The sequence below is a fragment of the Natrix helvetica genome, assembly GCF_964273705.1.
Source record: "Natrix helvetica genome assembly, chromosome: 1".
Taxonomy (NCBI): domain Eukaryota; kingdom Metazoa; phylum Chordata; class Lepidosauria; order Squamata; family Natricidae; genus Natrix; species Natrix helvetica.
In genome coordinates this window covers 369,625,384-369,697,472 of record NC_138548.1, presented here as the reverse complement: position 1 = coordinate 369,697,472, position 72,089 = coordinate 369,625,384, and the positions used below count along the sequence as shown (strand labels likewise).

The 72,089-nt window shown below is 42.0% G+C and overlaps 1 protein-coding gene across 1 annotated transcript; it reads right to left on the bottom strand.

Moving 5' to 3' along the window:
- Positions 1–34,524: 34,524 nt before the first annotated feature.
- On the bottom strand, positions 34,525–42,454 carry LOC309382675 (vomeronasal type-2 receptor 26-like; the record flags this gene model as incomplete). Its single annotated transcript, XM_081934406.1, has 6 exons — positions 34,525–35,420; positions 36,202–36,311; positions 38,045–38,274; positions 39,522–39,647; positions 40,505–40,796; positions 42,249–42,454. The coding sequence occupies 6 exons, from the start codon at positions 42,452–42,454 to the stop codon at positions 34,525–34,527; spliced, it is 1,860 nt and encodes a 619-aa protein (XP_081790532.1).
- Between the last annotated feature and the right edge of the window lie 29,635 nt (positions 42,455–72,089).

The following is a 72,089-nucleotide window of genomic DNA, read 5'->3' as shown; positions in this document are numbered from 1 at the left end:
TCTCATAAGAATTACCTGATTATTTCTAAGTCAAAATCAAAAGTTACGATGTTTGGAAAATGATATCATTGCCATATAGGGCTATTTGATGATGAGTCAATAGAGCAAGTTCACATCTTTCCTTACCTGGGAGTATTTTTCTCTGTGACTGGATCGTGGCTCCCTCCCATTGCAGGAGGTCATTTAGACTAAAGGGACAAGTGAATGTACTGTTACTTCTTTTTTTTTAAAATCACAACTATGCAGATTCCTTAACCTACATTGTCAAAGTCATCCTCTGAGAAGAATCTTCTGCTGCCTTCAGAGCTGAATGGGGAATGTATATAGTTTATAAAATTAGGGCATGCATTTTTAAAAATAAAATTAATGATATGCAAACTGTCATAGTCCCAAAACTCTGTTAGAAGAAACAAATTTCAATTAAAAAGTTCTTGAAGTGTGCAACTGATAAATTATATTGGAAACTGTGGTCTCCCTGTCTTTTTACAATTGGAGAAAAAAAATGCTGGAAGAGAATCAAGGTTGGCAAAACAGAGAAAGATCATAGCTCTACTCAGTAAGGTTGGCATATTGAAATGCATCAGGTGCTACAAATGAACCTTCCAAGTATTGAGTTGAACTTCCAAATCCCTTAAAGTGAACATACGTTTATTTATGGAGGTTCAGAGATAGAAGATGTAATACATCTATTACTTGAAAGTTAATTGTAGAAGAAAGAGGGAGATCAACTTCCTGGATTACACATTAGATAAATGACCTTTTGAGATCCTAATATTAAAAAAATGTATTTCCTGGGTGCTCAGAATTCAAAAATTACATATAATAAAATCCTTTTTGGAAGGAAATTATGGTCTGATTGTTGTAAATTCAGGGGTCATAAAATACTATTTTCATTCTTTATGCATTTCTATTGAACCATATATTTTAAAAAAATCTACATTGACATGCTATTTTGTTAATGCTCTGCCTTTTATGTTCTGTATCTTGATATGTCCTTATGACTAACCAACTAGAAACTGTTCCAATATGTGCATGAGAGAAAAGTTGGATTCATTGAAAGCTAAAAATTGGAACTTGGTAAAACCCTAAATGTAACAGAATTCTTCACTGCTTTTTTCAGGTCAGTTGGAAAATTGCTTCAGAGGCTTTGAGTGATAAAAGTCATTTCCCTTTTTTCTATCCAATACTCCCCAAAGAAGGATTTCAATACCCAGCAATTGTCCAACTGCTCCTCCATTTTGAATGGACCTTCATTGGTATCTTTGCTCCAGACACAGAGAAGGGAGAGCATTTCATGAGAACTTTTACTCCTATGCTTGTCAAGTATACAATTTGTGTGGTTATATCACAACAATTCTCAACAACCACACATACAGCATCCCTCAGGAATTCCATCTCTAAGTGGAGGCAAGTTAATGCCTTTGTTCATTTCATAGAGCTTGATGACATTTGGGACAGAATTCTTCCCTTCCATTCAATACTTGAAGGTTTCCCAAGACCCATTGAAGGGAAAGTCTGGATCATGACAATGGTTGGGTACTATTTCATGGGTAACTACCATCTTCTCAAGTACGTCCATAGTATTTGGAGCTTTCCTCCTCAGTTTCAAAAGAATTGGAAAAAAGATGATGCCTTTAAAACACATTTTTTTGTGGAACCTGAATTTCAAAATGAGTATTTTCACTGTTCTGTTTCAAAACACATCTTTTCTGTCAAAGGCCGGAGAAGATGCACCCAGAAAGCACCAGTGGAAACCCAAGAGAAACAGAATAGTTTGCGGATCGGAAATGGCAGCTATTCTTATAGTGTCATTAAGATTCTGGCTCATGCCTTAAATGCTGCATCCAAATCCAAGAGGAGAAGGGAGAAGGGAGAAGAGAGGTTGGGGGCTCCAAGGCTGCAGCCATGGAAGGTAAGGGGTCCCAACAAGGATCCATCAGACTAAATTCCTTTTCAAAGTCTTTGGTGCATTTCCTCTTAGTTGTTTAAGATCCTAAGCTTCTGCACAGCATCTTATACTTACTGGAAGAGCTCTGCACCCTCCCTTCTATAACCAAGATGTTTTGCATATTCAAAAAAAAAAAATCTTCCCAGCCTTTTTCTGATTTTTAAGCTTCTGTAAACCAGCATGGCTCTTCTCCCTGTAGTCTTTCCTCAAGGCTAAAAGCAGCTCCTTTGATCTCTTCCTCGCCTCCTTTGTCCTTCCCTAAAGCAGATGAAAATTTTTCTTCTCCAAGTGTGGCTCCTTCAAGAGGACTTTTATGATTCAACTGGGTCATTAATGACATTATTGTCAAATTAATAATGTGGTTATTATCATATCATTAAAACATTACTACTAGCTTATTATAATCAGTAATCATTCCACATGAGGAATAATGTGAGAAAAATTACGAATGAAATCTTAGGGAAAGATATAGATTGTGGATGCCATTCATTTGTGTTATACAAAATGAGTCCTAAATGTTAAAAATTAGTTTCCAACTGGATTTTACATGTGCACCTCCCCCTATCTCAAAATCATGTTTTATGTTCTGGAAAATGGGAATTTTTAAAGGAGATCAAAATAGGTTTTATAATTTCTTCATCACAAAATCATGATTCATCTACTTCCTTTTTTTAATGAAAATATAGAAGAAGCAATGACCAAGGTCTAATTGTTTTTCATAACTTCCCAATTGTATCAGTAAGATTACATTTTATTTGAATGCAATTTTAAAGACAATTGTATCCACGTAATTATCATGCCATGCATTGCTCAATTAAGAAGATCCCCATTCATGTTGATTCTTTGCTAAAATCAAGTAATATCACCACCATTCACACGTTTTAAGAAGGAAATGTGATGATATGTGGGAATGAATTTGGAGGATGAGAGAAAGAGATGCTGCCTAGGGAAGAATCAGATAAGATGTGGGGGAGGAAACCAGCAGCTGCATAACAGGCAGAAAAAGAAAGTCAGATAAGATCTGTCAAAAGAGTTCATTAAAAGATTTGGACCTTCCCATTGATAATATAGTCTTACAATAAAGTAGGATTGGTTCATCTGATCATTTCCCCCCTCTGCTCTACTTGAATGAGGAATAGCCTTGCAACTATTTTCTTAACAAATCCTTACTTTCTCCTAATCACCTTGTTGTTTTCAAGGAGTTTATGAATACCCTACTTATTTGTGTTTTTTCTTCAATTGATTGGTGACTTTTCCTAATATTTACCCTATGATTGACAATTTTTGTCAATTATATAGTCAGTGTTTCAGGTAATGAACCCATTGAAAGACGAACTCCGAGGCAGATAGATTCCTCAAAGAACAGTTTATTGGATACATCATATTTCACCAATCATGGTGAAAGCTGACTCTGAAAGGTCCCATTTTTTTCACCTAATATAAAAATGAAAGTTCCCCCTGTCCTCCAAGTCATCAGTCACATTGTCTAATAAAGGTTCTGGCAGGTTGCTTGGTTACTCCACTCCTCCTCTCTAAGCCACCTGTTGGAATGACCTTGATTCCCAAAGGTGAACCTTTTTTTCTTTCGATGGCAAAAGCCCATATATCTATTTCCCCCCTCCCTGTCCCCTCTTCTGCCTTGTGGCCACCCTGAAGCTCCAAAAAATGACCTCAGCCAGGTTTGCTTCAAGGTTGACATATATCTTCTCACTATACTTTTGGTCAATATACTAAGTGATTGAGAACTATTACTGAACCTTTCTTCTTGAGTTTTGAATATAGTAGTAACACTTGTTCTCCCAACTCACAATACTTAGAAGTTAAACAACCACAGTAGAAAGATTCAAATGTAAAAAAAAAAAAACGAACATGAGAAAGAAAAAAAACAAGATTTCTGCTTTTTAAATTCCTGGACGTTTTCATTCTAGTTCCATCCATTTCTAAAGAATCAGGAATTGTACAATCTTTCCCTGTTTAACGTGTACTTGGATCAAAATGGAGACCTAGCAGCAGATCTGAGGATCCTTAGTAGGGTGGTTCTTCCCAAGAAGGATCCCATCAACAAGCATTTGGGATCATTTGAAAGGCAGCGACTTATAATTAAACACAATGCTTTGTCACAGCTACAGTTGCTCAACAAGGTGGGGAAAATCTTGGTGTGTTTTTTTCATTTTTTCCAAAGAAGTAGGATCCTTTTCAAGTGTGGTAAACCTAGTCAAAAAAGTGGTTAACCTTCACTTAGAATTGAATATGTGGAGTAAAACTAATAATTATATTAGATAGATGGGGGCCTTCAGTTCTATTGACCTAAGAATCCTTTAGATACTATAATGCTGAAGCTGTTATGATCTGATTCAGCTATATCAAAAATTGAGATTTGGGGAGATTATTATTTAGGACACAAGTCATTGCCAATTAATGTCTCTTTTGAAATTTATCACCATGAAACTGGTGAGAGAGACACTCATATACTGAAGAACTTCAGGTTCACTTGTTCCTTGTCTTCAAATATTAGGGATGAAGGCAATTCTGTTAACCAGAGCCTAACTTCAGGTTTGGATTGAGTCCAATGAAATGACAACAAGATTTGATGGAAATTCTGTTGGTCCAATTGGGAAATAACAGGGGGGAAAAGAGTCAAAAGGTATCTTGTAGGCCATCTAGTCCAACCCCCCTCTAAAGCAGAAGACGCTACATCATTTCTGACAGACGGCAGTCCAGTCTCTTCTTGAAACCCTCCAGTGATGAAGCTCCCACAATTTCTGAAGGCAACTTCTGTTCCATCGGTTGATTGCTCTCACAGTCAGAAAATTTCTCCTAATTTCCAGGTTGAATCTCTCCTTTTCATTTTCCATCCATTATTCCTTGTCTGGCCTTCAGGTATTTTGGAAAATAGATTGACCCCCTCCTCTCTTTGACAGCCCCTCTAATATGATCCTCAAATATGAGAGAGAAAGAGAGAGGGAGAGGGAGACGAGAGAGAGAGATGGGGGCAGAGAGGGAGGGAAAGAGAGAGAGGAGAGAGAGAAAAAGGGAGAAAAAGAGAGAGGAAAAAGAGAAAATGATGGAGTGAGAGAATGAGAGGAAAAAGGGATAAGCAAATGAGAAAGAGAGAAGGTGGGGAGAAAGGGAGAGGAACAGAAATGAGAGAGTTGGAGGGAGAGAAAAGAGAGAGGGGGGAGGGAGGGAGGGATCCATTTCCCACAGAAAAACTGGGAGCCACAAAACCCAGGTAGATGTGGCTGTGTGGGCCATGTGACTGGATGGGAGTGATGTTGAGTTGGCTACACCCACCTAGGTATTGTGGCTCCCAGTGTTTTCTGTGGGAAATGGTTCCAAATGGCTCTTTGGGTATTTAAAATTGCAACCCCTGGCCTAAGTAAAGCCCAGACACTACTTGGGTAATGTTCATGTCTACCTCCATCTTTCATGAATGATGAACCTCAACATATTTTCTTTGGCATTTCTTCTTTCTCTTCTCAGTCTCTGCCTCAGTCCAAATGTGTGGAAAAATGTCAGCCTGGATTTGTCAAGAAGGCTCGAGAAGGAGAGCCAGTTTGCTGCTATGACTGCGGTCCTTGTCCAGAGGGGACCATCTCCACTCAGGAAGGTGGGTGACATTATGCATTTTAAAGACAAATGTAAGTTTGAGGGTTTTGTTCTTAATTTTCATGGTGTCCAATTACTACCACAGTTGGAGAGATAAGAAAAAGATTTTGAAGGTTGAGGTAGGAAGAAGGATGTTGTGAATTGGTTAGGAAATCTCTCTTTTATTTGCCAATTTGGATGTGTCAATCCATATTTATCTTTCTTAGGAACATTTGAATTCTTTGTAACTTGAGGAATGGTTTTAGTTCAATGAAGTTTGCTCACTCAAACCAACTTTATATTACAGGCCAAAAGATACATCAATCATATATTTAATCAATTACTCTTTATTAAGATCATAAATTGTTTCTCTTTATATATAAAGTTTTTTTTATTTTTTCATTTTCATAACATATAATCACATATATACTATTACACAGCCAAAATTGTATTGTATTATTAATTCAGCTTACCATCAACTCCCAAAAACAATTATTGGCTCTTCTGCTCTCCATACACCATATTTGTATGTTATCCATCACATTCATCTCCCTCTCCCCTCGCCCTTCCCTTCCTCCTTTCTTCCCTCTGTCACCCCTCTTTTCTCTCCTTCCCCTTCCTCTCCCCTTTCCACTTCCCCTTTCTCTCCTCCTCTCTCCCCCCTGCCCTCTCTCCTATCCCTCTCTTCTTCCCTTACCTCTCTCCTCTACTCCACACTCTTCATCTCATCTACTTGGTGTATTTCAGCTTCTGAGCGAGCTCCATTTTATGTTGATGGTATTTATATTTCCTTTTCAATATACATATTTAATTTTAACATATATCTTCCTCCTTTAAAAAAAATAGAACAAAAAAGTATACATATATAGTCATTGTGCTTTTAAAACCACACCCCACCCCCCAGTCTATTTTTGGGCGAGATGTAGACCTGGTTACAATTCCCAGCTATTCTCATCATTATATTTATATAAATATACATCCTTATACGCCCCCAATTTGTGATTCTGTCTTTAAATCTCAATAGTTTCCCATCATAAGTATATTTCATGTTCCCTCTCTATTTTTCCATACCTTGGATTAGATTACCCTTAATTCTCGATAAATGGCATATCTCGCTGTTCAATGTTCATTACAATTCCCTTAATCTACTATATAAAATAACAAGTAGTACGTATCTCACTTTGTTCATCCTCTTAAAAGTTCTATATATGTCCATGTTTCATTTATTTTAACTCATGCTTAATTGCTTAATTGTCCTTCTATTGTCATATTCAATCAATTAGCAACTCCGTTTAATTATCATGTATAAAAGTGAATCACAAACCTCTGCTTTATACTCTTCCCATAGCAGTTTCATATTTGTCCATATTCCATATATATTAACCTCTATTTAATTATCTTTCCATTATCATATTCAACCAGTTAGCAACTCCATTTTATTATCATATTTAGGCATAATCTTAGCTTTATATTTTCCCATATAATGATTTCTAGTTGTTTGATTTTTTTTCCTAGTAAGTCTTTTGTCCCAGTTCTCTTTTCCTGCCTTCTCCCTTTTCTTTGTTTTGACATGTCCACCCTCTTCATTTTTCCCTAAGCCACCATCAAAAAAATATTTTATATTTCTTTTGTTGGGGCGTAACCTCTTGCTTCAATTTTCCTTATGCCATTGACAGCCTCCAAAACATCTTTTGTCTGCTTTTCATTCCCTTTTGTTGGGACACATCCCCCTTTTACAATTTTCCCTATACCACTGCCAAGTCCATGGAGTTTTTTGTCTGCTTTTTATTTCCCACCGTTTCTACCCCTTCCTTGTCTTTCCCCCCTTCTTCTTTGCCTTCTTCTGTAAATACCTGCTTCTCTGGGTTCAGAATTCTATTTAGGCTTAATTTCAATGATTTATGCATATTTTTTATAATTTCATGTAGTTCTTCAAATTCCCAGCTTTCCGTGATGTCCAATTCCAAAGTTACAGTTAGTAATACAGTTCTTATTTCAGGGTTCTGGTCCACCTAAAATTTATCTACTTCAGCTGCTGTGGCAAAGAGCAATGGGAGCCATCTTGGTGTTTTGTTCTTCCTTAAGGTCCTGTTCCAAAATTGCAGTTAGTTATACAAATCTTATTTCGAGGTTCTGGTCCACCTTAAATTTAGTTAATTCAACTGCTGTGAAAATGGAAGAGAAGCTGGAACCATCTTAATCTTTTACAGAAAAAAAAGGGGGAAAAAAACCTTCGTATTTCCCAGTTCTTAATTTTGTTATTATTATTTTTCTTTGCTACTTTTCACCTCTCGTTGGTTATAGCTGCTCAAAATATATTAATTGGAACCAGCTTGCATACAGCCAAAACTTGGGTATGTTTCTTCTTTGCCGCCTGCTTTTCAAGTTCTGATTTATGGCAATTGGTTAATTAGAATTTCCCACACAGCCAAGATTGGGTTATCAGTTGTGAGTGAGGAGATCGTGCTTTTTTCTTGATCTTTCTCCCTTGTTACATTCCACCCCTCATTAATTGGGGTTGCTTAAGATATGTTAGTTAAAAGACACTTGTATGAAGTAAATCTTCACACTCCTAGACTTCTTTAAAAACACAATCTTTTCAAGTCCAAAACCAAATTTAGAGTTTGTGTTTGAGTGGGTTTGTCACTTCTCTACTTTCTTCCTTTCTGTCTGAATTGTTTCAAACAAATGGCTTGTTTTGGGAGGGGGGCTAGTGTTTCAACCCCCCATTTTCCTTTTCTTTCTTTCTTTTTGAAAAAAATCCTGATCTGACCATCAATATGTCAGCGTTCCAAATATCATGGAGAATTAAATCATTGTCCAAAGCAAAGTTATCCTTAAAACTCCAATTTAATAAGACAGACATCTTGGCATTATGCTGTGAAATTTCAACTCTAATGTACATCCTGTGGGTTCACCCAGTTGAAAGTTCATCATCTATCCCCACACTCCATAATTCATCACATGGTCCAATCTTCATCTTCCACGCTGGCATGTACACCTCTCTGCTTCCGGCCAGGTGTCGAGGTGCAGAGACAAAAGACGACCTTGAGCTTCTAAGAAAATCCATAACAATACATTCCACAATCCGACTCCTTTCTATTCCCCCCTCCCAACTACTACACTAATGAAACAGCATAAGAAATTAATAAAAAGTGTGGCAGGCCAAAGATCCTAAAAGGAACAGAACTACAGGCCTGACGGGCGGCCTCTCCTCAGGAGAAAAACTTTTCCTGAAAAGAGAATAACATAAAAGTTAACATATTAAAATTTAACCACCTCTTCCTCCCCCAGGGGGACCCTTTGGCTTATCAGGGAACTTGTCATGGAATTGTTTCACTAATTTATCTGCTTTCAGATCCCAACTTTTCACCCACGTAGCTTCGGACACAAGGTATCCCTTCCAATGCATTAAATATTGTAAGCGACCTCTATACAGCCTGGAATCTAATATTTTTTTCACCTCATAATGTGTTTCCCCTTCTACCACTATGGGAGGAGGTGGAGTTTGGGTGGAATGTCTTATGCTAGACCCCCTTACCGGCCCTAGAAAGGACCTAGAAATTTTGGACCTAATTTCTTACTAGGCATCTTTAATCTTATGTATTTAGTAGACACAAAAACATTGTCCCCCACTCGGAAGGGGGGTTGTAGGGAACAATGTTTATCAGCTTGCTTCTTGTAGGCTTCTGCCGCATCTGTTAGCGCCTTTTTCACATTCTCCCATCCCTTCTTTAGTGCCTCCAGCCATTCATTCAGGGATATGGAGGAGGGAGGTTCCTTAGGTAGTTCAGGCATGGGAACGAATTCCATGCCACTGGTAATCTGGAAAGGAGTTAATCCAGTACTGCTGTGGACCGCATTATTATATGCTACTTCGGCGAAGGGTAGCAAGTCCGACCAATTGTCTTGCTGATAGTCCACATAACACCGGATGTACTGTTCCACCATCGCATTTGCCCTCTCTGCTGCCCCATTTGTGCTGGGATGAAATGCTGAGCTGAGTCCCTACGTGGACCCGATCGATTTAAGGAATTCTCTCCAGAACTTGGCGGTGAATTGAACTCTGCGATCTGAAATGATCCTTTCTGGTACCCCATGTAGGCGATAAATGTGTTTCACAAACATTTTCACTAATTTCTTTGCGGATGGTAGGCCTGAACAAGCGATAAAGTGTGCTTGCTTGGAAAACAAATCAATAACTGTCCAGATTACTTTATTACCACTGCTATCTGGAAGCTCGACGATCCATTGCTATCTCTTCCCATGGTCGGCTAGGGTTGGCCACTTGTTGTAGTAGTCCAGGGGGGTTTCCCGGACGGGTTTTCATTGTTGCACAAGTAGCACAGCTTTTTACATAATCTTCCACCTCTGATCTCATCTTTGGCCACCAAAATTGACATCTAGCGAGGTGGAGAGTTTTCAGGAATCCGAAATGACCTCCTAGTTTCGCATCATGACTCCGCTGTAGCACTTGCAATCTCATCTCTGCAGGGACGTACAGTTTGGATCCCTTCCAGGCTACACCATCATTAATTGTTAGGATGTCCTTGTTGTTGTTGAACCATGGGTCTGTCTGGAGGGCTGCTTTCAGTTCGGGTTTTCAGCTTATCTTAGCTTCGACTGGTGACTTGGGCTGCCTTTTGGTGAGAAGGAGATATGATGGGGTGGAACATTTCTTCCTTCTTACTGTCAAACAGGGGTTTTCTCGACAGTGCGTCTGCTAACAAGTTCTTCCCTGCGGGGATGTGTTTAATTTCAAATTTGAACCTTTGGAAATATTGGGCCCAACGAACTTGTTTGGGGGATAACTTCCGATGGGCAAGGAGAGTTTTGAGGTTTTTATGATCAGTCCATACCTCAAACGGTATATCCCCCCCTTCCAGGAGATGTCTCCAGGTGAGCATGCTCCACCTGATCGTGAATGCCTCCTTCTCCCAAATGGGCCACCTTCTTTCCGTAGTGGTGAGTTTCTTGGAGATGTAAGCGCATGGTAGGAGGTGGCCTTCTTTATTCTTTTGCAGTAGCACCGCGGCTATCGCGACATCACTGGCATCCGTTTGGATTATGAAAGGTCGCTCTGGATTGGTGTGTTGCAATATGGGTTCTTGGGAAAAGAGCCGTTTTAAATTCTCAAAAGCCTTTTGACAGCCGATTGTCCATTTTAATGGTTGGTTTGCTTTTGGTTTAGTAGGGGAAGGCCCCGTTTTTAATAGTTCAGTCAATGGTAGGGCAATTTCAGCAAATGTTGGAATAAACTGTCTATAAAAGTTTGCAAATTTTACAAGGAAGCTTTGTAATTGTTTGCGAGTGCTTGGAGGTTTCCAATCTAACACCGCTTTTACTTTTCCTGGATCCATTTCTACTCCTTCATTGGAGATACGATACCCCAGGTAATCTAGCGAGGTCTTGTGGAATTCACACTTTGACAATTTTGCGTATAGTTTGGCAGCTAGAAGTTTTTTCAGGAGTTGCCCTACCAGTTTCACATGTTCTTCCATGGTCTCAGAGAAGATCAAGATGTCATCTAAATAAACGAGTACTCCGCGGTACAGGTGGTCGTGTAGCACTTCATTTATGTACTGCATGAATACTGCGGGTGCTCCTTGTAGTCCGAAAGGCATGACTTTATATTGGAAGCTGCCTAAGGGAGTGTTAAAAGCAGTCTTCCACTCATCCCCTTTCCGGATTCGTATACAGTAATACGCCTCTCTCAAGTCCAGCTTGGTAAAGATCTTGCCCTTAGCCAAGTGGTTCAAGATATCTTTCATGAGAGGGAGGGGATAGGTATTCTTTTCGCATACCGCATTCAAAGCTCGTAAGTCCACACAGAGGCGAACTCCCCCATCTTTCTTTTCTCTGAAGAGCACTGGGGCCGCTACTTTCAATTTTGGCCAATAGTTACCTTTCTAACGCCATCCTCCCACTTTATAGTAGGTTCCCACTTATCCAACCATGCAAGCCCTAGGATAATTGACTCCTGCATTCCAGGGGGCACGATGAATCTGAGGAACTCATAGTGGCGGCCTATCACCAGCTTTACTAACTCAGTGATCCCAATTAGGGTTCCATCCACTTGCTCAAACGGAATGGGATTTTTTAGGGGTCTGGTGCGTATACCTAGTTGTTCCACTATTGACATGCTGATTAAGCATCGGGTACAGCCGGTATCTATAATCACCCCAACTTCCCCTTCTACCCCTGTTTTTGGTATTTGGAGTTTGGCTTTTATCTGGAAGGGGCGGAAAAGTGCACTCACCATTGGGTCATCTTCCGGGTTTCCTTCCTCTTCCTCCTCTCAGGTGGCCGGGGTGTTTTCAGTGGCTTCACTCTCTGCCACTGCTGGCTGTTGTGCCAGACGACTTTTTTCTGGTGGTTTTCTGGTGGTTTTCTTGATTGTGCTGGCAGGTGGTTGGCGTGGTTGTGGAACTGGGGCTGGAGCCCGGCATGTAGATGCCCGGTGCCCAAGCTGACCACAACAGTAGCACTTTATTTTGGGGCCCCGGGAACAAGAGGTTGGTGGGGGCTTTTCAGTTTGCTGCCTCTGCGTTCGGTGGGCTAACAGTTTTTTGGCAGGGGTTCTGGTACCCAGATTTGGATAGGTGTTAATCTCGTGGTCCAGTATGATTGCAGTGGTGTACCATTCTTGGAGATGATCTGGGGTCCCCCTTATGGCACAAGCTTCTTTCAGTTTGGGATCTAAGGCCTTTTTGAACGTATAGACCAATAGTCTTTCTGGCCAGTAACGTAGTCTCCCAGCTATTCTCCGGAATTCCCAAACTAATTCTTTGACCGGCCGACCCCCCCTGTCATAATTCCTGGATCTGGTCTTCAGCATCTACCTGTTGGGCCACATCATAAAATCAGGCACGCATCAGTTGGATGAACCCCGTTACATCATCTAACTCAGGAGCTGCTTCTTCATGGAGTTCCGCTATCCTTTGTGCAGCCTCTCCTTCATTCATCCCCTCTGCTATTTCTTGGATCAGTTCTCGATCCGTCAGGTATTGTGGGCCTACTTGGTCAATATACGCCAATACTCGATTCATAAAGTAAGCTAGCTTGTCTCGGCTTCCATCATAGGTTGCACGAAACCTTGGGGGTGTTGGAGGAGGAGGGGGTGCTGGTGGTTGAACCGGAGCAACCTGTTGGCCTGCTGCTTGGGGTGGTAAGCCCCTTTGTTGGGCCACACCCATCGGTTGGGCAAAAGCCTGCTGAGGCATTGGTGGGGGGGCTGGACCCTGTGGTGGTCCCAGTCCCTGGCTCTGCCTCTGGGCAGCTATTTGGGGTGGCGCTATTAGTTGGGAAGGGGCAGGCGTCCACTGGCATTGAGCCCATCCATGACCCGGGAAGAAAGCCCAACCTGGATTGGCTTGATTAATGGGTTCAGAGCCACCAATTTGCAGAGGGGGGGGGGAGATGAAAGTGCTCCAGGCCCCTTTTGGCTGGTTAGTTTTTACTTCCCAACTTTGTTGCACTCCAGGAGGGGGGGTGCTGATTCGCTGGTGGCTGTGTGGAAAGAACCAAGGTCTCCACTCCACTGCGCAGCAGTTTCTCTGCTGGGAAAGGATAATGTGGGCTTTGCCAGGCTCCACCCGGGTGGTTCTTGGGCCCCCAGGGATTTTCTTTCACTCACATTTAGGCGTTGGAATTGGTCTTGAAGGCCCATCAAAGAATGGCTGCATGAGAGTGGCTGAGACCTTCATTCATTTGCTCTTCTCCCCATCCTCCAGTCGTCTGTCGGAGTTCCCTTGGGGGGGCCCTCTACTTCTAGCAGGCATTCCTGAGAAGCTATAAATCCTGAAGCTTCATCTCGCAGGTCCAATTCTGTCTGTGAGGAAAATCTTGGCTTCAGTTCCTTTCGCCGGGCACCCAGCTGAAGTTCCCTTTCCCTCGCCTCTGCAAGTTGAACTATTTCTTTAGAAGGTGCATAGATAGTTTCGACAAAAATAAGTGATCCGTTATCCTTAGCCTTCTCTGCTGCATTCTTTCCTTCCTCCATCTTAACTGAAATTTCGTCCTGCCCAGGATTGCGTCAGAACTGGGATTCAGTACCCCTATGAAAGTATTTTTTTTTATGTGAGAGTTGAAATAATGTCAGCGTTCCAAATATCATGCAGAATTAAATCATTGTCCAAAGCAAAGTTATCCTTAAAACTCCAATTTAATAAGACTGACATGTTGGCATTATGCTGTGAAATTTCAACTCTAATGTACATCCTGTGGGTTCACCCAGTTGAAAGTTCACCATCTATCCCCACACCCCATAATTCTTCACATGGTCCAATCTTCATCTTCCACGCTAGCATGTACACCTCTCAGCTTCCGGCCAGGTGTCGAGGTGCGGAGACAAAAGACGACTTTGAGCTTCTAAGATAATCCATAACAATACATTCCACAATCCGACTCCTTTCTATTCCCCCCTCCCAACTACTACACTAATGAAACAGCATAAGAAATTAATAAAAAGTGTGGCAGGCCAAAGATCCTAAAAGGAACAGAACTACAGGCCTGACACAATATTATTATGCTCTCAAGATTCTCTGTCTTTCCAAAGTTTGATTTATGACTGTGGGTTAGATGAATTTTCTTACTGGTCTTTCATCTCTTCCTCACACTCCTGTTCATTTGCTTTGGCTGGAAGTCAGCTTCTTGTTCAGCCATGTTGCCATGCTGCCGCCCCTACTCCGATTCAGAAAGCAAATCTCCGACATGCAAGGGACCTGTTACCTCCCCCTGGGTCTGATGAGACGCTGGCACTTCTTTGCCCCCCTCCAGTGGGGGGGGGGTCTGATCTAAAGAAGATCTTGGAGATGGTTTGTCAGACAGGGTCCATGTGAGGCTCTTGAGAGCCCTCCCACCCCCACATCTGTCCAGCTGGAGAACTTCCAGTCAACTTCCGATCATAAATCCTAATAAGTTGAAATATCTAATTGGGAGGAACAACTGAGGGAGAGATTTTGGGTTGAAGGAACAATGGAAACCAAAGAGATGTCTCATCATAAAACCGTCAAGTGGATATTTCCTTTCCACTTTTTCTTATCTTTTCAATTTTCTTTTTTGTTAAATATTCAGATGTAGGAACAGTTATATCATCAACCAAAAAAACAGGAATATAGTCCTGATTTTGAAAAAGGGAAAAAAGTTGAACATGCTGTATTAGGATTAAAGATAACAGAAAGTGGTGGTGGTGGGAAACTAATAAAAGATGAATATACTTAATATCCATTGATACTAATTCATTCTCTATTTAAAATTGCTGTCCAAATCTAGAGAGGATGGATTCAGTTCCTCTTCTTGAATTCTTTCATGAATTAATCTTTCTTAAGATCTCTTTATTTTCAATTTTATTTATTGAATTTATATGGCTGTTTATTTCATACAAAGTGACTCTTGTTGGCATACAATTAAAGCAATAATTGAAAATTAATATAATGAGAAATAAACGCTAAGACAGCAAGAGAGGAATGCCTCAAGATGCTACCAACTATGCAACAAGCACGTAGGGCTCTGTTACCAGGTGATTCCCAGGACTCTTGACAGAATCACATTTTCAGGGATTTCTACAGCTTGGAGATACTACCTAATCCAGGGTAGATAATGATTTTTAATGGGAAGGGGCTGTACAATCTCCCCTGAAGTTGGCAATATTACAACCCTTCTCAAGAGGTTCTCCATGGATCCAACCATGTTAGACAACTTTTACCCTGTGTCCAGGATTTTTACAGAATTTATTGAGAGCATAGTTGGTGGGTCAATCATCAATAACTGAGTGTAAATATTCCTGGGAAAAATGTATGTGTAGCATCTGTCAAAAATTTAAAAATTAAAACAAACAAAGAAACTCAAAGTAAAGTCAGTGAACGATAAGAATCTGGAGGATTACCTCAGAGAAGGGAGTTTGTGGCACCAGATATTTCTTCTTTTTTTTGTTTTTTTTTATTTTTTATTTTCAAAACAAACACAACACAAGGAAACCTCCTTCTCTACATACTGTAGGAAGTGTATCAGTTGGTTACAAAAAGCTTTCGCGCGTCTCTTCCACCGTCGTCACAAAAAGTCGTATTAACTCAGGTATTTTAAATCAGATATTTTTATACATATTACCATCATCACACCTCCATTTTCATTTGACTATAATTGTTTAATTGTCCTTCATCATAAAATGTACCATGATTTAAAACCTGACCACATACTGGCATTTCATTTGTTATTTCTAATATCCTCCAATAACACTATATCTGTATGGCCTATTCTGGCAAAATATCAATAATATTTAGTAACAAAAATTTCTAATCCTCCTTTCCAAATCACTATTTACAATATACATCCAATTTCCTTATGTTGTACCCATACATATATATATACATTATTATCATTATCCCTCCTTCATTTAACTCTATCCATTATCATAGCATTTCTCCCCAGTAATCAAAACTTAGCTAAATTCAACAGTTCTTTTTTATTAACCTTTATATATAACCAAATAATTTCTAATCTTCCTTTCATAGGTACCATTCAATATTCATATCCAATTACTACTTGTCATACCAATACATATGTGTACATTATTATCATTCTCAGTTGTTTATTTATCCATATCTATTGCCACTAAATTTCACTAAATTTAACCAGGTTTAGATTATACACTTTCATCTATCAACCTGTATCTTTCCAGTAGCAAAACAATCTCATGTCTTCTGCCATTTGTGGTATCAGTCCTCTAATCATCTCCTTAATCAAATTTGCATGGACTCCTCTTTGCAACTCATTGCTTATTGAGTCTCTCATATAATTTTGATGCCCTTCTTCTGTTTCCTTGATCAGCTTATATTTAATTGTCCGTGGTGTTATCAATGATGTTGCTAATAAAATTTGTCTCTTTAAGTCCATAAATTCTTTTGTTTTTTCTTCTTCTGTGTCTTGCCATCTGGGGTACAGTTCCCATCCATCTAACTCCCCTTTCTGTATTCCACTCTTTCCATTTTCAGACACAAACCAATCACCATAGATATCAGCGGATTTGATTTCTTTGTGATCATTTTTCTCTTCGGTTTTTAGGACTCTAACTTCCACTTTTTCCACTTGACAAACATCTCCAACTTCTTCATCATATTTTACTGTTAGATGCTCTAGATTTTCCCACTTCTTCTCCATCCTCTCAAATGTGTTTGATAATTTCTGAATTTCAAACATTATCTTTTGCAAACTTAAAGCTTCTTTCTGCTGTTGAAGTTGTGCCATAATTTCCAGCTGACAAATACTGCTACTCTGGCTTGAAGGATTTTTACAAAGTTAAACAAAAATTCACAGTAAAATCTTCTTTTCACTTTGTCTGGTTAGAGACATAGTTCAAAAGGACACCTGTGTAAACAATTCGTCTTTGGTTCTTATCACTCTCTATAAACCAACTGTGAGACTTTGAATTGCCAAGCCAGACTGTTGAGTGAGGAAAGTGAAAGTGCTTTGTTCCCAATACACAAGCCTCCAGCCTCCGAGCAGCAGCACTAACTTTCCCTCTGTTGTTAGAATTCCCTTGGTTTCCTTTTTTTAATATTCCAAGTTAAAAAAATAAAAATCAAACTCTTGAGTAAAATAGAAGAGAAAAAGAGGAAAACACACGTAGTAATGAAGAAGGAGAATTTTAGTCCATAGGTTGCAAAAATAATAACAAAAAAGATAGAAGAAAACTTAATCCATTTGCTTTAAAAGGCTTGCATACATTCCATCCAAAAAAAATAGCATTTAAGAAGCAAGATAACACACTGACCAAAACCATTCAAAATTTAATTCCACCGCTTATTTCTTCTGTTCTCAGATTTACAATACAATACAATACAATACAATAGTAGAGTTGGAAGGGACATTGGAGGTCTTCTAGTCCAACCCCCTGCCTAGGCAGGAAACCCTATACCCGTGATGGCGAACCTATGGCACCTATTCACCTTTTTAAAAGCTATTTTTCGCCTTCCCCGGGCTCCAGAGGCTTTATAGGAGCTTGGGGAGGGTGAAAAGAGCCTCCCCCCCCCCCGGGAGGATTCAGGGACCATCCCTGAAGCCTTCGGAGCACTTAAAACCACCCTCCGAGCAAACCGGAAGTCACTTCCGGTTTGCTCGGAGGGTGGTTTTAAGCGCTCTGAAGGCTTCAGGGAAGCCTCCGGACAGTCCCTGTAGCCTCCGGAGGGCCTCTGGGGGGTTGGGGGAGGCTCTTTTCGCCCTTCCCAGGCTCCCATAAAGCCCCTGGAGCCTGGGGAGGGCAAAAAAATGTAAAAATGGGGGGGTCGTGTGTTGTGCGCGCATGCGCACTGGGGGGTCGTGCGTTGCATTATGGGTGCGGCACGCCCGCACTCGACCCCCCTGCGCTCCTCCCACTTGTGGCATGCGAGCCAAAAAAGGTTCGCCATCACTGCCCTATACCGTTTCAGGCAAATAGCTATCCAACATCTTCTTAAAGACTTCCAGTGTTGGGGCATTCACAACTTCTGGAGGCAACTTCTGTTCCACTGATTAATTGTTCTCACTGTCAGGAAATTTCTCCTCAATTCTAAGTTGCTTCTCTCCTTGATTAGTTTCCACCCATTTAAATTAGTTTTAAGTTTTTTGTGGGCAGTCACTTTTGAAATGGTAAAAATTCCTCACCCGCTGTAAACACTTTCTCTTTCCATTTCTATTTCCGAGTCCCTTCGGGGAGAGGGGGCGGTCTAGAAATCAAATAAAATTCAAATTCAAAATTCAATTTCCTTCTGTTTGGAGCTGTCCCAACTTCATCAGCCTAGGGGCTGTGCTTTTATCGCCAGCTAGAAGAACTTCTCCTGGGTCGATCAGGGACTTTGCGGTGTCCCTGAGATCAACAGGATGTATTCTTCCCATTCAGCATCTCTGCGGGACGGTTTAGGTCCGATTGGACCACCCAGCAATAAAAGTTTCGGCAGCGATCACAGAGCATTGAGATCGCATGTTGGTCTCGTAGCAACATTGGCTCCTCCTCCTTTTAGTTTTATTTTCTTGTTGTTCTTGTTTTTATAGTTTTATACTGGGCATTTTTGTCTGAAGTGTATACACAATTTACTTATGCTTTCCTATCTTTCAGTATCACATCTCAGCCAAAGGTTTTATTGAAATTTGAAAGACTATAAAATAAATATTATTTTGTTCCCCCAGATACTGAAAAATGCACCAAATGTCCAGATGATCAATATCCGAACAAGAATCAAGTCAAATGTATCCCCAAAAGAACCATCTTCCTGTCCTATGAAGAACATCTGGGGATCATCCTCATCTCCTTTGCCCTACTTTTGTTCCTAACCACAGTGTTCATTTTAATCCTATTCCTTCAATCCCTAGAAAGTCCCATTGTCAAATCCAACAACCGGGACCTCTCCTTCATCCTCCTGATCTCTCTCCTGCTTTGCTTTTTGTCCCCCTTTTTCTTCATTGGGCAACCAAGGAAAGCCACCTGTCTTCTCCGACAAACAGTGTTCAGCATTGTCTTCTCAGTAGCTGTGTCTTCTGTGTTGGCCAAAACTATCATGGTGGTGCTGGCTTTCCTGGCCTCAAAACCAGGAAAAAGGATGAGAAGATGGTTAGGGAAGAGCTTAGCCAACTCCATCATCCTTTCTTGTTCTGGTGTCCAAATTTTCATCTGTGCCATGTGGCTGGGAGTTTCTCCCCCATTCCCTGACTTTGACATGGACTCCCAGCCTGGAAAAATCATCCTTCAATGCAACGAAGGCTCCGCCACCATGTTTTATGTTGTCCTTGGTTACATGGGTTTTCTAGCTGCCATTTGCTTCACAGTGGCTTTCTTGGCCAGGAACCTTCCTGGGGCATTCAATGAAGCCAAGCTGATCACTTTCAGCATGCTGGTCTTCTGCAGTGTCTGGATCTCCTTCCTGCCCACCTACCTGAGCAACAAAGGGAAATACATGGTAGCTGTGCAGGTCTTCTCCATCTTGGCCTCTGGTGCTGGGCTGTTGGGCTGCATCTTCATCCCCAAGTGCTACATTATCCTCCTGAGACCAGATCTAAACATAAAGGAATACCTAATTATAAAAGCACGGACCTGATTTTGAAATTGGTTCTTCGGATTAAAACATTTAATGTTTGATTGCAGTTGTTGGTTTATATGCTTCATTTGCCTCTGTTTGACAACTGATGTTATTTAAAACTGAATGAGTTAAAATATTTATTTTAATCAATGTAATAATAATATAACAATAAATAATCAAACCATAAAATAAGTTAACGGTTAATATTTGTATTTTAAACCAATTGGTAGCCCTTCTTTTCCTCAGCACACAAGTTAGCCAATATCTGGCTTAAGCAATCCTTTAAGAGAGGAGATATATGAACCATATCCTCAGTTTTTGACTGCTTTTAGCGTGGTAGGTATCTTCAGAGTTAGCTAGGAAGATCTCAACCTCACCTCCTTCGTGATTCTTTCAGAATTGGCATTTCAATTCCCCCATGGTCTGGTTCTATTGGGAGGAGAACGGTTAGTGTGGATGATCCTGTTGCGGCAGACTGCGGCAGGAAACCTCAGTCAGCCAAAAATAGGACGTGAGACCACAAGGTAAAAGAGAAACAGGTTTTAATGATGCATCAGAGTTCAGAGCGTTTAACACAGCAAAGTCTGAACTGCCCTGGCTAGGCCAGGACAGAACTTTAATACCCTTTCGGAATTTAGGGGGTTACACAGGTGTGTTCGTCCAAGGGAAAAAGGAGGGTCTAGGGGAGGTACATTTTGGATTCATCATCATCACAGCTTTTACAGTAAAATGTTACAAATATTCTCTTTGGCATTTTACAGAAACAGAAGTGAATTTGTTGATTACAAAGAAAGAGAAGTAGAAAATGCTAACATTATACAAAAAAAGGAGAAATGATTTGTTAGCCTAAGCATTCTCTACATAAAGTTGATTACCATGCTAAATGCCACTTCCTCATTCCTTATCTTACAACATCTGTTTTTCTGTACCCTACCATGAAGCGTTGCGTAATTTATGTGTCACTAAGATGTGTAATATTTTCTATGCCAGCTACAGAAGTCCTTTTAATATGCAGACTTAATTAATGCTTTTATCAGGGAGTCTATCAAGGAGTCTGGGGGCTCCTATACCCTTCAGATGAGGGGGTTGTTTACCTGCTGCCTCATTCCCCCCTGTTGAAACTTCACCTGTATGTGATAGCTTACTGGGGAGTTTCATAAGCACCATTGGAATCATCCCAAGGACGCCAGAGGGGGGGCTCCTCCTTTTCTTGCTGGAGCAAGGTGACATACTCACCTTCCAAGTCACGCAGAGCTAAGGCCTTTACAGAGGCCTTTTTATCGACCAGAAGTGAAAGACTGTTACTAATGTTTCTCACAAAAATAGGGAGGATGCAAGGTAAAATAACACACCCAGCAGCAATTAGGCCAATCAAGGCCACTATTGCTTGCAACCCAGGGAGTTTAGGAAACCAAGACCCAAAGGCTGAGGAGAAATCAAACCCCTTCCAATCCTGTCCCTCAAAGTGAGTGAGTTGCCTCATTTCAGTGGTCAATTGCTTTATAACTGAGCCAGTTTCATCTATTTGGAGACAACAGTTGGTAAGGTTAAATTTACCACACACCCCACCTTCTTTGGCCAGCAGATAGTCCAGGGCCAGTCGGTTTTGATATACAGCTGTCCTTAGTTTATCTGCTGTTGAGGCCAAAAGGTTAAGTGACTTATCAATCCTCTCACCTGCTAGGTCCAACACTGCCTGGAGCCTAATGATGCGATTCAGCATATATATAGGAGTGCGATACCCCCAGGACCCATCCTCAGCCCAGGTGGCTTTCCCATAGGTGCAAACAATACGTTCCGAATCCCAGAATGTTTGTTCTTCGTATTGGGCCAGTTCTTTGCAGGGGAAGTTGGAAAATGCATGCTCTGAGTCTCTTTTCTTTCTTTGAAGCCCTATGTGTTCATACAGAGGGACCCCTAAGACTTGGCATTTTTGGATGGGGAGTAGGAAAAAAGAGGGTTTTATCCACCCCAAAATGCATGACCCAGACCAATACGGTGGCAAGACCTCATAGGCAGTGTTGCCACAAATCCAATACATATTTGCAGGGGCAACCCATGGGCCCGGAAACTCAGGACTGGAGCTGATGAAAGGGAGGAAAGTGCTATTGAACTTTGGAGGGGCTGGCAAATTAGATGGCGATGTCCATTTAGTATAACTGACATCCCATGTACCTAGGCAAATCAGGTGGCCCACCGGGAATGATCCATTCCGGACAAAGCAATTTCGTCCCACCAAGTTTGTGGTGAGCGTCCAGACTATGCCCGATGGATCAGTTCTGGTAGTGATATTGCCATCTCGACTCATGTTGTTATATACTTCGGGGCTAGTTTCCAAAGCTTCCCATGGCCACTGTTCTCCCATATTGGTTCCACCACACACAAAGCAATTTTTGACTGAGAGGGACTTTGCAACGACCTCGGCCATTTCCACAAACAAATTGACTGCCTTAGTACTTAGGGGGAGAGGTTCTTCCAACTCTCAAAGGTTGTCATAAACTGACCATCCAAGAGACTTTATTTCCCCATAGTTCTTAGTCTGGAGGCGAATGGTAATATAGGTAACAGGATCCCTGTGACCCCTCAATTCCAATACCATAACTAACCTGAGGGAGGTGGTCTCGAGACACCTGGATAGATACCAGATTACTACCGGGGATCCTTTCAAACTTGGCAATGTGCGGACAACCAGAGTGTGTTCCCTGGCCTGTGTATTTACATACACAATCCCAACCTGTACATACCATTCGGTTTTCACAAGGGCTGAAGTCATCAGGATTGCCCTTGTGAGGGTCCAGATTCCTTGGACATAGGTATTTATGTGCAGATTGATATACATTTCTCCAGCTACTGTCCCCACAGGTAATATGGACCACTTTGTCCATGGCAGCGCACACATCAAAGACAACAGTCAGGGGTTGTGTTCCCTGCTTCAGGGCTACTGTAGAGTTTAGGTAATAGAGCCATGAGTGTTCCTGAGAGGTGAGGCTGAGGCCTGCCCAAACAGAAACATTCATCCGCATAGGGAGTTCTGGGTTATAGCACACCAAATCAGTTCCCTGCAAACAGTAACTGTACATGGTGCCATTGGAGGTGCACCCGGTGGCCTGTGGTACACAATTTGGAGGGGCCTCAGTGTGGTAGACCAGAGTTTCAATGGTGCGAGCCCCTACCCATGCCTTTTTCATGCAAGGTGTGCAGCTGTCCAAACCTTGGGATTTTGGAAGGTAGCAGATGATACCGGTGGAACCCTGACATCTTTTGTATACCTGAGGCTTTAGGGGGACCTGAGTACAGTTTCTAACGCCAGCCCGACCCTTACATATTTTTACCTGAGGGTGATCCTTCCCAAAGGTGCAGTCCGGCAGTGAAGCAGTTTCAAGTGAAGTGCTGCACTCTTGGGGCAGGCCCAATTTAAACTTAAAAATATTTTTACCTTGGCCCGTCATGCATGAGGTGCACTGGGGGAGCTCCTTGGGTATAACTGTTAGATTTGAGTTAGCCCAAGCTCTCTTGACCTCATCAACTGAGGCCCTGTCTGGTGGACCTGTATGTTCCCCCTCGGTAATGTGTATACTGGTATTTCCCTGGGGGGTCTTAAATTTGTTTGTGGGGGTGGTTTTAACTCGGGTGTTTTTGTTTTTGTCAAATTCCTTCGCCTCTTGCGCGTGGTTACTCATGAAATTGGTCAACCAGGCTGACATGTGTTTCGGAAGGGTCTGGAGGTCCTCTTTAGTGGATTCCTTACTAGTAGATGTGACTTTTGCTCGTTTGTGTCTGGTATGTCTGATACCAGAAATTGGCGCCTGAGTGAGCCTTAGCAAGTGGCACATAATGGATGAGTTGTAAATATCATTGGGGGCCCATTGTGTACCATTGGGGTCTATTCTGCATTGCCAAAAATTAATCTTTTCATACTCACAAGGGGAGAGCCCTTCCTCCCTATGGCATTCGGGAAACCAAGAATCACTATGAAGGAATTGTTTTCCCCCTGGACCGTACACAAAACACTCCCCACAGGGTGGAAAGGGGCCTGGTCCCATAGTTTCGTATACGGGGCGTGTCCCATTCCCCCCTGTTGGAGGATCAACCGACTCGGGGAATCCCTCCGGCAGGACCAGAGGATGGTCCTGGGCATGCAAAAGCCGGTACAAATACATAGAGTTGATTGCAATAGAGATAAAGAGAAGGATGACTACCACCCAGACGGTGGGCATAAGGCCTCATCTGATCCAGGCTGTTTGGCGCAGGCGCTGGGTGGCCTCCATCGAGCTATTTGGAGCGACGGGATGAGCGAAGAGTCCACGGGAGACGTCGTAAGTTGCCCGTGCGATGGGTGATCGTGCCTGATAGATCACCTGCAGGGGGTGAAGAGCGTTGGTCACCTGTCCGTAGAGAGACAGCGTCCCGAGTGTCGTCAGGAGAGGTGACAGTCCTCAGGTCGGGGTCACGATGGCGACACAGAGTAAGCTTCAAGGGATTGTGAGGGTCGCTGGCTGCGTGCCACTGGGAAGGTGCTGCCAACTTAACTCGTGACCAATGGATCCACGATTTGATTTCAGCAACCTTAACAGCAAGGGGAGAACATATGACAACAGTAGATGGTCCTTTCCACTTGGGGCCCAATGGTTCCTTTTTCCAGTCCTTGACCCAGACCTCCTGGCCAGGGTGGAAGAAATGGACCGGAGTGGCAACAACATGTGGCCGACAGGACAATACATATTTTTGCAATTGGAGGACAATGGCATTCAGGGCTTGCAATTGTTTAATTTTAATGGAGTCAGCTATCTGAGCGGTCGGGTGCAAATTAGGGGCCAAGAGGTTGGGGACCCGCCCATACAACAGCTCGAAGGGCGAGAGACCAAGACCCTTGCTCGGAGCACAACGAACCGCCAAGAGAGCCATAGGCAGGGCATCTGGCCACTTAAGGTGGGTTTCTTGGCAAATCTTAGCGACCTTGTCCTTAATAGTGCGGTTCCGTCGTTCTATGAAACCGCCAGATTGTGGGTGGAACGACGAATGCAGCTTCCAGGTGATCCCTAAGATAGAAGCCACGTTTTGCGTGGCCTTATGAATAAATTCTGGGCCATTATCAGAAGAAATACGGGACGGGAGGCCATAACGAGGGATTATGAGACACATGAGGGCGCGTGTCACCTCGAAGGCCTTCTTCGTCCTAATGGGGACACATTCAGGCCAGCCAGTATAAGTGCATGCTAAGACTAACATGGCGTTGTATGGGCCTGACCTAGGCATGTCGGTAAAGTCAATCATTAAGTGGTCAAAAGGATAGGATCCCCTTGGTTGGTGTCCCTGGGGCAGAGAAGGACCTTGTCAAGGATTATTGGCAGCACAAATTTGACATCTGGCACACACACTAACTGCCATACTAGGGAGGTACTCAATGTAGACTTCTCTGGCCAAAGCATTTTGTAGGGCAGTCTTCCCCAGGTGTAGGTTCCTATGAAGGGAGGTAACTGCTTCCCATGCCAAGTGTTGAGGAACAAAAACTCTGTTGTCAGGTAAAACCCACCATCCTTCTTGAAGGTGGGCTCCTATGGCCATGGCCTGTTGGATTTCTTGGTTCGAATATGAAGGTGGATGGTATGGGTCCGGGGTCCACAAGGTAAGGCATGTGGCTTGTAATTTTGTAGGGCGGAGAGCGGCGGCATGGGCCGTGCGGTCAGCTTTATTGTTGCCTCGTTCAGTGTCTGTGGTGCCTCTCTGATGTCCCCTTACATGCATAACGGCCACTTCCTTAGGTGCCCAGACACTGTCCAATAACCTCAGAATCTGTGGGCCATATTTGATATCTTTTCCTCCTGCTGTGATGAGCCCCCTTTCTTTGTAGAGAGCCCCATGGACCTGTACAGTGAGGAAAGCATATTTGGAGTCTGTGTAGATGTTGACCCGGAGGCCTTGTGCCAGTTCCAGAGCCCATGTGAGAGCATGGAGCTCAGCCAACTGAGCGCTGGTGCCTGGGGGAAGGGGCTCTGCTTCCCATACCTCCTCAAGCGTAACGATTGCATAGGCGGCCTTGCGGGTTCCTTCGTGAAGAAAACTGGTGCCATCTGTGTACAGAGAAGCATCAGGGCGAAGGAGGGGCTCATCCTTCAAGTCGGGGCGACTGGTATAGGTCTCAGCAATGGTTTGTAGACAATCATGTGTGGTCTGGGCATCCGGTTCAGGTAAAAGAGTAGCCGGGTTGAGGGCGTGAGATTGAATCAATGTGACAGCAGGATTATGAGTAATCAGGCCTTGGTATTTGAGCATCCGTGGATTTGTGAGCCATTGATGGCCTTTTCGGTCCAAGACAGCCTTAAGGGCATGTGGGGTGTATATGTTCAGGTCCTGGCCAAAGGTCAATTTATTGGCCTCGTGGGTAAGGAGGGCCGTGCCAGCAACAGCTTTAAGGCAAGCAGGCCATCCTTTTGCTACAGGGTCCAACTGTTTGGACAGATAGGCCACAGGACGGTGCCAGGTACCAAATTTCTGAGTTAACACTCCCACAGCCATGTTCTGTTTAGTGTCCACAAACAAATGAAAAGGCTTGTCCAAATCCGGAAGGCCCAAGCTGGGTGCTTGGGTAAGAGCCTGCTTAAGCTGCAAGAAACTGGCCTGTTCCTCTTTTCCCCATTGCATAGGCTCTTTTTCATGTCCTCTTGTGGCATCATACAATGACTTAGCTAATAGGGCAAAATTATGGATCCAAATGCGACAGAAACCTGCTGCCCCCAGGAAACCTCTCAATTCCTTGCGATTCCTGGGGATTGGTAATTGGCAAATGGCCTCTTTCCGTTCATGCCCCAATGCCCTTTGGCCTTGTTGTATATCATAGCCCAAATATCTGACCTCTGTTTGGACTAACTGAGCCTTCTTCCTAGAAGCCTTGTATCCCCTCTCCATTAGCAAATTCAACAGAGCTGATGTGTTTTTGTGACAGTGCTCCTGATTGTGTCCGGTGACTAACAAGTCATCTACATATTGAAGCAATACATCAGGCTGGGGGATTTGTAATGACTCAAGGTCTTTGGCCAGGGCTTCTCCAAACAGAGTGGGGGAGTTCTTAAAACCTTGGGGGGGGGGGCGAGTCCAGGTGTACTGTTGCTTGCGACCAGTGACAGGGCTTTCCCACTCAAAGGCAAACAGGTGTCTACTCTTGCGATGTATGGGGATGGAAAAGAAGGCATCTTTCAGGTCAATGACGGAGAACCACTTAGCAGTTGGAGGAATCAGACCCAACAGTACATATGGGTTTGGAACAGTTGGATGTATGGTGACTGTAGCCAAATTCACGGGGCGTAGGTCTTGTGCTAAGCGAAAGCGACCCTCGCCCTTAGGGATAGGCAAAATCGGGGTGTTCCATTTGGAATCAGTGGGAACAAGATATGATTGTCCAAATACAGATCAATGACCTCTTGGATGGCTGCCACTATGGGTCTAGGGTAGGGTCTTTGACGAATCCTGACAGGATTTTTAAAGGGGAGCTCTTCCACTATGATAGGTGGGTGATGAGCTGCAAAGCCAGGGGGGTTGTCCTCTGCCCATAATTCAGGGACCTTGAATTCACGCCACTTTTCTCCTGGTACTTGCATGATGGTCATAATTCTCCAAGCCTCCTCCCGGGGCACTTCCAAATTCACCCGCCCATATTTGAGATCCATCTCCCCATCTTCAGTAAAGAAGATCTGAGCACGTAGCTTGCAAAGTAAGTCTCGGCCTAACAAGGGGAGTGGGCATTCGGGCAAATACACAAATTGATGAAGAATGGACTGTCCTCCCGTCTTGCAAAGCAGGGGCTGTAGGAGTGAACGTTTCTGAGGGCCTCCCGTGGCCCCTTGGATGTTGATAGATTGATTAGAGAGGGGGCCCAGGGGTTTGGTGAGCACGGAGCGTGTAGCACCCGTGTCAACGAGGAAGGGGATTTCTGTGCCTCCAACTTTAATACGGACCATAGGTTCAGGGAGGCAGCTGGAACCCGGTCGGTTTCAGTCCTCCTCTTCTAAGTGGCCCAACTGCATAAGGGGGGCAGGGGGAAGGAAGCCTCTTCTGCCTCCGCGCCCCCGGTTAGTGGGGCGGAGACGAGGGTCTCTAGGTGGTCTGGGTCGTCCAGATCCTCTTGCTGGTCCCCCTGCACCATCCCTAGCCTTTTGGGGGCACTCGTCCCTCCAGTGTCCATGTTGATGACAGTAAGCACATTGATTGCGTCCCAAGGGCCCTCCACTCTCCCTTTCTCTCATTCTGCCTTCTCATGATGGCCGTGTCATGATGGCAGCTGCCAGAAGTTCAGCCTTGCGTTGCATTTTGGACTCCTTCTTCTTTTCCTCCATAGCTTCCCTGTTAACAAACACCTTGCGTGCCACTTCCACTAGCTCACTCATGGGCTTGCCCAAGGCACCTTCTAGCTTTTGAAGCTTACGACGTATGTCCGAGGCACTTTGGGAAATGTAAGCCACAGCCAACATGCGAGCATTTTCAGGCGAAGTGGGATCTATGGGAGTGTACATTTGATAGGCTTCAATGAGCCTGGTGTAAAATGCCTCGGGGCTTTCATTCGGCTCCTGATGAACGAGGGAGGGTTTTGACAACTGATGTTATTTAAAACTGAATGAGTTAAAATATTTATTTTAATCAATGTAATAATAATATAACAATAAATAATCAAACCATAAAATAAGTTAACGGTTAATATTTGTATTTTACACCAATTGGTAGCCCTTCTTTTCCTCAGCACACAAGTTAGCCAATATCTGGCTTAAGCAATCCTTTAAGAGAGGAGATATATGAACCATATCCTCAGTTTTTGACTGCTTTTAGCGTGGTAGGTATCTTCAGAGTTAGCTAGGAAGATCTCAACCTCACCTCCTTCGTGATTCTTTCAGAATTGGCATTTCAATTCCCCCAAGGTCTGGTTCTATTGGGAGGAGAACGGTTAGTGTGGATGATGCGGTCTTGCAACTTATTTGGCTTTGGTGCTCTTTCTCATCAATCTCCCTTCAGTTAAGCTCCAGATCAACTTTCACCCTTTTCATGGCTTCCTCTCTCTTAGCCTCCCATTCCAGCTTCTCTGGGCTGAGGTGCTGAACAGACTTTCTGCCTCCTGGTGAGGAATCTTCTGTAGCAGAGATCTTCATAGCCTGAGCCTTTCTGAAAGGGTTGGCATACTGGTAGTCTTTGTCCCTTGTCAGCTGTGTGACCGTCCTAGCACTACCTAGCCTGTCCACCATTGCCAGTTTTTAGTGGAGGGATAAAGACCTGTGGTTGGTATGTGATTTTGGTGATTTTCAGAGGATTTTTTTAAAAGGAAAAAACCTCTTGATTCCCTATTTACACCCAAGTGTTCAATATCCCACTTCTACCACTATATAATAACGGAAAAGGTGTCCTCAGGGTCGAACCTGCCCCTCCTCTGAGCTCCTTCAGTTCTGAAGAGACCCAACTGTGGGGGAGCAGCTACTGCCCTATTTGCTCTCCTTGCTCCCTCCCTTCCTCCATCCAGACCTCTGGGGAAAAGGAAGAGGATTGAAGGGAAAATCCTCACCCATCTTGAATGCCTGTAGTTAGAGTGTGACCTCTGACAGCTGACAGTGGAAATAAATTATATGTCTTAAAGGAGGGAAAATTCCTCTATTCTCTGGTACCTTCCGGTGTTCAGTATTTTACTACTTGTGGAATGGGATGTAGGACACAAAACAAGTAATGAACTGTTACTGCACTGTTTATTTCCATGCTCTGGTGGGGGTCCCTCAAATAACATGGAGAGAAGGCCCCACAGAACATAGAGTTGTATTCATATCATCTCAAAATGACAGGAGAGATTAAGACATAAGAAACAAATGATGTAAGCGCACAGATATAACAATTCAGGGGTAAAGGGTGTCAACTTACTATACCTAAGTGAGCTCGGGTTCCTTCTTCTGCCTGTTTTCCTTCAGGGAAGGAAGGACTAAGGCAAACAAAAAACAAAAACAAATGAGCAATAAAACAGGGAAGAAAACCTAAATCAAAAGAAGGAGCCACTTTGATAATGCCACCCCCCCCCCAAAAAAAAGCATTTTCCATTGCAAATCATTGGGATTGTTGTATTGAGGTAACAAACATTGGCCTTATATTGCTTTATGGCAACTTGATTGAGTAAATTCCATTTATCTAAGACCTGATTTTTCCCACAGTCCTGTCTCCCCATTTGACCTCAAGGGGGTCACCATATGGATCTCCCAAGAGAACAGGGTTTAGCCTTTCACTCTCCTGGGAACAATAACTCAAAAGTCCTAAACATTGCCCTGAGCAGAGCAATAGGATAATGGCAGCCAGGAGAATTGGGAATTCTAGAGCCAGGTTTCATAGCCCACCTGTCCCAGGCAAGCTGAGATCATCCAATTCTAGAAACTCCTGGAGGGATTGTTGTGTGATTCGCTTAGCTGGATCTTCCAAATCCTGCTTGGTAACTTTTATTTGCAAGGAATTGTTCATGAGTTTAAAGCAGGAGACCTCAAACTTTTTAAACAGGGGGGCGATTCATGGTCCCTCAGATGTTTGAGGTGCCGGACTGGCTGGGTGAACACGGCTAGGTGGTCATGTGACTGGGTGGGTGTGGCTAGGTGGTTATGTGACTGGGTGGGTGTGGCAAATTGAGTGTTCCATTTGCCTTTGTCCCTGCTGTACTTGCCCCTCCCCTACTCACCCACCGGCCCTGGATCATATGACTGTGAAAAACATCCGAAAAGGCTGCTTTTAAAGCATTTTTAAAGACTTTTAAAGCACTGATTTACAGGCTGGCAGCAGAACTGCTTTTCAAGCCAGCAGCAGCCCCTCTCCTACTCACACACCGGCCCTGGATCATGTGGCTGCACTGGAGAGATCACCCCTCAGTCAGCTGGTCCTCCCCAGCACCCTCCGGCCTTACCTTCGGGCAGCAGCCGTGTGATCAGAAGTGCAGCTCAACCAGTGAAATAACTAACCAGAAGTGTAGCTGGAGTAGATGCTCACTGGAAGATAAAGCCAATGGTGAGGGACGGGGCGAGGGGAGGGGCTGAATCCCACCAATCTGCAGGCTGAATACTTTGATTTTAAAGGCCGAATCCAGCCAATGGGCCATAGTTTGAGGATCTGGAAACTCCTCACAATCACCACAGAAAGTCAATGGCCAAGATGTTCTTCAAAATTGCTGTTCTTGGCTGTTCCTAATCTTCGTTCAGGAGAGCAGGAGCATTTGAAGTTTGGTTCATACTTTTATTACTAAACAAGCCACGTTTCTACTATTGAGGTAGAAATGGGCTGCTATGACTGTTGAGCCAATTATGGAGATAGCAAGCCCATAAGCGTCTCTGCGTTTAATTACCCCATAAGGTCATCACAATTCTACTGTCCCATGGAAAGCCCCCAATGAGTTTGATGTTCCTGCACACTTCCTTGGGTTCGTGAGGAGTGTAGTTTTGATCAACTGGCATTGCATGAAAAGAGAACAAGTGCCCTGTGGCACAGGGAGCCTCCTGAAGCATCTGGCAGAAAATAGGAGATGGCACAGTTTCCACACAGCAAGTACCATCCCTTTGGTGAGCGTGGTTGAATTGGGACAGGGACCATTTCTGTTACATGTGTGCAGTTTTCAATTGGTGATAAGAAAAGACATGTGTTCTTCTCATGATAACGAAGCAGTCATACTCAGTTACTCCCCTGCAGATTGCCCTTGGTTTCCCCCCTGTAGAGTGCTTGGTTGATCCACCTGTGCTTGAGTGGGAGTAGACTCAACATAGAAAAGGGTTTTCCCTAGAGAGTTAAGGCTGGGTGGCTTATGCATTGGGGCCAACTGAGAAATAATATGAGCTCATCCAACAACTGCTCCTGTGCCCCTAGAAAGAGTGTTTTGAGCACAAAATCTCAGTTTGTTATCTTGCTAGCACAAAAATATTCCCCAGGTAGAATGACACAAAGGTTTCAAGTTAAATGGGAGCAATTGGTAGGCAGCCAGTCCAGTGGCTTCTTCATCTTATACCTTGATGACTGAATTATGCATTGGCCATCAGAGGGGAAACTTTTAGCGGAGCCATTGCTTTGCTGATAGACCGAAAATAAAGAGGAAAAGTGTAAGAATACAGTAAAGCAAAAGAAATGCATTCATTGTAAGAGCCTGAATATCAAAGCTGATCTATTACAAAGACTTAAGTCCATCAACACTCATCTCCATAGCTCTTCAAGATTTCGTAGTCAAAGCTTCACCTTCTTCATTCTTCTACTCACTTCCTGGGAACCTGGAACGATGCCTTTGTTGGTCTGCGTTTTCTGGAGCTGGAGGGATCCTTAGGGGACTCAGATGAACTCTGAAGGTCAGGCCTCCAAACCTGGCACTGCTATGAGCAACTAATAGCACCAGATATGGGCCTTTCCACCTTGCAGACAGACTCTTCTTTCTCTGACCCACATTGTGATGCCCCCAATCTCCTGCCTGCAGCTGCTCATAGGCTGCCGTGTCAGGTATCCCTTTCTGGTCCTGATGAAGTCTGACTCCAGCTTGGGTCAGGTGCTGCTCCCATTGAAAGGATTGTATAGGAGTAAGGAACTTGACCATGGGTCAGGATGAAGACAACCTTCTGGGATGGGAATCAATTCAGAGTCTAAAGCCATGGGTCCCCCACAGACAACCTCATAGGGAGACATCTTTAGCTTGTCTTTGAAGTTGAGCTTCTGATGGGAAGCACATCTATCCACCTCCATCCAATTATTTCTACTCATTTGTCCAGGCAACTTTTTTTTAATGTTCCTTCCATCCTCTTGGACAAAGAGGATTTGATTCAAACCATTTTTGAATCAAGTCAAATGAGGCTGCCATGAAGAAGAGGGGGGCAATTTATTTTCCAAAGCACCAGAGGGCAGGAGAGAAAGCAATGGATGGAAACTAATGAAGGAGAGAGGCAACCTGGAATTGAGGAGAAACAACCTAACAGTGAGGACAATTAACCAATGGAGCAGCTTGCCTTGAGACATTGTCAATGCTTCATCACTGGAGGCTTTGAAGAACAGACTGGACAGACACTCGTATGAAATGGTATAGGATCTCCTGCTTGGGTAGGGGGTTGGACTAGTAGACCTCCAAGGTCCCTCCCAACTGTATTCTGATTCAAAGGCAGTTGGTTTTCCATTGCCCTCCTTGCCAGTAGTAGCTAAGGCAACTTCTTTCAGTGGGACAGCAGGATAAAAGTGGAGTTTGAACCAGTGGTGAGAATCCAAAATTATTACTACCGGTTCTGTGGGCATGGTTTGGTGGGCAGAGGAAGGATACTGAAAAATCTCCATTCCCACCTCACTCCAGGGGAAGGTTAATGCAAAATCCCATTTCCTCCCAATCAGCTGGGACTCGGGCAGCAGAGAATAGATGGGGTAAGAGGTGGTATTTACCGGTTCTCTGAACGACTCAAAATTTGGGCTACCGGTTCTCCAGAACTGGTCAGAACCTGCTGAATCCCACCTCTGGTTTGAACTGAGCCTCAGGGCCAATTTCTGCTCCATATAGAAGAATCACTATTACTCCTCCAAAGTCAAATACCCCTCGTCAGACTCCTCCAGTCATTGCTCAGTTGAGCTCTCTGCAGGAAAGCTGTGAACTGGAATGAAAAAGGGGCCACATACATTTAAGAAACCTCCCTCAAGAAAATGGATTTTAGACCCAATTTGTTGCCTTAAACAAACTCCTAAATGGTGCCCTTTCTGGCAGAAGGAAAGGACATGGGATCAAACTCACCACAACACATTGGGTGCCCTGCTCTCATCCCTGGTCACAGATCACAAATTTTGAATCCCATTTCTGACACGAGTTTCTGTAGAATCAATACACTGGACCCAAAGTGACCAATCAGGGCAGTTTTTATTACATGTTACATACTGGGAGTGGATCTTGTCCACAACAGAGAGAAATTCCCTCTGACAAAGGGATACATTCACATCCTCCACTCATATCCCACTCATACTGCTGTGGGATTTTAATGAGCTTTTAATATTGTGAATGTTAAAGTTGTAATCTGCTCAGTGGAACTTATGAGTGAATGTGGCAGCCTTATACATTTGTTTAATACAAATATATAAATATGTATACATTGCACAAAAGAGGGTGAAATGATGCAAAACAGGAGGAGAAAATGGGTTATACGTACATAAATAATAAGATAAGAAATCTCAGATTATTTCTTGCCCTTCTGTTATCTTCAGAAAAATGGTCTTAGTTCTAAGGAGTCTTTTCATCATCAGATTCAGGGATTGCTGTGGGAATGTTCTGATAAAACTTCCCACAGGTCAATAGGAGCTGCAAAGCTACATCCCTTATATCTCCATTTCCTTACTGGAAAGACTCATTCATCTGGAAACTGACTTTACTGACATTATCAAGACTAAAAATAAGACTTCATATATTATTATTGGTCTGTTTAGGAACACAGAAGAATAGGAATGGGAGTAGCTTTAGGAATAGGAGGGATATCTATTCTACCTGTGCATCTTCCTCCTCACCGCTTCCCTCCTTTATCGATTTTAAAACAATTTTAGTGATACTATTTATTCTTTGAATGATTTAAAGTTTCACTTGTTTTTATTGATTGTAAGCTTCATAGAGTCATCTTTAGGCAAGTCTGTATTTTAAATTTTTAGGGGTGGGTTTTAGGTTGTTTTTAATTTTTATTATTTTGTACAGCCTATTGTTTAATTCAATTTTATGGGAATTTAAGGGTATTTATTTTTGTATACGGTTTTTTAATGAGATGTCTGTACACCGCCCCAAGTCCCTCCGGGGAGAGGGGGCGGTCTATAAATCAAATAAAGCTTAAATAAAACTAAAGACGGAAAGCATATAAATTCAATAAATAAATGTTAAATGAATCTAAACCTGTTAATTGAGACTGTAAAATGCCATTTTTGAAAAAATAATGAATTTGTAAAAAGTTTTTTTCTATTTTATTTTGACATGAGATGTTCTTTGGTATTCAGATCTGGCCTAAAAATAATTATGTAGCACTTGGGGATGAAGATGCAGCCCAGCAGTCCAGCACTGGAGGCCAAGATGGAGAAGACCTGAACAGCCACTGTGTACTTCCCCTTGGAGCTCAGGTAGGCAGGCACAAAGGACACCCAGACACTGCAGAAGACCAGCATGCTGAAGGAGATCAGCTTGGCTTCATTGAAGGCCCCAGGCAGATTCCTGGCCAGGAAAGCCACCGTGAAGCAGACAGCAGACAAGAAGCCCATGTACCCAAGGGCAACATAAAACATGGTGACAGAACCTTCGTTGCATTGTAGGATGATCTCTCTAGGTTGGGAGCGCATGTCAGAGTCAGGGAATGGGGGGAAAGTGCCCATCCAGATGATGCAAATGACAACTTGGAGACCAGAGCAAGAAACGACAATGGAGTTGGCCAAGCTCTTCCCCAACCATCTCTGAACTTTATTCCCTGGTTTTGTGGCCAAGAAGGCTAACACCACTGTGATCGTTTTGGCCAAGATGGAAGAAATGGCAATGGAAAAGACAATGCTGAAGGCTGTTTGTCGGAGGAGGCAGGTCACCCTCCTTGGCCGGCCAATGAACAGGAAGGAGGTCAAGATGGAAAGCAGGAGGGAGACCAGGAGGATGTAGGAGAGGTCCCGGTTGTTGGCTTTGACAATTGGGGTTTCCATGAATTTAATGAAGATCCCCAAGCCAAAGCCTGTGGTTAAAGAGAGGAGGAAAACAATGGAAGTCAGGATGAGCCCCAGATTTTCCTTGTAAGAAAGATAACTTTTAATCTTGGGGATACAGTGAACTCGCTTGGTGTTTGGATGTTGATCTTCTGGACATTTGGTACATTTGTCTGCATCTGAAAAAGAGCAAGATTTAAAGTTCCTTTAACATGTCCTTTAATCAAATGCATTGTTTGGGTAACATTATTTTTGGTGTGAATAACTGTGTTGGTGTAGACAGTATGTGTATCTTCATTTCTCTCCATCTAGAACAGCTAAATATGTCTTTTCTTTTTTGTTGTCACCATTTCATCAATGAATGTTGAGAGAGAAGGTAGGTAAGTAGGTAGGTAGGTAGGTAGGTGGGTAGGTAGGTAGGTAGGTAGGTAGGTAGGAAGGAAGGAAGGAAGGAAGGAAGGAAGGAAGTTCTACCATTTTACCTTTTCATTGCTGAACCTCTTGAAAATTGGAGCCCAGCCTTTTGTCAATGTCTTAAGGCAGCAATAGAATTCAGTTTATAATGGGATGAAGACATGTGAGAGATTGCTTAATGTAGTTTATGCCAGATGAATTGGATAATTAGCCCTTTTGCCATGGAGCAAAGAAACATTAGGTGGAGGTGAAGGTGAATTGGATATGGAATGAGAATATTAAAATGCTTTCCTCTATTTTCTATAAGCAACAACAACTTTGCAAAAGGTCAAGAAGGAAGTTAGCGTCTCTCCTCTCCTCTCCTCTCCTCTCCTCTCCTCTCCTCTCCTCTCCTCTCCTCTCCTCTTTTTAGGTCAGGAGTGAGACAATGGATCTAAAGAAGAGCCTCTAGAAGAACCCATGGAATGTCACCCTCAGGAAAAAATGTTCATGGAAAATGTCAGCATTATCGTCCTCCCAAAAAGACTTTCTCCTGCTGTCACTCACTTTCTATGGTGGAGATGGTTCCTTCTGCACATGGGTGACAATTGTAGCAGCAGATGGGCTTCCCTTCCTGAGCCACCTTCATGAATCCAGGAGAACAGCTTTCCACACATCTGGAAGGAGGGAAGGGCTGGGCAGAGAGGGGGAAATTAAAAAAATCCACGAATGAATTATTGTATTTCCTAAAAGAAGTAAAAGGAAATGTTTGAAGCTCTCCAGTTCAAGGCTTATCTTTGCTAACTTTGAAGAGGTCCTCAAGTCTAATTCCTTGCTCAAGCAGGAGACCTTATACCACTATGGACAAATGGCTGTCCAATTTCTCCTTAAAACCCTCCAGTGGTGGAGCACCCACCACTTCTCTAGGCCAGATGTTCCACTGATTAAGTGTTCTTACTAATGGGTGATTTCTCCTTAAGTCTTGCTTGCTTGGATCTCTCTTTCATCAGCTTCCATCTGTTACTTCTTGCCTTGTCTGCTGATGATTTGGAGAATGGGTTGACACCTTCTCTATGACAGCCCCCAAATATTGGGAGACTGCTATCATGTCACCCCTAATCTTTTTTTTTCTGTTTCAATTGGCATTTCCAGTTTCCACAACCTTTGATTATATATTTGAGACTCCAGTCCCTTAATCATCTTTGTTACTCTTGTCATGTACATAATGAAGGAAAAGTTGGAAGGATTCTCTGCTTTGGAGAAGGAAATAATGTTGCCCTGTGATTTAAATCTTGCTCCCCCACAGAAATTGATAGACTACTAACTGGAAGTAAGGATATTTTTCTCAGACAGCTGAACATGTAACCAAAGAAGATGTTTTCTCTCTGTGAAAACTGAAATGACATCCCTGCCCCAATTCTGCAATCCTCTTGGTGAGACCTTCAGAAAGGGTTAAATAAAGTCTTTCCCCCACCTTGTCTAGCATTTCCATCACTGCAGTAGCATTTGGGTGGATCATCAACTTGAAATCTTGGTTTCCCTCTCTTTCTAGACTTCCAAATGTCACTTTGTTGATAGATATATTAGGTAAAATAATCCAATGCATAATGTCCAGGTCTGCCACCAGCTCTCCATTCTGATCTAAATATACTCCATTGATGCAATTATTATAAAACTGAGAGTTTTGAAAGAAGGAATGAAGCTGGAATGGAAGAGAAAAATGACCATGTTACAAACGGCATACAAAGCTCTATGGCAAAAAAATTCTCAGTTTGTGCTGGAATGATCTGTACTGAGGAATATGCAATAAAATATCTATTAAAAGGACTAAAAATGACCATTCAAAGCAAAGACTGATAAAAGTTGTCCTTTATCTCTCCACATTCATAAGTGTCACTCCAGAGAGGGAGATTAGAGAACCAAAGGGAAGTTTAGGAAAGGAGACACCCAGTGTGAGCTAGTGAGGTCCAAAGTTAAGACCCTGAAGGAAGGGGATGCAGTGCACAAGCACATTGAAAGAATTCTGCCAGTGAGGTCAACATGAAATAAAATGCCCCACAGAGGAACAAGGCTATAAAGAACTGGTTAATGATCAACGGGAGGATAGGAAGAGAAAAATCTTGGCTCACCTTGGGGTTACCTATCGGAGCTTTTGCTCTAGTAGCATGTTGTGCTTACGAATCTTGCATTATCAACTTGCATTTGAGGTGAGAGATGAGCTATTTGATTTGGAGAAGAGACCCCAGATCCTCACTGGGAAAGCTGATTCTCTCTCACCAGTTAAGGTCACCTCCATATAATTTTATGCAATGTCTATGGAATGTTTTATGGAATGTTCTTCACTCTTGCTCCCTCTAGAATTTCTCCTAGTTAAACCTTTCACCTTGTGAACTGACCTCAGCCCTCTTACCTTCTTGGCCCAAAGATGTTTACCACTTTTTGACGTCTCAGATCCTGCTGAGAGTTTAAAGCAGGGGAAGAGGAGTCCAAAGGGAGGGGTCTTAGCACAGGAATGAGACCCCTCTGAGTCAATTCTCCTTTGGAGCAGAGGGGCAGCCCAGGAGGTGAGAGGATCAGAGTGTTTAACTGCCTAATATGGACAGCACATTTTCTGAGGTTGGGTGGGACAGGGCAGTGCTCCTGCTTGTGAAGAAAAGAATCCAAGATAAAAGAGCTGAATGTAAATCAGAAGTTAGAAAGAAGCTTCTGTTAAAAAACAAAACAAAAGAAGTTGGAGGCTAAACATACGAAGAAAGGCTACAGGAATTTGGTATGTCTTGTCTAGTGAAAGAAAGAACTGAGGGGATATGAGGGGGTTTCCAATATTTGAGGGGCTGCTACAAGGATGATGGGATCAAAGTATTTTCCAAATCAGCTGAAGGCAGGACAAGAGGCAATGGGTGGAAACTAATTAAGGAAAGAAGCAACCTAGAACTTAGGAGAAATTTCCTAACGGTGAGAACAATCAACCCATCGAATGGGTTGCCTTCAGGAGTTGTGGTTGCTCCATCACTGGAGGCTTTCGAGAAGAGACTGGACAGCCATTTGTCTGAAATGGTATAGGGCAGCGATGGCGAACCTTTTTTGGCTCGCGTGCCACAAGTGGGGGGAGCACAGGGGTGTTGTGTGCGGGCATGCCGCACCCATAATGCAACGCGTGACCCTCCAGTGCGCATTCACGCACAACGTGCAACCCTCCAATTTTTACATGTTTTATTCGCCCTCCCCAGGCTCTAGAGGCTTTATAGGTGAAAAGAACCTCCCCGCCCCCCCCGGAGGCCCTCCGGAGGCTTCAGGGACCATCCGGAGGATTCCCTGAAGCCTTCGGAACGCCGGGGTGGGGCTCTTTTCGCCCTCTCCAGGCTCCTATAAAGCCTCTGAAGCCTGGGAAAGGCGAAAAATAGCTTTTAAAAAGGTGAACTCAGCTGGCCAGCATGCGCATGCGCGCTGGCCAGCTAACAGGGCAGCGCCTCACGTGCCCTGACAAATGGCTCCGCGTGCCACTTGTGGCACGCGTGCCATAGGTTCGCCATCAGTGGTGTAGGGTCTCCTGCTTGAGCAGGGGGTGGGACTGGATGACCTTCATGGTCCCTTCCAGCTCTGTTGTTCTATGTTTTAGAAATGAGCAAGATAAAATGAAAGCAACAGGAAGACCAATGGAAAGTTGGAATTCAATTTAATTTTTTAATATTCTGATTAAATTATTACTATTGTCAGAATAGTTACACAATTGTTACAATTGTAAAATTGATTCTCAACTTCAGAGCTGTGAAAAAGAAAATAAGTACCTGCCAGGCCTTCAGCACTGGAATTTTAAAGTTTTTAATATTTTTAAATGTTGTCCTCCTGGATCGGAATAAATAAGCTGTATTTAAGGCCCGTCCCACAGCCCAGACTGTGTTGTAAATGAAATAGCTGTCCAGAGTCAGGATCTGATCCTGTTCCTCTTTCCTCAGAGTTTCCAGGTCTACTTTCTGCTTGCACCGTCTCCAGACTTTCACCGAAAAGGCATCCTTGGTGTAGGAGCACAAGAAAGAGTTCTCTACCAAGTGCCTCGTGGAATAATACAACTCTATAGACCAATCATCATTTGCCATTTGATTTGTCTTCATAAGAAAGGAAAAAACGCTATGGAAGTATTGAAAGGAACTTCTTTTATTTTTCAAATAACGATTGAAGCTCCAGCGGATTGTTGTGATCATAACTTTTCCTCTAAGAGGTTCAGCAAGAAATGCAAATACCTGATGTATAATTGCAAACCCTGGAGCACATGTATTCATGTCTGCACCATAAATAAAGACGTTCACTTTTCTCCACCTACGGTATTGTTGTATGTATATGCGTGGTTCCCCAAAAGCTGTGGGAAAGGTTTGTGATATAACTGGGCAAATGCCATTCCTGATCAGCATGGAAGTCATCGTCCTCATGAACCTTTGTCCATTCTCAGTGTCTGGAGCAAGGAGACCCACCAAGGTCCACTTCAAATAGAGGAGAAGCTGGACCATCCCTGGGTACTGGGCTCCTTCAGAAGGGAGCAGTGGGTAGAAGAAAGGAAACTGAGTTTTATCACTCAGAATCAGGGAGTCAAAACTGTAACTGATCTAAAAAGGAAAACTTAGCTTTAATGGAGGAATTGTTTCACTCCTTGTAATGAAGAACTTTCCCTAGACACATTCAGAAGAGTTGTACAATCTGCTTTAAGAGGGTGCCAGAGAGAGGATTGTCTTCTCTGCTCCTTCTCTGCCATTTGATAGAACCTCCATCCTTACTTCATGCAATTCCCACAATGGAACTTTGCTCCTCATTTACAAGAGAAGCTGGGTGGCTGTATGTTGCATGTCTAAAAATGGTCTTCCCAAGAAAGACACACCTGTGGGATTTTGTAGGTTCCCAACATGGTTGAAATCTGGAAGGAGATGTCAGTATCAGCCTCTTCCAGAACAGCCACTGTGTTTCTCTGCCTTCCACAGCTGTAGTTGGGAACGTTGGCCTTTCCCTCCGAAAGCAGGTCCAGCAAAGCCTCTGAGGTCATTTGTGCATTGAAATAATTGTCATAGATGTTGTATCCCAGGGTGACATTGAACGAAATGTTGGGATCCTTGTTGATCGCTTGGATTGCGAAAAGGAAGGATAGGATTTTCCAGGACTCTGTTAATGTTTTCCTGAAAGTATGCATGTATCAGGACATAATCAATGGATGCCCCATGTCATTTAACTGTTCTTTCAACAATCGTATTTCTAATCCACCTAAGGATGAGAGGTTTGGAGGCATTTTCAAATCTCTCCCTCCCCCTCCAAAACAAAAATCTCATCCATCTGAATGGACTCTTTCCATTTTTCTTTTATTTTTCTACACTGAATGCATATTATTTCTGAGTTTATCTAGTATTATTTACCTAACTCTTCTTTAGATTTAAATTTATTAAGAATTTTTCCATAAAATAAAGTATTAATCAAAAGAAAAAATAAATAAATAAGGAGAATGTAAGAAATAAAGGAGAGAAAATTAACCTGATTTCCAACCTTCTTTTCAACGGATACATTTTCATTTCTTTAAATTCTACATTTTTTCACAATCTAGCCTCCCACTCTGAGAATTCCATGGTTCTTCCATCCTTAAGCATACAGCAACTTTGCTGCAGTTACCATATGTAAAATCCATCTGCTATGAAAGTTTTTAATTCATTGTTCAGAAGTTCCAATAAAAAATAATTCTGGTTTCTTCACAATTTTTTGCCTTTCTAATTCTTTGCATGTTTGTGCCAATTTGTATCTAAAATGTCTTAGTTTTCTCACAAATCCACCCTGCATGGTAAAATGTTCCCCCATGCTTTTCACAATTCCTGCATTTGTTTGAAATACCTTTTACACATTTTTAATAAAGTCTCTGGCCTCATATACCAAGAATAGATCATTTTATTAAAAAACAATCATTCTCTTAAATTATGACAGAGTGCAAATTGAATACTAGTTATCCAAATTCTCTGTATTGAATTTCCAAATTTAACAGTGCATTCAGTCAGGCAAATTTAATTTGTTCATCTTCTGTTTCAAATAACATTTTTGTTATTACATATTCACCATTTGTACATAATTCAGTTTTAAATTTAGCTTTAGCTTATTCTTCATATATACTGGCAATCACTCAACTGGGATTCAGGCATTTAAGAAAAATCAAATCTGAACTGGGATCCATTCATTGAACAGGTGGTACAGAATAAAATTGAGGATATCTCATTTTTACTTCAGAGAAAAAAACCAACATTTCCGCATTTTTCTACCCATGCTGAAGACCTTATTCGGCATGAGAGTGGTAGAAGAGAAGAACCATCTTCTCTTCTCCATCCACAGTCCTCCTCTGCTGAGAGGATGTCAAGAAAAGCAGAAGCTGCTTCTTCAAGATCAGGAAAAATAGAAAACATCTACTGGTTATTTATTTGACATTTTCAAATCAAGTTCATCAGCTGAAAAGGATGATCCAAGGATGAAATGAAACAGAAAGAGAGAAAAACTAGCAAATCAAATAGATCATTCATTGTAAGAGAGGCGGCTGGAACTTTAGAACTTAGGGTGGAATGGAGAGGCTCTAATTCTGAGCAGGAATTTTGACGTACTGAGAAATTTCAGTCAAAGGAGATTTGTTGAAGCTTAATGGAAGAAGAAACATCTTCGTTGCAGAGACAATGCCACCAATGAGGAACTCTCCTGGCTGGTAATGGATCTCTGGATGCACCTCGTCCCTGTTCAGAGTCAGGATGCATTTGGCTCTGAGACTTCCCAGAACTTCTTGGGGCAGCAGAAGCAGCAGAAGCAGCAACATGACTTGTCCTCCTGATGGAGTCTCCAGTCTTGCTTTGAAGGCAAGATGATAGGAAGAGGTGGAAGGAACTAAAGCCCACTTCCAAGACTGAAGCTCCGGAAGTTTCCTAATCCCGGAAGAGTCAGACAAGGCTTCACATTTGCAGCTCTTGCCTGTCTTAAAAGCCTTCAAGGTTCTCTCTTTCTCCAGGGCCACTTATGCCCCCAAGATTTTTCAGTGCAAAGACATTGGCCAAAAAGGCTTTGATGTACTATCAAAGTGGAACCATGTTATGTCTGTCTTTGTATGACATCTTGAAGCTTTCCAAAATGTCTTTTGAGATTTAGCACCAAGAGAAGAAATAAATCACTATGATTTGGATAATGGCCACAAGGAGAGACATTGTCTCTCTGAACTCTGAGGGAGTCAACAGGCAGATGCACAATGGGAGGAGTCACGAATGGGGTGAAACTCTGAAGATGAGCCCAGGAGTGAGAGAGAAGCTGCTCCCTTAACGTCTCTTAGAAAATCTCTTGAAACTTTCCACCCTGAAAAGAGAAGTTTGGGATGAATCTGAAATGTTAATCCTCAATATGGATACAGTTTATCCTGCTTCAAGGTGGACTTTGGCTGCCTTTATGAAGAGATGGGTGCCTGCCCTTCTTTCTATGACTACTTCTTCTCTCTTATAATGTACCAAACTGGAACAAAATCCCTGAAAATGACTTTTATTAATTATTCAAAAAAGGTTGAGTTCATGTTCTATTATTGGAGTATTTCAACTTTGGAAAAAAATAACTATTGTTCTGCAATAGAGAAAAAATACACTGTTCTTTGTAAAGGTACAATAAAACCATAGAAGAAACCAGAATGTGTTTCAGGGACCTCTAAGGAAAGAGAGAGAGGGAAAAAAATGCAACAGCACATGTACATCTTTAGAGATAAATTAATAAATAGGTCAAATTAGTACAGCATAACATTTTTAGATGTAAAACCTTTGAAACCTTTTGAGGAGATCTAGGCAACCAAATTGAATAAAATCTACCATGTATAAAACTTTTTCACTTTATTTAATACTTTACAGCAGGGGTGTCAAAACGGTGGCCCATGGGCTGGAGGCATCATGTGTAGGCCACACCCACCCCGGTGCCACAAAGGGGGAAAAGTCGTGAAATGTCACATGACGGCAATGTGACGCAGTTACCGTATTTTTGGGAGTATAAGACACACCTTAGTTTTGGGGGAGGAAAATAAATTCTGCCTCTGCCTCCTAGCATCCATGGCATTCAGCTGACACATGGGAACAAGGTCAGTCAATGAATAAGCATAGCCACTAAGACAGCCAATTAGGGCTATTTGGACTCTGAAATTTGCTGTTTGAGCAAGAAGGACACAGGAAGGAGCCTGGCTTAGCCGAGAACTGAAAGTGAAACTGCTTGTGATTTGCTTGTATTTACTGCTACCTTGGAAAACCTGCTTTTGGTAATATATTGTATATTATTATTATTATTATTTTGAATCCTGCTGAATCAGTTACTTGTGTGTGATTCCTGAATGTGATTATGGCTGCAAACTCTGGTCGGCCTGGTCAGCTTCATCCCTTATTGCAGCCTGATTCAGCACAGCTGATTGGACTGCCAGAATACCCCCAATCAGCTGTTCCAGGCTGCAGGGATTGCCACAGACTGTTAGTAGTACTAGTGCGATTAAGCACTAGCAATGAACCCCAGGTCGAGGTTATAACAGAGCAACCCTGTAAAGTATACGCAACGTGCGATAGATAAAGCAACCACACTGAATAATGGATAGTAAAGTAACAAAATAAACTTTACTTTGTGAAGAATATAGCAAAATCCATAAACACAGCCAAAAAGTCATACACAGAGAAAAACAGTCCAATAACTTACACACAGTAAGTAGTAGCAACAGTAATAACAGTTAGACAGCAGTTATCATACATCAGGCAAGAGAGAGAGAGAGAGAACATCAGCTGCAATTTATATGCTGTAATCTACTAATTAGTAGATCTCCTCTCTTAAAGATATATAACATGCCTTGTGCAATATATTGTCTACCCAACTTGTTGGTTACACCCTAACACAGACCATCAGTGCCTCCATGCCTCACATGTTTGGCCTTTGTTGGGGGTGGGTGGGGCTACGTTCAGTTTATAAGATGCACCATCTTTTGGGGGGGATAAAATGGTGTGTCTTATACTCTGAAAAATAAGGAAGTTTGACACCCATGTTCCACAACCTTTGGTTAGATGAATGTAAAGAATTGGTTAGAAAACGGAGTGTATTAATTCAATGACCTTTTGGCAACCAAGGTGGCCCAGGGGAAAAGGCCCAGAGGAGATTCCTTGTGAGGGATTGGTTCTCTGGGGAGAGAGGAACCATTTGGTCCTCAGGAAGTGGACAGGATCCTTAGGACTGAGAGCTCAGCCATTAGGCCTTTAGACTCACGCCCTTTATGGCTGATGAAAGAGCCGTGGTGGCACAGTGGTTAGAATGCAGTACTGCAGGCTATTTATGCTGACTGCCAAATGCCAGACGTTCGACAGTTCGATTCTCACTGGTTCAAGGTTAACTCATCCTTCCATCCTTCGGAGGTCAGCAAAATGTGGACCCAGATTGCTGAGGTAATATGTTGACCCTGTAAACTGACTGGAAAGAGTTGTAAAACACTGGCATATATGTCTAAGTGTTATTACTATGGCTATTAAAGCAGCCTGGAGGCTTCCCTGAGGCCTGCTAGGCCAAAAATGGGAGGGGGCATTTTTATCCCCAGGAGGCTTCCCTGAAGCCTACTAGGCCAAAAATGGGGGGGTGTCTGTTTTTACCCCCCAAAATGGGGGGTCTGTTTTTACCCCCTGCTACGCCAAAAATGGGTAGGGTGCATTTTTACTCCCAGAAGGCTTTCCTGAGGGCTGCTAGGCCAAAAGCGGGGTGGGGGTGGGGTTCTGCAAATGGAAGGAAGGAAAGGAGGAAGAAAGAGAGGGAGGGAGGGAAAAAGGAGAGGGAGGAAGGACCAGAAACCTGGCACTAGACGCAGCTTCAGAGGATACCTTGAAAGAGCATAGCAATCCAGGGCTTGAAAGTACCTGGAGGTCATCTAGTCCAACCCCCTGCTCCAGCAGGATATTGTTAAAGGGCGATTCTGTATTTTGACCCCATAGTCACATGACTACATAGCCACACCCTCCTAGTCACATGACCCCCTTCCCCACTAAGACACACCCACAGAACCAGAAGGAAATGTTTTCAGATTTCTCCCCTGATTCAGAGTTTCAGCCAGATTTGTTTTTATGACCAAATGATGGTCAGAAACTACTGTACAACACCAGCACTGTTTAAAATAGTATTGTTGCAGAAAATGACAGGCTTAGACTTCTCAGGGTGTGTTGTGGCCCAGCAGCGTCCGGCTGAGCTGTTGGTGGACTCTGACAGCTCAGACTATTATGGGACTGCTCTGGAGGATGAGGAAGACTCTGGAGGGTGTTTGGAGTCAGAGCAGGAACTAGAGAGGCCTGTTGGGCACCAGGGGGCATCTGAGTCAGGGAGCAGTGAGGAGGAACAGAGGGAGGTTGTCCCCGATGTGCGTGTGCATAGAATTGATAAGAGAAAGGAACAGCTGTGGAGTAGACGTCATAGAAGGAAGTAGGGAAAGCTGGCTAAGGTTGTGGCCCCTCCCAAAGAGTTTATAGGTGGAGCGACGGGAGGGGAATCTTTGCAGGAAACAACCGCCCATTTTACTAGCCGTTGAGAAAGCATTCCGTAAGTCTAATTTTGGTTTCTTTTCTTTTTTTAACATATATTTTATTTTTATTTTTAAAACAAACAAACACAAACAAAACAGCACATACAAAAAGAAAACTTCATCACTTTCGTCAAGCATGTCGTTTGGTTACACTAAGTCTAAGTTCCAAATGGGTAGATTTTTGAGCTGGTTGTGCTGTGCAGAGTTGAAAGGAAACCCCAACCTTTACATGAGAACAACTTTAAAGCCTCCGTGAAGGAAGTGACAGGGTGATGGAGCAGGGGTGATATTAAAGGCCAGGAAATTACAGGAGGTCCATGTCTCTTCATCGGTGAGGGCATGAAAGATGTGCTGGAAGAGAGGTCACTTGGCCACACCCCACACCCAGTCTGGCCTAGGCAGCCTCAGGCATAATCGGACATCTCTCCTCTGAGTAAGGGGCCTCCTTGTGCATCGTGAGGGTGGAAGAGCGGCGGTGATATCACTGGCATGGGTGGGTCAAAGTGCCACCATGCAACATCTCTTGCCAGAATCTTAGCTTGGCTAACCAGCTTTGGATCCACTCATATGGGTGTTATTACCCCAGGTGTTAGGTGTTGTGTTCCAAATAGCATCCAAAACTAAATAGCATTTACTTAGGTTCCAAATAGGTTCCAAATAGCATCCAAAAGTAAATTGGAGTCCAAAGCAAAGTATTGCTCAAAGTTCCAATTTATGAAGAGAGTCATGTTGGCACATCTGGGAAAACACAAACCTGAAAGCTTCCCAGTTTTCCCCACCTAGTTGAAAGTTCAAGATCTTGCCCCCACACCCAAATGTCCATCACATGGTCCAATCTCCCACTGCCATTGTTGGCAGTTCCACCCCTCCAGTTCCGGTCAGGTGCAGAGGTGCGAAGACAAAGGATGACCTTGGCTTTCTAGAAAGAATTTTGGTGTGGCTACATCGCATCTCACTCCTTACAATCCCCCCACCCAATTTCCCACAATAGAAAAGGCATAGCAGAATAATAGAAAGTGTGGAGGGCCAAAGATCCAAAAGAAAAGATGACTGTGTGAGCCAACAGATTTACTGGTCCTGACTAGAAGATCAGGCTGAGACAGAATCGGAGCTTGTTGTGCATCTCTTGGGGGGTTCACTGGGCTTTCAATGCCTCTCAGGGTACTAGAGTTGGATTGGCTCAGCCTCAGGCAAGCCCAGCATTGGTGGGGCCCCTTCAGTATCTCACCGTAGAGCCACTTTAAGGGCGTTGTGTGAATGTCTTCCTAGGGTGTTGACAGTTCTGGGCGCCCAGCAGAATTGTTAATCATTATGTGAGTGTCTGGTCTCCCAGAACTCCCCACCCTGCTAAAGTTGAGAAATACTGGTATAATAGCTGTTTTTTTTTAATGTTTATAACAATTTTATTAATTCATGATATAACAGCTAAAAAAATACGAAAGCAAAAAAAGGAGAAATGGGGAAGGAAGGGGAAGGGGAAGGGAAAAGCGTGGAGAAGAAGAGAAGAAAAGAAAGAAAAGTACTCTTTGTACAGTAGAGTAAGGCATTAACATCAAACCTCAACTTTTTACTTTTACATATTAGTTTAAACTAGACATTACTGTAACAACAAATCTATGTAATCAATAAAACCCAAATTCAAACTTTCTTTTTTTTCCACCTCAAGCACAAAGTCCAGAAGTGATTTCCAAGGAGAAACGAAGGTATTTGTGGGTTTTTTTTTCCCTTGATCAAAGCAGTCAATTTAGCCATCTCTTCTAACTCCATCAACATTTGCAACCATTCGTCCATTGTCAGGGTCAAAGGGTCCTTCCATTTTTGAGCATAAAGTTATATTTTGGCTGCCAACATGTATAGCACCAAAGTTCCATTTTTTTCTCCTTTTCCATTAAAGCAAAGTCTCTGGCTTTATCTTTATATTCACTTTAAGAATTTTCTGCATTAGAATATGAATCCTACTGAAATAGTTCTTTCCTTTGTCACATGTCTACCATAAATGATAAAAAGTCCCTTTTTTACATTTACCTTTCCAACGTTCATTTGAAATACCTTTATACGTTCGTGATAACTTATCTGGAGCTAAATGCCAATGATACATCATATTATAGAAGTTTTCTTTTAAATTGTAATTTAATGTAAATTTTAAATCTTTCTTCCATATGTTCTTCCATTGTTCAAGCATTAAATTATACCCAAAGTTCCTTGTCCTTTGAATGATAGAATGCTTTACATGTTCACTTTCCAAATTTAAGTTCAATAACTTTTTATAGACCTTAGTGATAATATGTTCACCACTACCACACAACAAGATTTCCAATTCAATACCTGGCAATTGTGACTGAAGAAAAAGAAATCTGCTATTTGTTGTCATACTGATTAAAGAGAAAACCCTGGGGACTATTTAATGCCTGAGCATGTCACAGATCTGAAATAGCTGCTTGCTAAGTGGGAGCAAAAATTTACTTCACTTTAAAAGCTAATGCTCAAGGGCATCACCACTAAAAACCTGATCCAAAATCAAGTTTCATCAAAATGTAATCATTAAAACGTTCCATAGTTTTAAAAAATGCACACACAAAATGGGAGAGTGTCTCTGTGTCTTTGGAATTGAGTTCTTGTTTACTGGCTCACTTCCAGCTCTGCAAAGAAGCCATGGCAAATGTACAACTTCTCCCCTATAATTATGGAAGTGCTGGGGATTTCTTTCTTCCTCTCTTCTCTCCATGGAGTTTTCCAGCTGTCACTTTTGAAACCGGTTCAGTGAATGGCAAATACAAGAAATAATGCAAAGTTATGTCCTGTCCTGAGCCAGAAAGCCCTAAATACAGATAATTCCTGGCTCAGTATACAATTTAAACACTAAAAATCACTCCATAATTTCAGACTCTGGCCTTCATGAGTCTTTTCTTCTAGAGATATTATTAAGAAATGTGATATGTCAGTCTTTCAAGACTCATTTCAATTTATTTCCAGATGGACATTAAAACGCTCTTATCCTATATTGATTCAGTCCACCTGAACATTTGCTAAATAGAATACTGGGATTACTCCATGAGAAGGTTATTACACGTAGAGGATCCATCCATCTGAAGAAAGTTACCCCATTAGAATGTTAGCTGTAACACTTTCTTAGTAGTGGTTTTGTTTGGCTGGACTAACAATGAGCTCTGCCTGCCTATTGATATACTCTTGCATGACACCAGTTCCTTCTGGCTTCTCAAAGATAAAAGATCAGTCAGACCATTTCCTTCAAGATCCTAGAACTGAATTCATCTCTCCCTGGCCCTGAGATTTGTATGGGCTGAAAGTAAAAATCTATCCCCTAAACTACATACAGGGTTTTCCCAGTCTCAAGGTACAGGTTTGTTTTTCTCCATTGGGGCAACATTGGTTTTCTCCATTGGTGCATCACAACTCTTGTTGGATCCCAAACTCTCAGAAACCTGGGACCAATAAAAATAGAGTAATTCTGCCCTTTTTTTGTAATCTCTTAGAGATTTTTTATATTTCTTGTTTCATCATTTTTTTGAATATGCAGGACAATGAATGGACTATGAAATGACGTATAATAAGAACAGATCTCTTAATCCATGTAGGAGGATCTGAAAGGTTGGAAACCTTGCACGTGGCATGGAGTTTGAAATGAATCTGGGCATCATTATGAGAAAAACCACAGAGCTAAAAAGAGTTCAGGTTAACCTTTATGTTATTCCAGTTGTGGCATCAGCACAATATTGGTTATTGATCATCCCAAAGGTACTTTTTCAAGAGGCAACTGGACTTTTGGGTTAACCTTTACGTTTAACTTCAGTCCTATGTTTTTCTCTGTGCTTAATGACTTTCACTATCAGAGGTTGGAGATCATTTGCATTTTTGGCTATGCAAGTTGTGTCATCAGCAAAACATTTGTTATTGATCATCCCAAAAGTACTTTTTTCAAGAGACAACTGGACTTTTTGGTTTTTCTTTGAAGACATTTTGCTTCTCATCGAAGAAGCTTCAGCTCTGAAGCTTGGTTATTGATGTTTCTTCCTTCAGTTTTCAAACAAAACCCATCTTCTTCAAATCCAGTTTCCTTAAATATATATTCAACCCATAGGTTGAATAAATATGGGAAGAGCATTGTAACGATATGTGAAAATGTACTTGTGAGATAGGAGGAAGATCAACAGATTGGACAAGTGGCATGTAAAAGACCTACAGTCCACGGGAGGAAGAGGGAGCATGGGAAATGTTTGGGAAGAGACATTCCATATTTTTCTGGAGAGTACAAGAAGAGGAAGGGAGAAATATTTTCAGTCTTGCAAGACTTGTGTGGACCCAATGGACCTCAGGAACTCTCTCCAGAACTTGGCAGTGAACTGAACTCCATGGTCTGAGATGATCCTCCTGGGTATGTGCAAGTGGTAAATGTATTTAACAAACATCTCCACTAGCTTCTTTGTGGATGGTAATCCTGAGCAAGCAATGAAATGAGCTTGTTTGGAAAATAAGTCAATGACTCTCCAAATTACTTTATTGCTGCCGCTGTCTGGGAGCTCGATGATGTTCATTGCAATCTTTTCCCATGGTCGGCTAGGGCTGGCCACCCGTTGCAATAATCCAGGGGGCTTCCCTGGCCATATTTTCATGGTTGCACAAGTGGCACAGCTTTTCACGTAGTCTTCCACTTCTGCTTTCATTTTTGGCCACCAAAATTGATGCCTGGTGAGGTGGAGCATTTTTAGGAATCCAAAGCGGCCTCCTAATTTTGCATCGGGGCTTCGCTGTAGTACTTCCAGCCTCAGGTTCGTGGGAACATACAGTTTGGATCCTTTCCAGGCTAAGCCATCTCTCATCGTCAGGATGTCCTTGTTGTCATTGAGCCAGGGGTCAGTTGGCAGTGCTGATATTATTGCTGTGGGCAGCTTGTCCTGGCTGAGGGTAGGCTGCCATTTGTAACCCAGCCTAATGTTAAGAGTAGGGCCTGTTTGGGATTTTCTTTTCAATGAGATCTCAATGCATCAATCCTACATTGGAGGTGATTTTAGAATTCCTTGTAACTGAAGTGTAACTTCATTTGGCATCAATTCTAGAAATACCAATGTTTGCATGGGAGGCTGACTAAGAGACAGGAAAGTGACAGCCTGTGGACCACATCATTGGCTAAGAGAGAGAAAATCATAGAGCTGGTAGAATTTTCTGTTTTAGTTTCATTGACACATTCTGTGTTGTTTTTCCATGCGGATAAAAACCTTTAAAGAGCCTTTAAACTTTGAAGTTTCTTGGTTTCTTAACAACCACAGTGTGCTGTAAGATCTGCAGTTGAGATGGTGGCAGTGTCCACACTGTGGTGGATAGTATGACCAGATTTCTTGCCAAAACTACTCAGAAGTTGTTGTTGGGGAACCTGGTGGCAGTTCCTCTGGTTTTGTAGATGCACTTGGTGTGGTGTGACTATTGTGACAAGTGCTTTAAAGGACCAGTTTGGAGCCCCTGTGTTCTTGGTTTATCTCGACCAATTGTTGATGGATTATATTTCTTACATGGAAGGGGGATGTTAATCTCTACAGCTTGGCCTAGAAGGCGGAACTGGGGATTTGAGTGAGAGGGGAGGAGGGGCTAATGGGATGGGCAAGTCCATCCTTACAATGAGGAACATACGATTAACAATATCCCATGTCCATTATTTGAAAGTTGTCCCACTGTACCGTTCTCAACTTCCACTCTCAGTACCTGCTATCAGATCTGTGGTGGCTTCAGGTTCCAGCTGTTGTTTTTGAATGCCAGGTTGGTGTGTAAGAAGGTTTCTCTCGTGTTACTGCCATCTCTCACAGAAGTCTAGTTGTGCCCTGAGGGGAAGAAAACTTTCCTCAGTTGGAAATGTGGCCACCTATTTTGTGGGTTTGCATAGGGCAAAAGCCCAAGGAAGTGGAGGAGGACATGTGGTCATCCATGGTTTATGATAGCCTTTCAGGAGGCTTCACCTAGAACTGTCTTTTGTCCCAGGGTGGCTGCAAGAACATTTCCTCAGCCTGGTGAAGTATGTTGTGTGAATGTGGTCCTTATAAGAAGAAAACTATCTCTAGCTTATTTGTTTTATAAATGATTATTCAACTAGTCCCTGCTGAATTAATATACACAATTCACTGACCCATCAGGCAACTAGTTCTCATAGTCAGGATTGGATCTTTCCTGCCATTTTTATACAACCTCAGAAAATAAATCATGGTTAAAAGTTGAAGTGTGAATGCAGCCATTGGTGAAGTGACCAATTTAAGTGGATTGAATGGCTATGACTAGAGCTAGTCTATGGTCAAGGCATCAGGCTAGTAATCAGGAGACCAGGAGTTCTAGTCCTGCCTTGGGCACAAAGCCAGCAAACCTGGGCCAACCAATCTCACTGAGCCCTTGGAAAGAGGCAATGGCAAACCACTTCTGAAAAGCCTTGTCACTTATAGTCTTTCTGAAACTTCCCACACAGCTGGCTGAGGCTGTGGAACTTTCTGACTCTGGCTTCAGTCCTGAAAAATCAGCCAAGTGGACTCCAACTCGCTAAAGGCCCCAGGGAGATTCCTGGCCAGAAAAGCCACCAGGAAGCAGATGGCAGCCAGGAAGCCCAAGTAGCTGAGGGTAAGGTAGAACATGACAAAATATCCTTCGTTGCATTGCAGGATAATCATTCCAGGCTGGGTGTGGAGACACCTCAAGGTCAACCGTGGAAGAGCTAGAAAGACTCCGTGAAAGAAACACTAAGCCACTGTGACATCCAGCCAAGGGAACTGGAAGCTGCAGCTGTTAACAGAGCCTCTGGCAAGCCCTGTGCTATGCAGCCTCCATTGGCTTTGCAGAAAAGCACCACCGAAAACTGATAGAAAACCAGCATCACAGAACAACACACACAGCTAATAGAACAATGGACTTTCAGGGGCCCCTTGTGGTAGACTCTGAGCCTCCAGGCTGGGACTGTAGAGCCAAGTCAATATCCACAAATGAGCTGCACAGCAGTTCTTCTTCCAAAGGGCTATGGTATAGAACAAAAGTACCGTATTTTTCTGAGTATAAGACGCACCTTTTTTTCCTCAAAAAAGAGGCTGAAAATCTGGGTGCATCTTATACACTGAAGACAGCATTTTTTGCCTCCTGAAGCCCCGCCCCCTTCACAAAAATGGTGGTGCATAGCCTTATGGAGGCTTTCAGAGAGCTCCTGGGGGCTGGAAAGGGCAGAAATGAGCAAAAAATGGGCTGTTTTTTGCTCAATTTTGCCACCCCAGCCCCCAGGAGCCACTCTATAAGCCTCCACAAGGCTATGCATGCAATTTGTTTGACCAAAACTGGGCCCTTTTTAGTGAAAAACAGGACATTTTTTGCTCCCCCTGTCCCCCAGGAGCACTCTGCAACCCCCCCCCCCAAGGCCATTCATGCCTTTAAAAAAAACACGGCCATTTTCTATAAAAATTGGCCATTGTTGGGAGGTTTGCAGAGTGGAAAAACTTTTTCCCCCCTTTCGGAAAGCTCTTTAACTGATTGATGAGTAATTGATTAGATTGATCAAGTGCTTTGCCAGCAGAAACAAACTCTTAGGTGCTGCAGATTGTCAGTGATTTCCTTTTCCAGCACATAGATAAATACACCTGGAAACATCTCCCTACCTACCTACTGTATTTCTGTATGTGTGTGTGTGTGTGTGTCTGTCTGTCTGTCTCTCTCTCTCTCTCCCTCTACCTACCTACCCCCCTCTCTCCTTACCTATCTACTGCATTTCTCTCTCTCCCCCCTCTATCTACCTACATACCTACCTACCTACTCTCTCTCCCTCTCCCTACCTATCAATTTTATTTCTCTCTCTCTATTTCTCTCTCTCTATCCCTCTACCTACCAACATACCTACTCTCTCTCCCTGCTTATCTACTGTCTCTTTCTCTCTCTCTATTTCTGTGTCTATCCCTCTACCTACCTACCTACCTACACACTCTCTCTCTCCCTACCTTGAGAATCCTCTAACCCTAACCCTTTCTCTATCTCTCTATTTTTCCTCTCTCTCTCTCTGCATCCCTTTATATACCTTCCTACTTTCCTACCTTCCTACCTAACTACTCTCTCCCTCCCTCCCTCCCTACCTACTGTATTTCTCTCTCTTTCTCTCCCTCTCTATCCCTCTACCTACCTACCTACCTACTTTTTTTATTTAAAAAAGCCTCTTCAAAACCTTGGTGCATCTGATACTCTGGTGCATCTTATACTCCAAAAAATACAGGTACCAGTAAAAATGAAATGTGTTATATGGACTAAAGGAAGGATGAATGAACAATGCTCCTACATTTCCAGAATAGGATCCACCTGCTAGTGGAAATTCCTCTAATTTCTTTAGACCATTTCAAACCAACCAGGTTCTCCAACTTTTCCCAACGTTCATCTGAGTTGCAATCTCAGTGACAATTATTTGAACCTAAGGATGACTTGCTCTCAGCTGGGGAGGTCAATATCCTTAAATACAATTGTGGAAGGCAGAAGGACCTTTTCACTGCCCTTGAAGGGACTAAGACTGAGATTTCCTCTCTGATTGCCACCATGTTGGCCACCTGCAGAATTCCCCCAGGTATGTCCACATCATTCTACAGCAGGTATCACTAGGAAGAGGTGAATGACTGTAAATAAAGAGAAGATAAGCATTTCCTGGGCTCAAGTATTCATCTGCAAGAGGAGAAAATGCTTGCTTCTCCATAACAACTACCATCTTTATAATAATTTTCTTTTTCTGTGAAAATGTAAACTCACACTATGGAATGCTATTAATTTCATATTTCCATTCCCACTTTTGGAAGAAAAAAAAAACCAGTGACATTCAGGCTTTTTCTGTTTACATTAAACAATTGATAGATAAAACATTTAACTTTTCTAATTCCAAAAACCAATTTTCAGAGAAAGACTGGAGAAGATAGCTGCAGAAAGATGGCTTGGACTCTCTCCCAGGAAGAGATTGAAAGAATCTTGTCCCTAAAGACCACATTTAAAGGAATGGAATTTTATATATTTCTGGTGTATCAACAAGATTCCCATTGCACAAGAGTCACATTTTAAAAACCTGGATGTGGCATCTCAGGCCTCAGGTAGGCTAAGGGTACTGCATAGACATGGTGCCTTAAGAATCCCAAAAAGCTCAACGGACATTAGGGAATCCACATTAGATGTGGATGTTGGAAAACATTAATACTTCAAATTCCTCTGTCTCACATATCTACATTTCTTCTTGTGGTCAGTTGCTCTTTTGTATTCAGGTCTGGCTTCAGGGTGATAATGTAGCACTTGGGGATGAAGATGCATCCCAGCAATCCAGCACTGGATGCCAAGATGGAGAAGACCTGCACAGCCACCATGTATTTCCCCTTAGTGCTCAGGTAGGTGGGCACAAAAGTCACCCAGACGCTGCAGAAGACCAGCATGCTGAAGGTGATCAGCTTGGCTTCATTGAAGGCCCCAGGGAGATTCCTGGCCAGAAAAGCCACTGTGAAACAGATGGAAGCCAGAAATCCCAAGTAGCTGAGTGTGATGTAGAACATGAAAACAGAGCCTTCATTGCATTGCAGGATGATCGCTCCAGACTGGGAGTGGAGGTCCGATTCAGGGAATGGGGGAGAAACTCCCAGCCAGATGGAGGAGATGATACTTTGTACAATAGAACAAGAAAATATGATGGAGTTGGCCAAGCTCTTCCCCAACCATCTCTTCACTTGGTTTCCTGGTTTTGTGGCCAGGAAAGCCAGCACCACCGTGATTGTTTTGGCCAAGAGAGAAGAAATGGCAACTGAGAAGATGATGCTGAAAACTGTTTGTCGGAGAAGGCAGGTGGCTTTCCTTGGTTGACCAATGAAGAGAAAAGAAGACAAGAAACAAAGCAGGAGGGAGGCCAGGAGGATGTAAGAGAGATCACGGTTGTTGGCTTTGACAATGGGAGTTTCTTGGTATTTAATGAAGATGATTAAAACAAGGCCTGTGGTTAGGAAGAAGAATAGAGCAAAGGAGACCAGGATGATGCCCAGATATTCTTCATAAGACAGGAAGGTTATAACTTTGGGGATACATTGAACTCGATTCTCATTTGGATATTTGTCACCCGGACACTTGGTGCATTTTTCTGTATCTGGGAAATAAAATATATATATATTGTAGCATTCTGTCCTTTGACCTTTCAAGGGTGACCTTCCAGGGCAAAACCTCATAGCAGAAGAATTTCCTAAGATGCATTTCCATACAACAAAGCTAAGAAGGATGTCATTTTCTAATAGATGATAGATAGATAGATAGATAGATAGATAGATAGATAGATAGATAGATAGATAGATAGACAGAGAGACACAGAGAGAGAGAGAGAGAGAGAGAGAGAGAGAGAGAGAGAGAGAGAGAGAGAGAGACAGAAAGACAGAGAGACACAGAGAGAGAGAGAGGCAGAGACAGACAGAGACAGACAGACGGAGAGAGACAGACAGAGACAGACAGACAGACAGACAGACACAGATAAGATCTACAAAATTGGGGCTTGTTTAATGTGCTTAACTTCCAAGGGAATTTATTACAGGAAAATAACAAATCAGTTAATGTTGCTAGGCACACTTTATGAGTTCTCCATAAGAATCTGGATCCAGAGGTTACCTAGAGCTTGTGAGATGTAGGTTAGCTGGCCAAGAATGCTAGTCCTGCAAATAATCTATAATGGATACTGGGAACAGTGGTGATATGAATGTAGGGAGGTGCACTCATAACTGTCCCCATTGTGAACCAGTGACGCTTCCTTAGTTATCCTCAAGGCCCATGTAGAGGACATTCCAATAATCATTTCAATACATGGATGTAAGACAATTCCTCACATTTCGAAGAACTCACATGTTCTTAAAGAGGTAAAAGTGGAAGGACACATCCAAAGTACCAAGCAAAGGAGACATTTTCTCTGAAAATAATGCATCCTTTCACACTAATCCCTGACCTCCGGTCCTTCCAATGCGCCCTAAAAAGTTGGCTTTTCTAGCAAGCCGGCCTGGCCCGTTAATTTTAACTCATTTTTTAAATGTATTGTCCTATAAATTGGGTTTTTTTTTTTTTTTGATATGTATTTAATTTCTTTTTAACTTTCCGCCCTGAGTCCTTTGGGAGAAGAGCGGCATATAAATCCAATAAAACAAAACAAACAAACGAACAAACTGATTTCCATGGAGAATTATCTGGATAAACCCACTTCCATAGAGGCCTGCCCTTTTCTTTGGTGTCACCCACCTTCCTGAGTGGAGATGGTCCCCTCTGGACAAGGTGCACAGTCATAGCAGCAAACTGGCTCTCCTTCTCGCTTCCGCTTGACAAACCCAGGATGACAACTTTCCACACATTTGGACTGAGGCAGAGTCTAAGCAGAAAAACAAGGAATGCCAAAGAAAATGTGTTAGGACTCACCATCCATGGAACATGGAGGTAGACAAAAACATGAGCCAAGAAGTCTAACAGGTTCACTTTGGTAAATATGAAATCATTGATGGAATTCAAACAGATGTAGGTGACATAACTATAACTATATAAGCCCTCTGTGAGGGAAAGGGATGTTTAAGTATGAAGAATAAATAAGTAAACTAAGTGACTGACTGACTAAGGCAGGGCTGTGTCAAGTGATGTCCATGCCCACGCCTGGTTTAGCGAAGGAGAAAAAAAATCCTGATGTGTCACGTGATGCAGCGATGATGACATGAGTTTGACACCCCTGAACTAAGGAATATTAATTTGCAATAAAAGACTTTTGAATTTAATAAAACCTGGAGGAATGCAATTGAGAAAAGATTTAACAGTTAAGCGGCAATCATTAGATTCCTCCTGATGACCATATTAACATCACTTCCTCCACCCATAATGTTAAAGCATACTCATATCAAAATTTAGAATAAAAGGTATTGTAAAATTTATTAACTTTTTATTCTATTCCATTTATTAAAATAGAACAAAACTGTGAGGAAAAGAGAAACCTCAGATTTGGAAACTTTTATTCTGGGTTATAGCAAAGGTTCTTTCCTTTGAAAGTAGCCCAAAACCAACTTTTAGTTAAGATGTCAAGGAAAATTCCTTACAAATCAGTCAACCTTGAAGGAGATGTTCATTGTTTAATTATATATTTACTAATTCAGCTCACTGGTAATCTAGGAATAATTTCTGCCCAGTTTCTAGAACTGTAGAGAAGGGTAAGTTGCTGCACATGGGACATGAGTAAGAGCCCCTTGTCAGAAGGAGATATTTTAAAGGGCCAGCTAGGTATGTCCAAGAAAAGATCCTTTCTGTTCAGGAACTGCACTTAGGTAAAACCAACTGGCATGTAAAAATAGTTGAAGACCTATTATTTTCTCCGGTAGAGTTTCTACTTCCCACATTTAATTTCTAAGGAGAATTCTCAAGGAAAGTCGTCCACCTTAGGGAGTAGACTTAGTCCATTTGAATTGGGTTCTCAGGCTATGGGGAAAAAAGAGAAAAGACACAAATATTTCACCCACTTTGTTGAGCAACTTAAGACGTGACAGACGATCTTTGCTGATAATAAGTCTCTGTCTTTCAAAATCCCCCAGTTGCTCCGTGATGGGATCCTCTTTGGGGAGAACCAACACGCTCATGATGTCCATATCTACTGTGACCTCTCCATTTTGGTCCAAGTAGAGTTTAAATTCAGAAAAATTGAAAAACTCGTTCTTCTTCAGAAATAGATGAAACTACAGTGGAAATGTGGAGGAGTGTTTATAGCTGAACTGTTGACTTCTTATACATCATGGTCTTCTCACATTTGAAACTTTCTAACTTACAGTTTTATAACTTACAAATATGCTTAATTAGTAGAACAAGTCTTGCCACTCTCTTCATAAGTGAACGAAAAATGTTCAGCAAAATTTGTCAATAATATGTTGATAAAATAGGTTGACAAAACACAATTGGTCACTTATAGGGAATATGTCATAGTAGGACCCAGTTAAATTGAAAAAAGACATTATTCCTAAGACCAAATAAAAGAGGAGGTGCAGTTGCACTATATATAAGAAATAACTAAATGTCTACAGAAATAGAACACAACAATGATGAAAACTGCATGGAATGCATTTGGGTTAATGTAAAAGGTGGGGAGGAAAGAAATGACATTGCCATAGGTGTATAGTATAGGCCACCCAACCAAAGAGAGGAAATAGAAAAACTTTTTGCTAGTCAGCTAAATAAGGTATGTAGAAAGCACATCACAATAGCCCTGGGGGATTTTAACTACCCTGACATCAACTTGAAGACAAACTCTGCACTAAGTAGAAGATCAAACAGGTTCCTGACAAACCTAGTAGAAAACTTTGACTCCCAAAAAGTAGAGAAGAGAACAAGGGAATCAGCCATTTTGAACTTAATAGAACTAAGATCACTTGAAGTTTTAATACCACTTTATAATGCCTTAGTAAGGCCACACTTGGAATATCGCATTCAGTTTTGGTCACCACAATATAAAAAAAAGATGTGGAGACTCTAGAAAGAGTGCAGAGAAGAGGGGACTGGAGGCTAAAACATATATAGAATGGTTGTTGGAACTGGCTATGTCTAGTCTTATGAAAAGAAGGACTAGGGGTGAAATGATAGCATTATTCCAATATCTCAGGGATTGCCACAAAGAATAGGAAGTCAAACTATTCTCTAAAGCACCTGAGGGTAGAACAAGAAGCAATGGGTAGAAACTAATCAAGGAGAGAAGCAATTTAGATCTAAATAGACAATTAGAACAATAAAACAATGGACAACTTGCCTTCAGAAGTTGTAAATGCTCCAAAGCTGGAAGTTTTTTGCGAAGAGATTGGATAGCCATTTGTCTGAAGTAGTGTAGGGTTTCCTGCCTAGGCAGGGGGTTGGATTAGAAGACCTCCAAAGTCCTTTCCAATTCTGTTATTCTATTCTATTCTATTCTATTCTATTCTATTCTACTCTACTCTACTCTACTCTACTCTACTCTACTCTACTCTACTCTACTCTACTCTACTCTACTCTACTCTAAACTCTTTGAAAACAACAGGGTGATAAATAGAAAGCATGGATTGTTCAAATTGAAAGTTTGCCTGGTTAATCTTCTCCTTGGTAAAACAGACAGGAAACCCAAGCAGATGAGCTAATTCTACTTTATTGGAAGGCTACATTAAGAAAGTTTTGCAGGTTGAAAAGTTTTTTCAGCCGTTTTTTTTCTCTCTCTTCCTGTTATCCAGCTGCAATGATCTTTACTGATCATTCCCTCTGCAGCATCTCTTCTTCCCTCCCCAGAAGTCATTTTCACTTAACTTCCTCAATAGATTGTGGGAGTGATATTTATATAACGTAGTTTTAGCAAATTATAAAGAAACTGTTTAGTAATGAGTTAAATGAGAAGGAAAGAAGGAAACTCGCTTTTCAGCTGGGAGTTTCAGCAAAGGAGAAAAACAAATGCTGTCACTTTAAATAGGAACTGAGCATGCCTGGCTGTACAATTCTGGGAGTTGAAGTCCACAAGTCTTAATGCTGCAAACTTTAAATGGAAGCTTTCAATTGAAAAGCTGCTCAAAAGGAAATTTGCAAAGTAACATTCAGCAGTTTGTTTCTGGGTTAGCTGAACAACGAACTGGATAAAAGGAAGGATTCTTATATGGTTCTATGTTTTTAAAGTTTTGGGGTTTGTGCAATATGGGCTTTGTGTTTCAAAAGGATGATTGGATGATTCCCTGCTTGTGAATGGAGCCAAACTTTCTATAGGCTCATTATCTCTGTCTGGCAGGAATCTGGAATGAGCCTCAGGCAGGTTTCTTTTTTAGCAGAAAGAAAGAAAAACAGCATAGCAATTTGGGGCTAGAAGGCTACTCGGAGGTCATCTAGTCCAACCCCCTGCTGCAGCAGGAAACCTTACATTGTCTGGATTATTTTTGTGCCTCTAAAAGAGAGGAAAATTGCTAGAAAAGAGAAGGAGTTTACTAGGATGAGCCTGCCATGCAGAGGAAGGCAGAGAAAGTCCTTGACTTATGACTAAAATTGAGGCCAAAATTTTGGTTGCTAAGCAACAGCATTGTTAAGTGAGCTTCACCACATTTTACCCAATCCATGACATCTCCTGGTGAGTGACATCAAGTGGGCCACGCCCATCCAGTCAGATGACCACCAAGCCACACCCACAGAATAGGTAGTAAAAAGAATTGAAACCCATCCCTGGGGGACGCCCTCACTCAATCTCAGGTCCTGTTGCAGGCACCACACTTACAAAAGACATTTCACAAAACTTGGATTAGCTTTAGAGAATGGCAAAGAAGCCAAGAAAGAGATCAAAGCTCATAGCCTCAATGAACGACAACCATGAGAAGAGCCAAGTTAATCTATGGGAGTGGAAAATAATGAATCTGGCAACAGCTTCTTCACCTTACACAACCTCTCAGTTGGAGAAGGGAGGTTACAGCACTCTTCCAATAGCTGAAATATGGTAAAAAGAAGCTTAAGGCCTTTTTGCTGTTATTCCAGTGTCTGGTACATATTAAGTGAACCCAGTGACAAGAGAGGATATTCTGGCTGAATGAAAGGAAAAATATTCCAGGATGGGGAGAAGTTTCAGAACTGAGCTAGTAAAGCAGAGAGGTTCAGTCCCTCTTTACTGATTGTCTTAATACAAAGAGCAAGCAATCATTAGTCAGAAAAGCAGAAACTGGGATTCCTGCAGAGAGGAAGGGTTGGGTTAGATAGACTAAGGTGCTCCTTCAAATTTATAAAGGTAAAATAGTATGATGCAGTCTTTAATATCAAAATTAATATGTCATAGTCCTGGATCTTTGGAACATTGTGCTCTGAGTGGTTGAATTGGTAAAATCTGTTGCCTTTTTGTAGTACAAAAAAATGGAGATGGTTCCCCTCCTTCTCTTTTGGATTCCTCCTCCAAAGGGAACTAATTGTGAGGGATTCTTCTAGGAAACCCCTTACCTGCCACGGCTGCAGCCTTAGAGCCTCCAACCTCCCTTCACCCTCCTTCCTCCTCCTGGATCTGAACGAATAGGCTGCCTTCAAGACATGTGCCAGTGTCCTAAAGGCACTATACATATAGAAGCCCTTTTTGAGTTTGATCCTATTCGATCCCAGTTGGGACTTCAGTGTCATTTTCTGGGAGCATCTTCTCCGGCCTTTGACAGAAAAGACGTGCTTTGAAAAAGAACAGGAAAAACACTGAGCTTCAAAATGGGGATCCAGAGAGAAATAGGGTTCAAAGCCATCATCTTCTGGACTTTCTTTCAGCATAAAAGCAAAAGTCAAAATGCTATGCACGTATCTCAGAAGTCTCTGCTTTTTCATGAAAATTTCTTTCAAAGCTGTGATGATCCAGACTTTGCCTTCAATGGGTCCTGGCATATCTTCAAATGTTGAATGGAAGGGAAGAATTCTGTCCAAACGGGACTCATATTCCATGAAGTGAACAAAGACATTGACTTGTCTCCACTTAGAGAGGGCCTCCCTAAGGGATCCTGTATATCCAGTTGTTGAGAATCGTTGTGACATAACAATACAAATTCCACTCCTGACAAGCATAGGAGTAAAAGTCCTCATGAAATTCTCTCCCTCCTCTGTGTCTGAAACAAAGAGACCGATCAAGGTCCATCTGAAATGGAGAAGCAGTTGGACTATTCCTGGGTAGTGCGTCCCTTGTTTGGGGATTAACGGATAGAAAAAAGGGAATTGATTTTTATCCCTCAGGGCCCCTGAAGAAGATATAAAACGGATCTGAAAGGGCAACAAAGAATACTGTGTTATATTTGGGATCACATTGAATTTAAAATATGAGCTTTTAACAAATCCATATTTGTTCTGATGTACAAGTTAAAATAGGTTATTGTTAATTAACCATTAGACCAGCTCAGGACACCAATTAATAAACACGGAATAGTGACAACACTGTATATGTAAATGGAATAGAAGGAACAAATTAAGTGAAAAGAAATAAGAATAAAAATGCAAATTTCATTTATTTACCCCTACAATTTACCACAATCAGATCAACATCTGCCACTCTGAACTGAATTGTTTTGTTCCAATAAGGTTTTTGTTATGTGCAATTCTGACCACAGAGAACATATTTTTTTTTAAAAAAGGGATCCCAATAGATTATTCTACTAATATGGCCTAGGGTACTGATCTCTCTCTTTCTTTTACAACTGATATTGAAATAATGGAAGTCCGTTTTCTATCTCTGGAGCTTCACAAATATGATTGTTTTCATTTCAAGAGACTTGGTTATATCTTCCATATTTCCGAGTCCCTTTCGGGAGAGGGGGCGGTCTATAAGCGCTAAGAAATAATTTAACCATTGTGTCCAGCTGCTGAAATCTTGCTCGAATAAACACACCCTAAGATACAATACAATACAATAACAGAGTTGGAAGGGACCTTGGAGGTCTTCTAGTCCAACCCCCTCCCTAGGCAGAAAACCCTATACCGTTTCAGACAAATGGCTATCCAAAGTCTTCTTAAAGACTTCCAGTGTTGGGGCATTCACAACTTCTGAAGGCAACTTCTGTTCCACTGATTAATTGCTCTAACTGTCAAGAAATTTCTCCTCAGTTCTAAGTTGCTTCTCTCCTTGATTAGTTTCCACCCATTGCTTCTTCTTCTACCCTCAGGTGCTTTGGAGAATAGTTTGACTCCCTCTTCTTTGTGGCAACCCCTGAGATATTGGAAGACTGCTATCATGTCTCCCCAAGTCCTTCTTTTCATTAAACTAGACATACTCATTTCCTGCAACCATTCTTCATATGTTTTAGCCTCCAGTCCCCTAATCATCTTTGTTGCTCTTCTCTGCACTCTTTCTAGAGTCTCTACATCTTTTTTACATCGTGGCGACATAAACAGAATGCAGTATTCCAAGTGTGGCCTTACCAAGGCATTATAAAGTGGTATTAACACTTCACGTGATCTTGATGCTATCCCTCTGTTTTGTGGTGCTGTTTTTGATAGATTGGACTGTTTTATCCCTTTGTGTAAATATAGATGCAAAAAATGAGTTCAATAGTTCTGCTTTCTCCCTGTTACTTGTCACCTTCTTGCCACTTTCTCCAAGCAGTGGACCAATTGTTTCCTTAACTTTTTTCTTGTTTTTAACATGTTCGAAGAAGCTTTTTTTGTTATTTTTTACTTTTGTGGCGAGCCTTTCTTCATTGTGAGCCTTCACTTTCCTCACTTCATCTTTACAGGCTCGGGCTATTTGCTGATATTCTGCCTTAGTTATGTCCCCCTCTTTCCACTTTTTATACTTAGCTTTTTTGTCTTTCAATTTGTCAGAGAGTTCTTTGTGCAGCCATGCTGGTTTCTTTTGGGAGCTGTTATTTTTCTTCTTCATTGGTATTGTGCTAGACTGAGCTTTTGTAATCTCATTTTCAAAATTTCCCAAGTTTCTTGAGTTGTTTTCCCCTTGAGGATTCTCATCCATGGAATTCTTCCCAAGCTCTCTCTAAGTTTATTGAAATTAGCTCTCTTAAAGTCCAAGACTCTAGTTTGACTTTGTTTGCATAATGTTGAATTCCAATATTGCATGGTTACTTGCCCCCAGGGTTCCTATGGTTTCAACACCTTCTATCATTTCCTCTCTGTTGGTGAGAATTAAGTCCAATATGGCTGATCACCTTGTTCCCATTTCTACTTTTTGGGAAACAAAGTTGTCTGCTAGGTTTGTTAGGAACCTGTTGGATCTTCCACTTGGTGCAGAGTTTGTTTCCCAGTTGATATCAGGGTAGTTAAAATTCCCCATTTCTGTTGTGGTTTGCTTCCTACATACCTTAGTTAGCTGACTAGCAAAAAGTGCATCTACTTCCTCTGCTAGGTTGGGTGGCCTTTAGTATAGACCTATGGCAATGTCATTTTCCCCCAACCTTTAATATTGACCCAAATGCATTCACGATAGTTTTCATCATTGTTATCCTCTATTTCTGTAGAGATGTAGTTATTTCCTATATATAGTGCAACTCCACCTTCTGTTTTATTTGGTCTATTTCTTTTAAATAATTAAAATCCTTCTTGCTATATGTTCCATTTGTCGGTTGCATCCTACCAAGTTTCTGTAATGGCAACAAAATTGTAATGGCAACAAAATCAGTTCTCATTTACTTGAATTTCTAATTCACCCTGTTTATTCCTCATACTCTGTCCATTGGTGTACAGACATTTGAGTCCATTTTGATTGACCCTGTGTTTACTCTCTACATAACCTGTGTTATGCCTGACTGCCCCTATTTTCTTGCCACTTGTATGATTCATGCACATGGTATGGCACTCACTATTAAATGCTTGGTTTTGCTTGACAGCTGGAGTGATAATCTTACCCACACAAACATCTATGTTACATGCAGTGATAACCCTATGAATTTTAGATTGCTGGGTACAGAAATGTTCTGTATCAATTAATTCTTTGTCCCCACTGTTCAGTTTAAATGTATATCCAGAAAATCTATGAATTTAATGCCAAGTAACTCAGTCCCTTTCTTGGATGGGTGCAAACCATCTCTTTCGTACAGTTTTTCATTGGACCAGCTGCAGAAATCATGACTAATAAAACCAAAGCCTTCCCTTTTACATCACTCCTTTAGTCACACATTAAACTCTGCTACATGCTGGCCTTTCCCTTTTTGTTCCTTATATACAGGTAAAACCTCTGAAAAGATAAGCCTACAACCTATACTAGTAAGTTCATACCCAAGCTCTGGAAATCATTTTGCATAGAAAGTACATGTTTTGGGGACAGATCATTTGTGCCAAGATGTATAATAGCATCAACGCCACAGTCCTTACTTGCATTCTTGACTATCTTAAGAACACACCTCTTGTCTCTGCTGACAGTAGCACCTGGCAGACATATGACCTCTTTTAAAACCTTTCCTAAATTTACATCCCTTATGATTGAATCATCAACCAGAAGGTGACTTTTCTTTTTGCATACCTTGCTCTTCTTGTGCGACTGATTTGTTATACCAGGTTCCCCATTTCGCCTTGCTGGAGTAAGTTCTTCATTTTTGACCACAATCCCCTGCTTATTTGAATCATCATTATCACAACTACCTTGACCTGTCCCTTTGGTGTCCCCATTAAGGTCAGCAAGGGCACTCTATCTGTTATACTAGGTCACAGCAAAAGCTTTGTGCTTATGGTTCATAGATCTCATCCTGCCAGATCCCACGGTTGTCCAGACTGCTCTTCTCCTGCAGGATCTTTGCGGTAGAGGGGGCTGATAGCTTGGCATTTCCATAGAGTGGAATGGCCGAATTGGACACCTAATATCTGCTCGGAGATTAGAGATTCTAGATAGCAATCTGTCTATGTAGACTAATAATTTGTTTACAAAGGGGAGATATCCAAATTTGAAAAGAGTACTGCCAAAGATAGGTGCAAAACAACTATTACATTGAACTAAGCTGGTCATTTTGAAATAAAATCAAATCACAGTCTCAAGCGCACTAATCTATAATGTATTATTGCTATTTTGGTTTATAGATAGATGATTCTACCTAGTTCTCTTTGTCTCTCTGACCCCCCACCCCCTTGTAGCCAGAAGCTCCAATCACCAGCCTCAGGAAAGTTCAAATGAAAATCAATGGTTTGACATTTCTTCATTTCAGTACTTGGTGATTTAGAAGGTCCATTTGTAGCAGCTCTTCTAATTTAATATGCTAAAAATACTGAGAATGGCTATATCTTTCTCTGCTTCCATATCCCAGATTCGATGTGCAGCAATCTTTTTGTTTTTGTTTTATTATTTGTATTTATTTGTATACCACCTGGATTATTTTGTAGCTTGTTCTCCAATTGTTCATTGGAGACCACAACTCCTAATATAATTTGTCAGTTCTCAATTATGAGAAGTCATTAATTATAATTTTGTCTCTTTCATAAGACATAATTTGGGAAGTTTGTTGGGTTCCATAACCATATTCCTTGATTTTAGGCATAGAATAAAATTGTATACATTCCAAAATCAACTCTTAGAGCAGTAGCTGAAATCCTTTTATCCATCTCCAAGATACTTCTGAGATGCTGTGATTGGATTTCACCTAATTGTGATATATTTTAAATCCCAAACAGTAAGGGAGCATCCTTGGCATTATAGACATTAATAAGTGGTGCTAAGGAAGGTTGGTTTCTGTGATTTTTAAGCAGAATATTAACTGCTTCCCATTGTGTATTCCATGGAAATATTGTAATTTTGGTTACGATCATGAGCAAAATGTGAGCTTTCCATCAGTGCTGCACCTGCCTATTATACAGAAGTCCCTTTGATTGAACACAGAGCCTCTCCTCACCTTCACAACTGTGTAGCAGAAGCCCTCGAAGCAACGTGGATGATGTCATGTCTCTTTGGATCCTTGTTTCTTCCCCACTGTGTATCCCAATCCCAGCCATAACACCTACAATGGCTGTACTGAAAACCTGCTCTTGAATTTCCATTGGAAAAATATAGTTTAGATACACTGCTAATCCCCCCCCCCCCCGCACATTAACAGATAGAGAAACATACACAAACAAACCTGTGGTACTTTGTAGGGGGCTCCTAATGCTGACATCAGGGTGAAGGAATCCGTCCTAGCTAAATCAAGAAGAGCCAAAATGTTGTCCTTCCTTCCACAGCTGTAGTTGGGAACATTGGCTTCTCCAGTCGAGAGCATGTCCAGCAAGGCATCAGAAGTGCCAAGTGCGCGAAAATAGTTGTCATGCATGTTGTAGCCAAGGGTGAGATTGTGAAAGAGTTGGGGATTCTTGTTGACCGCTTGAAAAGCTAAAACTATTATTTGGATTTCACCCTTAATAGTAGATAAAATTCTGTAAAATAATGCTCATGTTATCATAAACATTGTCTGCAGGAACAATTCTTATTCAGTCTTAAACCCATTTTTACTAATATAAGAGGCAAATTATAGCCATCTGTCACCATTTATTTGTTATGAATATTGAGAAGATGGAATGGAGAGAGTCCTGTTTTAGAGTTAAGAATCACAAACACAAATAATGAAATCATTAAAGTAGAATCTAAAAGAAAGAGGATGTTTCATGAGTGACCCAGAAAAGCAGCTCTATAAACAAGTCATCCTCTATTGATGTAAAAATCAAATATTGAATATCAATCAGCATTTATAATAATATGTAAATGGGCTGGGCAGAGGCAACTATGATCCTCTCAATAAATACTTTAAATAAAAGTCATGATTCAAATGTTGAAGTCAGAATTTGACAGGGAGCAGAAAATAATCTGGACTTCCTTCAGGATTTTTTCCTGCCCAATCTTTGCATCTGTGTCTCTCCCACAAAATAAGACAAAAGAAGGCAGCTAAAGAAATCAAAGTAATTCAGGAAATAGAAGAAGTCCTGCTATTAGGAGTAAGTGAATAAGAAGAAAAGAAGGAGAATGTTAGAACTGCAAAGGGAAGGATTTGCAATTCCATCACACTGAATGACTTACAGGGGAGACTGACTAGAAGGATGTATGTTGAAAGTCTGCATCATAGGTGATATTTGTATTATAGTGCGCAGCATACCAATGAGATGGTCTCCTGGCCTGTAATAGCTCCATGGTTTTTGTCTATCCTGAAGGTCCAAACTCAGTGGGCACTTCATTCTCAGCTTCTCAGAGACCGGCTGGGACACCAGCAGCATCAGAACCAGCAGCTGGAGCTCCATAATTTACAGGGATGAATCAATTCCTCTTCCTGTTTCCAAATAAGAATGAGAAGACTTTGAAGAGTTCAAATAATCCTCTCTACTTTTCTGATGCAATTTTCCCTCCATGTTGCTTGAGACTGATGTTTACATCATGCATGGAGAAGAGGCTTAAGAGGTTCTCAAAGACAAAGATGGTGATAATTACAGGGAGAAGCAATTTCTCCTTTGAGGATTCTGAATTTCATCAGAGCTCCATGTGCAGAGGAGCTGTGTGAAAAATACATATTAGTGAAAAGTCATAGAAACACCCACAACAAGTCTAAAAAGTGATGCTGGAGAAACAAAGTTCAATACTCAGGGAATTGACTTCTGTTGTCCTTCTATGTGGTGTCATGTCTCCCAGTGTGTTCTGGGGAAGATCACTCAGAGCTACAGAATTTGGTTACACTCTAGTAGAGACCACTTATTTCCAATGCTTCCTGTCTTCTAACACCAAGAAAGCAAACATTTACCTTGAACCCTGCCTAGTGTTAAGCATGGGGCCTATGATTTTATTTTCTATTAGGTTTCATATATCAATCCTAAATTGGGATGATTTCAAAATTGGTTGTGCCTGAAGAGAAATTTATTTCTCATCTGTTCTAGAAATATTAATTTTTGGATGATAGCTGATTAAAAGACAGGAATAAAACGACCTGTGGATTGTACCATTTGGCAAATAGGGTGAAAGTTGTACAGTGGATAGAAGTTGTTATTTTATTTCCTTGAAACTCTATTATTCTTCAACGTTTATGTAAGATACTGAGATGCTCTATATTTTCAAGTGTCTTAATTTATTAAATAAACTCTCACCTGTGAGGTCTGAAGCTGTGATGACAGGAGTGTCCCCAGTAGGGTGAATGATGAGACCGGATTTCTTGATACATTAACCCAGAAGCTGGTTTGGGGTTTTTGGGTGATCCGTCTTCTTTTTGTGTAGACAGGCTTTGTACGGTGGGCCCATCTCTGAGACTGTGTGTGAACATGCCTCCAAAGATTGCCAAGTGCTTGGTAGGCATTGTTAAGAATCCCTGTGTTCATGACATATCTGGGCATAGAATTGGGGGGATAATTTCTCTTATCTGGAGGAAGGGATATTGATACGTACACCTTGGCCTATAAGAGTTAACTTGTGTTTTTAATGAGAGAGGGGAGCTGTTGCAATAGATATCACCATTCTGAGAGTGACAGATGGAAGGTGGGCCATATGTTTTGAGATCTGATCTGTTACTCAAAGCTTATCCCACTCTATGGCTTCTACTCTCAGTGCCTACCTACCAAGTTCTGATTGTTGCTTTTGAATGCCAGTTTTATGCATAAGAAGTTTTCTTTCATAGGATTTGTGAATCCAGGTAAGTCCTGTGCCACTACCTGGAATGGGCAGGTGGATTGGGTCTAGGATGACCCCCCCCCAAAATGTGGTAATCCTTGAGTGTAATTTGGTGTAGAAAATGAAAGACTTGAAGGAGTCCGTTGAAGGAAAAGGTGAAGGGAGTCTGAACAAACATGTTAGGATAATCCTTTCAAATTTCATGGAGACATTGGCCATGAAACACTAATATTTTCCCCACCCTCATTGTGTCTGCTAATAGTAATGCGGTAACTATATCTAGGGTGACATGCTTCTTATTGTTTAGGGAGATCCACTCAGAACATCTGCTGGGCCTCAGGGAGATTTATTCAGGCTATCTGGAGGATAAAATCATTGAGATTTGTGCTAACCTGGACATAGAAGGTCAAGGTGACTCCTAAGGAATTGGACAGGTTTTTTTTGTTTATTGTTTATTTATCAAATTCTTAGCCCCCATCTTCCTTGTAGAGGGGCTCTTCCCAGAAAGACCCAGAGCCCCCCACCCCACCTGGACATTGACAAGTTGAGCTTCCATGGATTATGTGGGTTCCTTTTTTTTATTCCTGTCCTGGTTTTGTTATCCTTCCCATTTTTGCTTTGTCACCTCTTACTCCATCTTTCTTGTAGCTAATGTTTCAATCTGTGCAGCCTGCAGAGTCTTTGGGGCATGGCACCATCTACATTTAAATATATCAATAAATATAAAAGCACATGACTTATTTTGTTGAAGCATGTGGAGGTTTAGGTGGATTTAGGTTTTATTTGGGTTTATTTTGGACTGAAGAAACAGATTTCCTTCTAAAATAAATTTGTGGGGAAATTTTCCTTTTAACTGTATAAAATGTGGACATTTGGGATTGCAGTTCTAGGGCCGTGATTGATGGGCAAAAATGTAGTGTTTGCAGATGATTGGGGTGAAAATATAGCTGGGAGGGTTGAGAGAGAGGGGAAGAAAAAGGGAAGGGAAATGGGTGAAGGAAAGGAGTGGGGTAGTGAGGAGAAACTGATCTTTTAAAAATCAAGCCAGCGTTATGGGCTCCAGAAGAGAAAATTCACCAGAAAGCCAATAATGGCAAACAAGGTGGAAAGACTTTGGGGATGTTTTGAGAGACTTTGAAATACTGAATAAGGAGATGAAGCGGGGAAAGATGAGAACTGAATTGTTTCAATTGTGTTAGGTTTTGGGTTTTTTTTTTTAAAAAAAACTTTTTTAACGATGTTTCCTTTGTGAAAGATTATCTTATTTCAACACCTTTAGTAAAGTTGATTTTCATTTAAATCTGGGAGTTGACCCATGGCCATCTTGGACCTGCCTCAGCTTGGCTCAGCTACTGACTCCCCAAATGAGACTAGGATGAATTTTATCTTCTATCCTCTTCAGTCAGATCAACTTGATATGCCAAACCTGCAAGGAAGTTACAGGCTATAAATAAATGTCTTCTATTGGAAATTCCTCACTAGAAGTCAGAAAGTCTGTTCAGCCCCTCAGCCCAGAGAAGCTGGAACTGGAGTCTATGAGAGAGGAAGCCATGAAGAGGAGAGAACTTGTTCTGGAGCTGAAATGAAGGGAGGTTGCTGAGAAAGAGCCCATCAGGAGACAGAGAAGGAGCACCAACACCATTGAGAGACCTTGAAGTTGCAACACCATGTCATCTTCCCCAACTCTCTTCTCCCCAGGAGAACCCATAACTTGAAGGAATGGAGAAACCAATTCATAAAAGACCACGAAAGAGATGAGCTTCAGACCTCCCTAATTAACTTTGAAGACGCCTGCCAAGCTTACAGTAGGCAGAGCTGGGAGGGGAACCAGGCAGCCTCTGGTTTTCATATTTATCCCTGGAACAGAAT